The sequence below is a fragment of the Scyliorhinus torazame genome, chromosome 7 (assembly GCF_047496885.1).
Source record: "Scyliorhinus torazame isolate Kashiwa2021f chromosome 7, sScyTor2.1, whole genome shotgun sequence".
NCBI lineage: Eukaryota > Metazoa > Chordata > Chondrichthyes > Carcharhiniformes > Scyliorhinidae > Scyliorhinus > Scyliorhinus torazame.
Genome location: NC_092713.1, coordinates 255,153,365 through 255,224,534, shown reverse-complemented (window position 1 = coordinate 255,224,534; position 71,170 = coordinate 255,153,365). Strand labels below are relative to the sequence as shown.

General features: G+C 49.8%; 2 protein-coding genes and 2 non-coding genes across 4 annotated transcripts in view; 2 read left to right on the top strand and 2 right to left on the bottom strand.

Moving 5' to 3' along the window:
• rack1 (receptor for activated C kinase 1) overlaps nt 1-13,807 on the top strand; it is a 16,603-nt gene extending 2,796 nt beyond the window's left edge. The window contains exons 4-8 of the mRNA XM_072512296.1: nt 2,647-2,742; nt 11,509-11,619; nt 11,942-12,082; nt 12,956-13,066; nt 13,661-13,807. Of these exons, the coding sequence (XP_072368397.1) occupies nt 2,647-2,742; nt 11,509-11,619; nt 11,942-12,082; nt 12,956-13,066; nt 13,661-13,726 (525 nt within the window). The 3' untranslated portion in view covers nt 13,727-13,807. The remainder of the gene's footprint in view (nt 1-2,646; nt 2,743-11,508; nt 11,620-11,941; nt 12,083-12,955; nt 13,067-13,660) is intronic.
• A 12,599-nt stretch (nt 13,808-26,406) lies between these two features.
• On the top strand, nt 26,407-42,902 carry nme5 (NME/NM23 family member 5). Its single transcript, XM_072512308.1, has 5 exons — nt 26,407-26,728; nt 27,480-27,685; nt 33,879-33,979; nt 35,642-35,760; nt 37,493-42,902. The coding sequence occupies exons 1-5, from the start codon at nt 26,600-26,602 to the stop codon at nt 37,568-37,570; spliced, it is 633 nt and encodes a 210-aa protein (XP_072368409.1). The 5' UTR covers nt 26,407-26,599; the 3' UTR covers nt 37,571-42,902.
• Nucleotides 42,903-66,288: 23,386 nt separating this feature from the next.
• Nucleotides 66,289-66,361, bottom strand: trnav-cac (transfer RNA valine (anticodon CAC)). Its single transcript has one exon. It is a non-coding gene; the product is annotated as a tRNA-Val (tRNA).
• Nucleotides 66,362-66,709: 348 nt separating this feature from the next.
• trnav-aac (transfer RNA valine (anticodon AAC)) lies at nt 66,710-66,782 on the bottom strand. The gene has a single exon. It is a non-coding gene; the product is annotated as a tRNA-Val (tRNA).
• Nucleotides 66,783-71,170: the final 4,388 nt, after the last annotated feature.

Genomic DNA, 71,170 nt, shown 5'->3' with positions numbered 1-71,170 from the left:
CAATGAAACAAAACTAATATGGCTAGTATGTGGTGGGGAGGTGATTTGGAAGATAACATAACAGCACTGTTGTTGAGCATGACAGAGTAGTTAGTATCTGTTGGGTTGCCTTGTTCATTTAAGACAGCCAAAAGATACAAGACATGACCCTCCAGGGCCTCGTACCATTGGAACTTTATCCCATTAACGAGGCTGTGGTTTTAAGATGACAAAAGAGAACATGAGAAGAACCAGTTCCTGGTTCGGATGTGGTTGATATTTTAAACTACATTTGCATTGGGAACATTATATTAGCACCAGAATGGCTAACAGAAACAGTATTGCGATAAATGTGATATTACCGGCTGTAACTAGTCAAAAGGAGGTGACGGCATAGTGGTATTGTCACTGGACCACTCATCCAGAATCCTGGAAAATGCTCTGAACTGGGTTCAAATCCCACCCTGACAGATGATGAAATTTCTAAAATTAAAACCCCATGATGACCATGAAATCATTCTCGTTTAGTGAACCAAGTGGGTTCTTATCCTTCAGGGAAATAAGCCTGCTGTCCTTGCCTGGTTTGTAACTCCAGATCCACAGTAATGTGGTTGACACTTACTTAGTCTAGTGAGTCACTCAGTAAAAGGATAATTAGGGGTGGGCAATAAATGCTGGCCCAGTCAGTGATGCCCACATCCAATGAAAGTGCCTCGTCCGATTAATGGTTTGGATGAAGGGACAGAGTTTTTTAAACCTTGTTTGCTGATGATGCAAAGATAAGTAGTGAAGACAGCACTACAAAGGGATTGAGTGGAAAATGTGAGGTTTTCTATTTTGTTGGAAAGAATAGGAAAGCAGGAACAAGTAATTAGAAATGCTTTTCTAAAAATTGAGTCTCCAATTATATTTTTTTCCAATTAAGGGGCAATTTAGCAAGGCCAATCTACCTACCCAGCACATCTTTGGGTTGTGAGGGTGAGACCCATGCTGACATGGAATAATGAGGAATGCAAAGGGAATATTTGCCTTTATTGGACGGGGATGGAATATAAAAGTAAGGAAATGTTGCTACAGTTGAAGAGGTTGTTGGTGAGACTGCCTAGAGTTCTGTGTGCAGTTTTGGTCCCCTTAATCGATGAGGGGCATAATTGCATTGGGAAAAGTTCAAGGAAGATTTAATGGAGCCTGAATTTTCAGGATGGCGGGCATTTGTGTTGGCGTCCGGAGATTTGACAGGGAATGCATCTCCTCCGATGCCGACAGGCTCGCTGTCATTTTACACTTAAAATGAACATTGATTGACAGCAGGCGAGACTTTTTTAAATAAATTGAAGTACCCAATTCATTATTTCCAATTAAGGGGCAATTTAGAGTGGCCAATTCACCTACCCTGCATATCACCACAGCAGGCGAGACTTCTGTCCTCACCTGGACAGAAGTCCGGCCTTGGGGAACTCGAGACAATCAGATTGGCTGACGGCTCTCCATCCCATCTACACACAGCAGTGGCAGGACGAGGTACGACAGTGCCATGCCTGAGATGCCAGTACTGGGGTTCCCGAGGAGGATAGGAAATGCCCTTGGGGTTGCCAGTGAGACGGTCTCGCTGTTGGGGGGTCTTCATGGGAGCAGGGCATCCTCCATCTGAAGTGGCCTTCCAATAGATGAGCCCGATCCGGTCTAAGATAGAGGGTGGAAACCTTTTTTCTTTCCCACACACAAAAATAGAAGCTGGGCGGACTCCGTCCAAAGCCCGGTCCACCCCATGAAGTCATGTCTGGGTTAGTGTGGGACTAAGCTATTTGATGCTCCTGCCAGGGAGGGTAGAATTCTGACCCAGGTCGATTCCTGTGTTGGAAAGTTGTCTTGTGAGGAAAAGTTGGGCCTTTAGAAAAATATATGGTGGTCCGATTGAAACAGAGTGGGATTGACAGGATAGTTGCTGAGACAATGTTCCTTCTTGTGGGCAATCTGGAACAAGGGGACACAGATTCGGAATGAGGTGTTGCCCATTTAAGACTGATGAATTTGAGTGTTAATCTTTGCAATTCTGTGCCTTAGAGTGGGGGCTGGGTCTTTGAATGTATTCACAGTGGTAAGCACTGCTTCCTCCACCGCGCCAGAGATGCGGTTCAATTCTGGCTTTGCGTGACACCGTCTCTGTGGAGTTTGCCCATTCTCCCTGTTTCTGTATCCTCCGGGTGCTCCTGTTCCCTTCCACAGTCCAAAGATGAGCAGGTTAGGTGGATTGGCCATGCTAAATTGCCCAATAGTGTCCAATGGATGTGCAGGTTAGTTGGGGTTATGGGGATAGGGTGGGATGCTCTTTCAGAGGGTTGGTGCGCACTCAATGGGCTGAATTGTCACTTTCTGCATTGTAGGGATTCTATGGATTCAAGTCCGAGTTAAATAAATGTTTGATCTCTACAGTCGAGGGTTATGGGGGGCTAACAGAAAGGTAAAGGAGTGGCCATGATCTTGCCAGCCATTTTATTGAATGGCAGAGCAGGCTGAAGGTATTGAATGGTCTGCTCTTAATTTATTGACCGTAATGTCTCGGGGAGGTGGCAGCAATAATTGTGAAAAAGAAGTGAGAAAATGGTGAATCTTAATTGTAACATGCTTTTGTTAATTTTATTCTACTTTTTCCATGTCTTTTCATAGGATGAATGCCACACTGAGTGGGTTTCTTGTGTTCGTTTCTCGCCAAATAGCAGCAATCCCATCATAGTCTCCTGTGGTTGGGACAAACTAGTTAAGGTAAGAGTGGGGCAGATCTAGATTAGAATTCATGGGCGGGCTTGTGGGACTAGAAAATGCAGGCAGCATCTTTCAGCTATTGTCAAAGTGGATTAATGGTTATTATAGGTCTGAACAAAGGGAAATTAAGGAAATTGAATGTCGTGATTTATTGGAGGCCGTAGATTTTCTTCTGTGATCTTCAAGGCTGTTTGATGTATACTTCTACGCTGATGGGGCTTTCTCACTGCATGCCACTCATTTTTGCTAATTATTTCTTAAATACTGCCACAAAATATTTTGTTCCCTGAACACGAAGTAGGTTATTTTACATTTGATTGGCTACTTTGCAGAACATGCTCTTTTTTCTTGTGCCCTTTTAACTTTCGATTTAAAAAAAAAAAAAAAATTAAAATATATATTTTATTAAAGTTTTTTGATCAAAAAGAATTTTCCACTTTTACAACTTTGGAACAAAATGTACATTGACCGTTATTTAAACAATATATTAAACTAACAACAAGTGCAGAAAAAGAACAAGAAAAGAGAAATAATAATACTGAAAAAATAAATATAAACAACTAGGATGGAAAGAAGGGGGAAAAAAGAACCCCCCCCCCCCCCGGGTTGCTGCTGCTGTCTTTCCTGTTTTCCCTTATCGCTCTGCGAGATAGTCAAGGAACAGTTGCCGCCGCCTGGTGAACCCTTGAGCCGAACCTCTTAGTGCATATTTTATTCGCTCCAATTTTATAAATCCTGCCATGTCGTTTATCCAGGCCTCCACGTCCGGGGGTTTGGCTTCTTTCCACATAAGTAGAATCCTTCGCCGGGCTACTAGGGACGCAAAAGTCAAAACATCGGCCTCTCTCGCCTCCTGCACTCCCGGCTCTTCTGCAACCCCAAATATAGCTAACCCCCAGCTCTGTTGGACCCGGACCCCCACCACCTTTGAGATCACTCTTGCCACACCCACCCAGAACCCATGCAATACCGGACATGACCAAAACATGTGAGTGTGGTTCGCCAGGCTTCCCGCTCACCTCCCGCACCTATCCTCCACTCCAAAAAATCTACTCGGCCTTGCTCCCGTCATATGAGCCCTGTGTAGAACCTTGAATTGGATCAGGCTACGCCTGGCACACGAGGACGAGGAATTTACCCTACTTGGGGCATCTGCCCACAGCCCCTCCTCAATCTCTTCCCCCAGCTCCTCCTCCCATTTACCCTTCAGCTCCTCTACCATCGTCTCTCATTTCCCTGTATATATCGGATACTTTACCTTCACCGACCCATGCCCCCGAAATCACTCTGTCCTGGATCCCTTGCGCCGGGAGCTGCGGAAATTCCCTCGCCTGTTGCCTCCCAAATGCCCTCACATGAAAAATCGGAAGGCATTCCCAGGTGGCAACCCGTATTTTTCTACCAATGCTCCCAAACTCGCGAACATCCGTCCAAGAACAAGTCCTTCAACTTCCCAATTCCTGCTCGCTGCCAAGATTGGAATCCCCCATCTATCCTCCCCCGGGACGAACCTGTGATTGTTCCTTATCGGGGACCACACCGAGGCACTCGTCACTCCCCCATGTCGTCTCCACTCCAAATCTTCAAAGTCGCCCCTACTACTGGGTTTGTGGTGTATTTTTTCGGGGGGAACAGTAATGGCGCCGTCGCCTGTGCTTTTAAACTTGTTCCCTTACAGGACGCCATCTCCAGCCTTTTCCACGCCGCCCCTTCTTCTTCCCTCATCCACTTGCATATCATGGACACGTTGGCGGCCCAATAATAGTCACTCAGACTCGGCAGTGCCAATCCCCCTCTGTCCCTACTGCGCTGCAGGAACCCTCTCTTTACCCTCGGGGTCTTTCCAGCCCACACAAAGCTCATAATACTCCTGTCCACTTTCTTGAAAAAGGCCTTTGTAATCAGTATGGGGAGGCACTGAAACCTCGGGAGGACCACCATTTTAACTGCCTGTACTCTGCCCGCCAATGACAGGGGCACCATGTCCCACCTCTTCAAGTCCTCCTTCATCTGCTCTCCCAGTCGCGTCAAGTTAGGTTTATGCAAGGTTTCCCAGTTCCTGGCCACCTGGATCCCTAGGTATCTAAAATCCCTTGCTACTCTCCTCAGCGGCAGATCGTCAATCCCCCTGCCCTGTTCCCCGGGGTGCATCACAAAAAGTTCACTCTTTCCCATCTTCAATTTATATCCCGAGAACTCTCCAAACTCCCTAAGTGTCTGCATTATCTCTGGCATCCCCTCCACTGGGTCCGCCACATATAGCAGCAAATCATCCGCATATAATGTCACCCGATGTTCCTCTCCTCCTCTGAGCACACCCCTCCACTTCTTAGAGCCCCTCAGCGCTATGGCCGATGGCTCGATTGCCAACGCGAACAGTAACGGGGACAAGGGGCACCCCTGTCTTGTGCCCCTATGTAATCGGAAATAGTCGGATCGTTGCCTGTTTGTAATCACGCTTGCCCCCGGGGCCCCCGTACAGGAGCTGAACCCATCTGATGAACCCCTCTCCAAATCCAAATCTCTTCAGTACCTCCCACAGGTAGTCCCACTCCACTCTATCAAATGCCTTCTCTGCATCCATCGCCACCACTATCTCCGCCTCTCCCTCCGGTGGGGGCACCATCATCACCCCCAGCAACCTTCGTATATTGGCATTTAGTTGTCTCCCTTTATCAAACCCTGTCTAGTCGTCATGTACCACCCCTGGGACACAGTCCTCTATCCTTGTCGCCATCACTTTGGCTAGTAACTTGGCATCTACATTTAGGAGGGAGATGGGCCTGTATGACCCGCACTGCAGCGGGTCTTTGTCTCGTTTCAGGATCAACGATATCGTCGCCTCCGACATTGTCGGGGGTAGCGTCCCCCTTTCCTTAGCCTCATTGAAGGTTCTCGTCAGGAGTGGGGCCAGTAGGTCCACATATTTCCTGTAAAATTCCACCGAGAACCCATCTGGTCCCGGGGCCTTTCCTGCCTGCATGTTCCCAATTCCTTTAATCACCTCCTCCACCTCAATCTGCGCTCCCAAACCTGCCACCTCCTGCTCCTCAACCCTCGGGAACTCCAGCTGGTCCAGGAAGTGTATCATTCCCTCTTTCCCCTCCGGGTGTTGGGACTTATACAGCCTCTCATAAAATGACTTAAACACCCCGTTCACCCTCTCTGCTCCATCCTTCCCTCCCCGTCCCTAACTCCTCCAATCTCTCTCGCTGCCCCCCTCTTCCTAAGTTGTTGGGCCAGCAATCGGCTCACCTTTTCCCCATATTCGTATTGTATTCCCTGTGGCTTCCTCCACTGCGTCTCCGCCTTACCCGTGGTCAGGTCAAACTCCGTCTGTGTTCTCCATCTTTCCCTGTATAGCCCTTCATCCGGGGCCTCCGCATATTGAATTGAGGGGGCCACCCTCAGAATCTCCCCAATCAGTCTCTCCCTTTCTTTACCCTCTTGTTTCCCCCTGTGGGCTCTTATGGAAATTAGCTCCCCCCCTAACCACCGCCTTCAGCGCCTCCCATACTACTCCCACCTGGACCGCACCATCATCATTGACCTCTAGGTATCTTTCACTACATCCCCTCACCCTTCCACATACCCCCTCGTCCGCCAACAGTCCCATGTCTAATCTCCAAAGTGGGCGCTGCTCCTTCTCTCCTAGATCCAGATCCACCCAATGTGGGGCGTGATCTGAAACGGCTATAGCCGAATATTCCGTTCCTACCACTTTCGGGATCAGCGCCCTTCCTAGGACAAAAAAGTCTATCCGGGAGTATACTTTATGGACGTGGGAGAAGAAGGAAAACTCTTTACTCCTCGGTCTAGCAAATCTCCAGGGATCTACTCCTCCCATCTGCTCCATAAACCCCTTAAGCACCGTGGCCGCTGCCGGCCTCCTCCCGGTCCTAGATCTGGACCGGTCCAGCACCGTGTTGAAGTCGCCCCCCCCCCCATTACCAAATTTCCCATCTCTCGGTCCAGGATGCGCCCCAACATACGCTTCATAAAACCCGCATCGTCCCAGTTCGGGGCGTATACGTTCACCAGCACCACCGCCTCACCTTGCAATCTGCCACTCACCATCACGTACCTGCCCCCACTGTCCACCACTATGGTCTTAGCCTCAAACGATACCCGTTTCCCCACCAGTATTGCCACCCCTCTATTTTTCGTATCTAAGCCTGAGTGGAATACCTGTCCCACCCATCCTTTCCTCAATCTGGCCTGATCCGCCAATTTCAGGTGCGTCTCCTGAAGCATAACCACATCCGCCTTCAGTCTCTTTAGGTGCGCAAATACTGTTGCCCTCTTAATCTGCCCATTCAGCCCTCTCTCGTTCCACGTGATCAACCGGGTTGGGGGGTCCTTTACCCCCCCATCGCCGACTAGCCATTCCCTTTTTTAAACCAGTTCCTCATCCGGGTCCCACGCACCCGTTTGTCCCCCAGGCGGCGCCCTCCCGTCCCGACCATCCCATCCCGTATCAGCTCCCCCTTACCCTCAGCAGCAGCAACCCAGTTATCCCCCCCCCCCCCCCCCCCCCCCCCGTTAGATTCCCTTCTAGCTTGATTGCTCCCCCCATATTGCTTCCGGGAGTCAGCAAACTCTGGCTGACCTCGGCTTCCCCCGTTTACCCTTGGCCTCACTGCGTGTGAGGCCCCCTTCCTTCCAGCGCCCACTTTTCCCGCCGCAATTTCCATAGCGCGGGAAAAAAACCTGCGCTTCCCTCTCTGCCCTGCCCCTTGTGGCGCAGCTCCCTCTCCCCTTCCCCACCGGCGCCCACATTTCTTCGGGGGGGGGAGAGAAAAAATAAATTCTCCCGGCTTAACATTCTTACAGATAAACCCTCCCCCTCTCCCCCCCCTTTGCATTTCTTTGCCACCACCTCGTTACTTCTTTCCAAGCATCAATTCCTCAAATCTAGTCCAACTTCTCTTCTTGAATAAATGTCCACGCCTCCTCTGCCGTCTCAAAGTAGTGGTGTTTGCCCTGGTGTGTAACCCAGTCTTGCCGGCTGCAGCATTCCAAATTTTACTTTCGTCCTGTGGAGCACCGCCTTGGCCCGATTGAAACTCTCCCTCCTTCTCGCCACTTCCGCACTCCAATCTTGATACACGCGGATCACCGCGTTCTCCCACCTGCTACTCCGTGTCTTCTTAGCCCATCTCAGGACCATCTCCCTGTCCTTGTAGCGGTGGAACCTCACCACTATTGCTCGCGGTATTTCCCCTGCCTTTGGTCTTCTCACGAGGACCTGGTATGCTCCCTCCACTTCCAGGGGGCCCTTTGGGGCCTCAGCTCCCATTAAAGAATGGAGCATCGTACTCACATACGCCCCAACATCAGCTCCCTCTGTCCCTTCGGGAAGACCCAAAATCCTTAGATTCTTCCTCGAGCTATTTTCCAGGGCTTCCAGCCTTTCTATGCACCTCTTATGTAGTGCCTCGTGCGTCTCCGTCTTCACCACCAAGCCCTGTATCTCGTCTTCATTCTCGGCTGCCTTTGCCTTCACTCCACGGAGCTCCATCGCCTGGGTCTTTTGCGTCTCCTTCAATCCCTCAATCGCCAGCAGCATCAGCGCCAGCACCTCCTTCTTGAGCTCCTCCACACATCGTCGGAGGAACTCCTGCTGTTCCGGGCCCCATACCATCTGGGCTCCCTCAGCCGCCATCTTGCTTCTCCCTTCTCTTCTCTGCCGTTGCTCCAGAGGATCCTCTGCAATCTGGCCACTACTATCGCTTCTTTCCATCCACACCCGGGGGGACTCCTTCCTTTGTCGCCTCACACTTGGTTTGGCTGTAAAAAATTTCCGTTGGGGCTCCCGATAAGAGCCCAAAAGTCTGTGGAAATGGGCGGCTTAGCTGGTCATCGCCGCAACCCGTTCCCTTAACTTTCGATTTTTATCACTTCCTATATTTTTTGTTTTTAAACACTGTTTCACTATTTTTATGTATACTCCCTGCCATTTATTTGCAGGAAGTGGATTACTACCTTTCAGTTATGTGGTCGGCATACATTATCTTTATTAAATTTTTACTGCTGACTCCTGTTATATTCAATCCTAAATGGGGGCTTGCCTTAATATCTAACTTGCCATTGTGATGATGGGCTGATACCTAGTCATAGATGTTGACAGCACAGAAAAGACCAATCATGTCTGCGCTGGTCCAAAAAGACCTATTGTAATTCATTTTCCAGCACTTGGCCCACTGCTTTGTACCCCGTGGCATTGCAAGTGCACATGTATATACTTATTAAATGTTATGAGGGCTGCACGGTAGCAGTCGCTTCACAGCGCCAGGATCTCAAGTTTGATTCCCGACTTGGGTCACTGTCTGCGCGTTCTCCCCGTGTCTGCGTGGGTTTCCTCCAGGTGCTCCGATTTCCCCTCTAGTCCCAAAAGACCTGCTGTTGGGTAATTTGGACATTCTAAATTCTCCCTCTGTGTACCCGAAAAGGTGCCGGATTGTGGCGACTAGGGGCTTTTCACAGTAACTTCATTGCAGCGTTAATGGAAGCCTACTTGTGACAATAAAGATTATTATTATTATGAGGGTCTCCCTTCACTACCTTTTCAGAAATGAGTTCCAATCTCCCACCATCCTTTAATGATTCCTGTGCTGTAGGTTGTTTGGTTTTATCCTTTTATCTTTTCTATGACCGTTTAATGAACAAAATATCTGGGTGAATGTTTTTCCCCAAATCCCCTCTGGCCCTTACCTTAAATCTATGCCCCCTGGCCATTGATTCCTCCGCCAAGGGAAGAAATGTCTTCCTATCTACTCAAATGCCCCATATTATTTTTTTTATTCAGGGGCAATTTTGCATGGCCAATCCACCTAGCCTGCACATCTTTAGGTTGTGGGGGTGAGACCCAAGCAGGCATGGGGAGAATGTGTAAATTCCACACGGACAGTGATCTGGGGCCAGGAGGCTTTCTTCACTATTTACCACTCTGCCAATTTTCATATCATACATAGAATATACAGTGCAGAAGGAGGCCATTCGGCTCATTGAGTCTGCACCGACCCACTTACGCCCTCACTTCCACCCTATCCCCGTAAACCAATAACCCCTCCTAACCTTTTTGGACACTTAAGGGCAATTTAGCGTGACCAATCCACCTAAACTAGGGCAGCACAGTTGCTCTCTTTGGTTGGCTCTGAATATGGCAGTCAATATGGTCGCCTTCCTTAATCCTGATTGTTTGCTTTAGAGTCGCCAGGTATCTTTCGATACCGCCACAAGGTTCAAACCCGAATACTGATCAAATGAGTCGGTACACCAGTTAGTTAGTAAAAAATCAATACTATTTATTTATACACACAGTAATATCTACTCATGCATGAAATACTACAGACTAACCTATCACTACTGCTAAAGCCTATAATTAGCTTTGGGCGCCCATTCAGTCAGAGGAATAATGACCGTTGTTCGGATCTGAGGCTGCTGGGGTCGAAGTGGTGAAGGGGAAACAGCTAAGGTCGTCTGTCTGGTAGCGAGCATTGACCTTGGACTTACTTGCTTCTGCTGCAGCTGGTGGACGGGTCTCTCCGCTGTGAGAGCCGAGTCCAAGAGAACGTTTCTCGCTTGGGGCCTTCTTATACCCGAAGGGGCTTTGTGCACTTTTGGGCGGGCCTTGAACTTGGCCCCAATTAATTGGACCGTATCTTGATCACTTGTATTGATCTTGACCAATAAAGGAGTGGGTGCCCTGATGCCTGGGCGTGTCTTCAGTGGCCGTTGGCCTGCTTTGTTTTCTGCTTTCGGTTTGGGGAACTGGCGCCGTGAGGTCTGGGGCCAGATCGATTACTTAAGTATCTTCCTTTGTTCCCGGAGATGGGCCATCCATCTGCTAATGGGCCTACAGTTTCAGTTTTGTCTGGGAGCTACGGCTCCAATATGCAGACAGGCTCTGTGCCTGCTTGCTTTCTTAACATTGTCCATTTTTCCCTGCAATGTTTGCAAATGTCCATTTTGTATTCTGGAAGTGGCCATCCCAGATGGCTACAGCACGGTGGCGCTGTGGTTAGCCCTGCAGTCTTACGGCGCCGAGGTCCTAGGTTCAATCCCGGCTCTGGGTCACTGTCTGTGTGGAGTTTGCACATTTTCCCCGTGTTTGCGTGGGTTTCGCCCCCACAACCCAAAGATGTGCATGGTAGGTGGATTGAACACGGTAAATTGCCCCATAATTGGAAAAATTGAATTGGATACTCTTTTTTTTTTTCTTTTTAAAAAAAAATTTAATCCACCTAAACTGCACGTCTTTGGACTGTGGGAGGAAACCGGAGCACCCAGAGGAAACCCATGCAGACACTGGGAGAACGTGCAGACTCCCACAGACAGTGACCCAGCGGGGAATCGAACCTGGGACCCTGGCGCTGTGAAGCACAGTGCTATCCATTTGTGCTACCCTATCATTTGCAAACTTACTGATCAACCCTCCTACATTTAAGTCTAAATCATTTATATAAACCACAAACAGCAAGGCCCCAACACTGATCCCTGCAGGGCCCACTGAACACAGGCTTCCAGTCAGAAAAGCACCCCTCGACCATCACACTCTGAAAGGTTGACTATCTTTTGTCTTTCCAGGTTTTGAATATTTTCGTTTTTTTTCCCCCCTTTTATCCAGACTGGAATTTGGAGCTTTCTTTTGGATGTGTCTGAATTGAGGTCTCAGTTTATTTTTTAAATCGAGATGCAATAGTCCAAAATATGGAATCTTCAAAGTGTTTATAATGTTTAAATGTGTACTCATCACTATTCCAGGTTTGGAACCTAGCCAACTGCAAACTGAAAACAAATCATATTGGGCACCCTGGCTATCTGAACACGGTTACCGTTTCTCCCGATGGATCCCTTTGTGCTTCTGGAGGCAAGGTAGATCACCGTAGCTTTACATGATTACTATTAACAGTGAAAGTATATGTTTCTCACTGAATGAATGAAATGGCTAACAACGTTTCAGTAAAAAGGCATTATCAATGACTTTTAATTGATCTGTGTATGCACATGAAGTCTGATTTCTGTCACGTGTACAGTTGCCATAATATTTTCAGACTGCTTCTTAGATGGTTTTTGGTTTCAATGGTATTTTAAAACCGAAGCCAGTAAAAGTTCTTGTGTCTAATAGTTTTTCAGGATTTGTTACATTATCTGTCAAACTTTGCCTGATATAAGATGGGTTTTTTCTGTTGTGTAGGATGGTCAAGCCATGTTGTGGGACCTCAATGAAGGCAAACATCTGTACACCTTGGATGGTGGTGACATCATCAATGCCTTGTGCTTTAGCCCCAATAGGTATTGGCTCTGTGCTGCCACTGGTCCAAGCATTAAGATTTGGGTAAGTGCACTTGTGCTTTTGGGTTGAGCTGGGGCTTTCTTCCAAACCTTTGGAAGTTGAAGTACTTTTTATTGCAGCGATTTTATGCTTCACTGATTTTAGAACAAACGCTTGAAATGTAACAATATAGGTGGGGGGGAATTTCAGATGAAAATATTTATTCAAAAAGCCATGTTTTCTCCATGGTCACTGGTTGTCCAGCCAGTGAATCATGAGCTGCATGTTGCTCTAACCTACTTTGCTTTCTGGTTCCTCCTGTTTATTTAAACGGGGCTATAGTTGGTGCTGTTGCCTTATTTTTGGATACAGTCGATTCCTGGTAATTTTTTTTGCAAAGTGCTCTTTGAGATTGGGAGCCAGAAGCAATTCCACTGCTGAGAGTGGCAATGGCTTTTCTTAATTCCTCTTCCATAACCCATTTCTCAAACAAATTTTTGTAGCTGTCCATTGGATACTGTTTCTTTTGCACACCCGAGTAGATTTGAGTGTCTGTATTTATTAAGAATGCTGCTCCTAAATTCAATTTGCATTTTCTTAAAACCACATTATGCTGTTAAATGGAGCATCCAAACAGGCGCATGTTTCCTTGAATGGGTTTGTATTATGGTAATTTTTAGTAACCGGTTTAGCTCAGTTGGTTGGACAGATTGTGATGCAGAGCGAGGCCAACAGCATGTGTTCAATTCGTGTACCGGCTGGGGCTTTTCGTGAAGGTCCTGCCTTCTCAACCTTGCTCCTTGCCTGAGGTATGGTGATCCTCAGGTAAAATCACCACCAGTCAGCTCTCCCTCTCAAAGAGGAAAGCAGCCTATGGTCATCTTGGACTACAGCTTTTACTTGAGTGAATTATTTTTGCATTTGAATTGCTTACAGGACCTGGAAGGGAAAATTATAGTGGATGAACTGCGCCAAGAAGTGATTAGCACCAGCAGTAAAGCGGAACCTCCACAGTGCACATGTCTGGCTTGGTCTGCAGATGGACAGGTATCTTTTTTAATTATAAATTTAGAGTACCCAATTCATTTTTTACAATTAAGGGCCAATTTAGTGTGGTTAATCCACCTAACCTGCACATCTTTGGGTTGTGGGGGTGAAACCCACGCAAACACGGGGAGAATGTGCAAACTCCACACGGACAGAGAGCCAGGATCGAACCTGGGACCTCAGTGCCGTGAGGCAGCAGTGCTAACCACTGTGCCACCATGCTTACGGGTATCTTCAATTGAAATCTTTCTTCAAATATGACCGATATCCCAATGATTATTTTTATTCACAAAAGCACCTGACCCTTGTGGGGGTGATTACATGTCCTGCAAATATGAGGGATAATGGACTGTAATTTTCTATATTGGCAATTGTGAAATGTTATGTGGCTTTTGTATGTTAGTCTTGTGCCTCCAACAGTTATACAGTCTACATATTAATGGTTAATAGCAGTAACAAGTGATTTGGTCGCTGTGGCATATTTTGTCTACCAGTTTGCAAACCTGGAATTTCAGTGGTGGCTGGCTCGAAAGCAATTTGACAGAAACCACCTTATTAGTACAATAAATTATCTATTTTATGTTTGTCCCACAGACATTGTTTGCTGGCTATACTGATAACCTCATCAGAGTGTGGCAGGTCACCATTGGAACAAGATGAAGTGTTCCTTCCAAGAAGATACAGAGAATCTTTACTTGTTCGAGCTGATCTGAAATAAAATATACATGTTTTCAACCTGTATCTGAATCTCAACTTGAATACATAAGTGTTCCCTTCCAGATTTCCTAAGTGAATAACTACTCCAAGCACATTTATCTGCATTTTAATGTGACTTTACCAAGTGAATGTGTACAATAACCATGACTGATCATCGTATTTAATTGTGCATTGGTTTTGCAGATTGCTAAATGCTATTTTCAAGTTTTATTAAAACTAGATTAGGTTCGGGTCACTGTTCTTTCATGTTGCATCATACATTAAAGGCTGTGCAATAGTTTTTTTTAAAACGAGTACCCAACACTTGCAATTCAGTGTTGCCAATTCACCGACCCATCACATCTTTTTTGGGTTGTGGGGGTGAGACCCATGCAGATGGGGAGAATGAGCAAACTCCGTACGGACAGTGACTCGGGGCCAGGGATCAAACCTGTGTCCTCAATGCTGTGAAGCAGCAGTGCCTGCTGCCCTGCACAGTAGTTTTTTGGGCTATGGAGGCTACATTCACAAAATTAATTATTGTTGCTTTTGATTCTTTTGTCGGTTACCTTAAAATCAGTGTGTCCTGGTTCTGTATCCTGCTGTCAACAGGAACAATTTTTTTCCCTATCTGTGGCCCCTTGTGATTTTTGAACACTCAAATCTACTCAAGAATAACCCCAGCTTCTCCAATCTAACCATGTACTTGGAAGTCCCTCATCTGTGGCATATTGCTTGTAAATCTTTTCTGCACCCTCTAATGCATTCACACCCTAATGTGTGGTGACCAGAATTAGAAGCAATACTCCAGTTGCGTTCAATATCTATGAAGGGCTAAATTTGCCATTTTGCAGCTAATCCGGTCCTTAATTGGGCACTTTGCCTTTAACATGTGGCTTAAACAGCATGCATTTCATTACTTTGCCACTTGCGTGTCAATCTTGGGTTTAGCAGATGGTGAGTGTGCAGGAAGAATTAGCAGAATGATGCATTATCTGAAAGTTTGCTGAACAAATGTTGAGATTTTCCACAGCTGATTCTAATATGGGTGAAAGTACTAAAAAAAAAGCACTGTACATAATTAGTTTTGAACTGGTATGTTTAATTTACATCTATATCCTGTAGGTGAAAGAACCAACACTGATCCAACTTCAGCCCATTCTCCTGTTTAACCTATCAAGTCACAATGGGAAATGTATCTCCATTATATTCAAAGTTGATGAATGTTGTCAAGTCTATTTCGCAATTATGAACTTTTATTGTAATGACCCTCATTGCGTGCATATTTTCCGGGAAGAGCAGTAAGTTTGCTTTAGCCCCCACCCCCCCCAACACACTCGTATCTCTTTTTTTTTCTCTCGCTCTTTCCCCCCCCCCCCCCCCCCAAAACCAACCAGTCTACTGATCCCATTGAGTTCAGGGTAATTGGGATAAGTATCAATGTAAATTGTTTTTAAATATCAAATGTACCCAATTAGCTTTTTTATAGATCAGAAAGGATAAACCAAGGAAGGAGTAGGCCAATGGTAATCTGGAGGACATGTGGGGATGGTTCTTAATGAATACATGCCAATTTTCACATAAGTGGGATGGGGACAGTACAGGCATTGGTAGGAGGAATAGAAGAACGATGAAATGAACAAAAAGAATTTGAGCACAATGTAGACTGACGCTTGTACAAAAGGGGCCTCAACTTTGGAGTTGGGGCACCACTGATCTCTGGTTGCAATCAACAGTTTTGCCATTTATGGTATATTTCACCTGTTATACCTACCAAAATGCATTACCTCGCATTTGTCTGGATTAAACCCCATTTGTCACTTCCCTCCCCAAGCCTCCAACCTACCTATATACTCTTGACAGTCCTCAACACTATCTGCCACTCCACCAACCTTGGTGTTATCCGCAAACTTATCAATCAGACCAGCTACATTTTCCTCCAAGTCATTTATGTAGACTACAAACAACGGAGGCCCTAGCACCGATCGCTGTCTTCCATTCAGAAAAACGTCGTCCTACTGCTATCCTTTGCCTTCTGTGACCAAGCCAAACCAGTTCTCCATCTTGCCACCTCACCTCTGATCCTGTGTGACTTAACCTTTTGTACCAATCTGCCATGAGGCACCTTGTCGAAGTCCATGTAGACAACACCCACTGCCCTCCCCTCATCAATCATCTTTGTCACCTTCTCAAAAAACTAGATCAAGTTATTGAGGTACGACCTCCCCAAAACCATGCTGTCTATCGCTAATGAGTCTGTTTCCAAATGGGTATAAATCCTGCCCCTGAGAATTAGAACATAGTGTAGAAGGAGGCCATTTGAACCATCGATTCTGCAGCGACCCACTTAAGCCCTCCTAACCTTTTTGGACACTAAGGGCAATTTAGCATAAGCCAATCCACCTAACCTGCACGTCTTTGGACTGTGGGAGGAAACCGGAGCACGCGGAGGAAACCTGCGCAGACACGGGGAGAACATGCAGACTCCGCACAGACAGTGACCCAGCATAGGGAATCAAACTTGGGACCCTGGTACTGTGAAGCCACAGTGCTAGCTACTGTGCTGCCCTAAATCAATGTCAGGAGTGGTATTCGAACCCACACCTCCAGAGGAGACTGCAAATTCTCTCCAATATTTTACCTACTACTGACATGAAGCTCACTGGCGTATAGTTTCCTGGATAACCCCTGCTACCTTTCTTAAACAGCGGTATCTCATTAGCTATTCTCCAGTCCTCTGGGATCTCACCTGTAGTCAATGAGGATACAAAGATGTCAGTTAAGGCCCCAGCAATTTCCTCCCTTCCCTCAGTACTCTGGGATAAATCCCTTCCGGTCCAGGAGACTTATCTACCTTCATGTCTTTTAAAAGACCCAATACTTCCTCTTTTTCAATGTCGGCATGATCCAGACTGTCCACACACCCAACCCAAGAATCATCTTCCACAAAGTCCTTTGGTGAACATTGATGCAAAGTACTCATTTAGTACCTCACCCATTTCCTCTGGCGCAACACATAGATTCCCCCCGCTGTCCTTGAGTGGTCCAATCCTTTCCCTAGCCACCCTCTGGCTTTTTACACATGAATAAACTGTTGGGATTTGCTTTAAATCCTACTTGCCAAAGACTTTTCATGACCCCCTCCTAATTTCCCACTTAAGTGAAGTATTAAAGGGCTTAACATTTTCAAAAGTGGACAAATCCCCAGGCCTCAATGAAATAACCTGGACTGTTGAGGGAAGCAAGAGATGAATTAGCGGAGGCTCTGACTATCGTTTTCCAATCCACTTTTTCTGCTGGCATGGTGCTGGAGGACTGTAAGACAGTTAACCTTGTGCTATTAATTACAGGCTTGTTATAACCTGCCCCTTTACTACTTGCTGGGGACTAATGGCAATCCCACAATTATTAGTGAGTATGAACTTCCCCAATGAGGAGGGGGGGGGGGGGGGGCAGAGAAATCATTAGCAGCCACCTGCATAAATAGAGCTGGCCAGTGTAGAACCAGCAGAGAGAGAGTGAGCGAGTACTGCTGCTGCTGCTGCTGCTGTTTTATACATATATATAATATACAAATGTAAATAAAGTTATTTCTTTTCGATTCTACAAACTCGTGCTGCATTCTTTGTGGCCCTCACAAAACTGGCGATGAGGGTTAAAGTGGATAGCTGTCTATGCTGCTGAAGCCACCTTCCTGGATTTTTGTTGGATACAGGTTGGAAATATGTTTTCTGTTGCACCATGCCTCTTTATGGAAGTTTGGATGTCTTTGGTGCTGCGCAGGAAAGTTGGAAACAGTACGCACAACGGGTGCGTTACTATTTCCGGGCGAATAACATCACTGAAAACAAGTGCCAGGTGGTCATTTTGCTCACTGCCTGTGGCCCGCATACGTTTGGGGTGATTAGGAGCCTTACATACCCAGCTGCACTGGACACCAAGGCATTTTGTGACCTTGGTGGGGCAACATTTTAACCCAACCATGTCCAGGGTTACCGGTTTAGTACCTCAGGAGAATCCCTTGCTGAATTTCTACGCAGGATTGCGGAGTACTGTGATTATGGTGAGACTTGGTCAGAAATGTTACGTGTCCAATTGGTTTGCAGTATTAACAACGTGGCCACCCAGAGAAAGTTGTTAGCCGAACCTGATGTTTCAACAGGCCATTCTGATAGCATTGTCCCGAGAGAGCGCAGAACGGGGAGTGCAGGAGCTACAGGGAATGGAGGTGCATGCCTTGGTGCGCAACCCCTTCCGTCCAAAAGTGTCTCCCCGTACCTTGGGCTGGGCGGCGACTGAATCGACGCCAGTGGCCACCGGACGTTCCTCCCCGAAGAGGGCCTTCTCCAGAACCGATGGATGTGGAGCCATGTCAGTGCCGGACTTGTGGATGTTGGCCCTGTCGTGGACACCGACCGGTCCTGGGGGCGCCAGAAGCACCGTCGTTTCGACAGAAACTGGGGCCAGCCCAAGGGCCGTACCTTCTATTTGGATGAACCTGCGGTGACTACTTCCGAGGATGTGGAGACAGAGGATGACTGCCTGTAGCTGCATTGTGTGGCAGCTCCCGATTAAGATGACGGTACGGGTCAATGGCCACCCGCTTGAGATGGAGTTGGACACTGATGCAGCGCTCTCCGTAATTGCCCAGAGGACATTCGACCACATCACACACGGTATACAGACCCTTACATTAACCGATACAAGGCCAGGTTGTCCATCTATACGGGGGAACCATTGGACATTGCAGGAACTACGATGAACCCTGTTGTTCATGGATACCAGGAGGGGAATTTCCCACTTATCATGCTGCGCGACTACAGGCCCAGCCTGTTGGGTCGGGACTGGTTGCGCCATTTGCGGCTGCAGAGGCAGCACATTCTTCAACAGGTTCTGGAGGATTGACGGAGGTATTAGGACGTTACCCAGATGTATTCCAGCCTGGTTTGGGGAAGATAAAAGATGCGCGCAATTCAACAGGTCCCTGCCCCGACTGACTCTTTGCATCTTCGTTCTTTTCTCGGCCTCGTAAACTATTACGGGAAGTTCCTCCCCAATCTGGCAACTACACTGGCCTCACTACACCTGCTAAAGAAGAATCACACCTGGGTTTGAGGTCAGCCGCAAGAAACCACTTTCCGGCGGGTGAAACAGCAATTGTCGTCATCTGGGTTATAAACCCACTATGATCCTGGAAAGCCTTTGCTCATCACGTGTGATGCATCCCCCTACGGTATTGGGGCCGTCCTGTCGCACAAGGCGGAGAACGGAGCCAAGCGGCCGATAGCTTTCGCCTCCTGCACATTGACTGCAGCAGAAAAGAAGTACACACAGAACAAGAAGGAGGGCCTGGCGGTGGTCTTTGCGCTAAACGCTTCCACCAGTATGTGTATGGCCGCCACTTCACTATCGTGACTGATCAGAAGCCTCTGCTTGGACTTTTCTGAGAGGATAAGCCAATTCCGCCCATTGCCTCCACACGGATCCAACGCTGGGCTTTGTTGCTCACTGCCTACGAGTATTCTCTGGAGCATAAACCAGGGACACAGATAGCGAATGCTGATGCACTGAGCTGATTGCCTTTGTCGACCGGCCCCATGTCGACCCCCACGACTAGTAAGGTGGTTGCAACCCTAAATTTTATGGACTCCTTGCCTGTCACGGCATCACAGGTCAGTGAGTGGACCCAAATGGATCCAATCCTCAGTTCGGCACATAGTCCTGTATGGTGGGCAGCATAGACAGCTCCCAGGCGAGTTGCGGACATTTTCCTCCAAGCTGTCAGAATTTAGTGTGGAAGATGGTATCCTCTTGTGGGGGACGCGTGTGGTCGTCCTGGAAAAAGGACAGGAGCAGATATTAAAGGACTTGCACAATGGACATCCGGGTGTGACCAAAATGAAAATGTTGGCTGGTGGCCAGGCCTCGAAGCCGACATTGAGAAGGTGGTCCAAAACTGCTCCATTTGCCAGGAGCAGCAGAAGCTTTCGCCAGCCGCGCCCCTACATCACTGGGAATGGCCTTGGGCGCGCTTGCTTGTGGATTTTGCCGGCCCTTTGCAAGGATCCATGTTCCTTTTAATAATCGATGCCCAATCTAAATGGTTAGAGGTGCATAAGATGGTGGGCACAGCGTCCTGCGCAACGATCGAGAAGATGCGTTTGTCTTTCAGTGCGCATGGCCTCCCCGAGGTGCTCATCATTGACAACGGCACTCCTTTCACAAGTGAGGAGTTTGTGAGGTTCATGAAGATGAATGGCATACTCCATATCTGCACTGCTCCATAGCACCCGGCTTCGAATGGGTTGACGGAGCACGCAGTGTAGATGTGCAAACGGGGCCTAACGAAACAGTCTTCCGGGTCTATGGACACTAGACTGGCTGTTTTTTTTTTTTGTTTTCATATAGGACCACTCCACATGCGGTGACTGGGGTAGCTCCCACGGAACTCCTAATGGGCCGGAGACTTCGCATCCGCCTTAGCATGGTTTTCCCGGACATTGGCGCAAAAGTACGCCGCAATCAAGAACGGCAGGGGCATGGCCTTTCTCAGCATCGGCCGGTTCAGTGACCCTGTGTTCGTTCGAAATTTTGCTGGTGGTGCCCAGTGGGTCCCTGGCATCATCTCTTACCAGGAACAAGCCCAGGGTCGACTCCAGCGCAAGCATGCAGACCATGTTTGGTCCAGAAGGCCGCCTCTTCCAAAGATTCCCTGCCCCCGAAGCTCACTTCTACAGCCGCAGAGACCAGACACAGTGGAGGATCACCCTCACGATCTTGCTCTGGCGCTGCACTCAAAGCCTGCGCAGGTCGTTGCAGAACCGTGTGGAGATAGGGACGCCGAGATGGAGACACAGGATGCCTCCGAGTAGGAGTCTTGGGTCCCACGGCCTGTGTATGTACAACCGTTACACCATTCATTGCTGAAGCGCCTTCTCAATACACGCCGCCCGATCTTGTGCAAATAGTGTCCTGCCTGCGGCAAAATGAGTCTGAAGCCCTCCTTCGCCAGGGTCTTCGGTGGATTCCTTGGACTTTGGGGGTGGAGGGATGTTATAACCTGCCCCTTTTATTAATGGCTGGGGACAAATGGCAATCCCACAATAGGGCAGCACGGTAGCATGGTGGTTAGCACAATTGCTTCACAGCTCCAGGGTCCCAGGTTCGATTCCCAGCTTGGGTCACTGTCTGTGTGGAGTCTGCCCATTCTCCCCGTGTGTGCGTGGGTTTCCTCCGGGTGCTCCGGTTTCCTCCCACAGTCCAAAGATGTGCAGGTTAGGTGGATTGGCCATGCTAAATTGTCCTTAGTGTCCAAAATTGCCCTTAGTGTTGGGTGGGGTCACTGGGTAATGGGGATAGGGTAGAGATGTGGGTTTGGGTAGGGTGCTCTTTCCAAGAGCCGGTGCAGACTCAATGGGCTGAATGGCCTCCTTCTGCACTGTAAATTCTATGATTCTATGAATCCTGAGTGAGTATGAGCTTCCCCAATGAGGGGGCAGAGAAATCATTAGCAGCCACCTGCATAAATTGAGCTGGCCAGTCTGGAACCAGCAGAGAGAGAGGAGTGAGCAGTAAGGGATTACTGCTGCTGCTGTTGTATACATGTAAATTGTAAATAAAGTTATTTGTTTTCGATTCTACAAACTCGTGCTGGATTCTTCGTGGCCCTAAATTTCCGTTGCTCTTTGTTCTTTTTGGGCAGTGCCGCTGAGTTTGTCCCTGAGTTTGATTCTGTAAGTTGATTAACACTAAAAGATTGTCAGGAGGCAAAGGGTCATGTTTGATGGATGGTTTTGTGACTTAGGCTGGACACAGCACTATGTCTCTGGTGTTTTGTGATAGTATCAATGATTTGGACTTTAACATAGGAAGTGCAATTAAGAAGTATGCAAATGCTGCTGAAATTGGCAGTGTGGTTGGTTATGAAAATGAAAAATAAATTGCAGGAAATCAGTGGATTAATCAGGTAAGTTTAACAGTAGTAAATGGAGCTCAATCTGGAGAAGTGCTCGGCAATACCTTTTGGAGAAGAGTAACAAGGCAAGGGAATACATAATAAATGGTAAGATACTGAGAAGTGTAGAGGGATATAAGCTCTGAAGATGGCTGGTCAGGTAGAGAAGATGGTCAAGAAGACATATGTAATGCTTATCTTTATTAGCTGGTGCACAGAATATAAGGGCTGGGAAGTAATGCTGGGACTGTATAAAACACTAGTTAAACCACAGCTAGAGTACTGCAGTTGTGGTCACTACACTATAAGAAAGATGTGATTGCACGAGGGAAGGTACAGAAGCGATTTACAAGGATGATGCCGGATTGGAGAATTTTAGTTATCTGTAAAGATTGCATAGGCTAGTGTTTACTTTGGAGGCTGAGGAGGGACCTAATTGAGGTATATAATTGAGAAGTCTAGATAGAGCAGCGGGAAGGCTCTAATCTCCTGGATTGAGAGGTCCACAACCAGATGGCATAGATTTAGCTTGAGAGTAGGAAGTTTCAGAGACGATTTGATGGGACATCTTTTTCACACTGAGGGCGGTAGGCATCTGGAATTCACTGCCTGAATGAATGGTGATGACAGAAACGGGGCAGCACGGTGGTGCAGTGGATAGCACTGCTGCCTCACAGCGTCAAGGTCCCAGGTTCGATCCCGGCTCTGGGTCACTGTCCGTGTGGAGTTTGCACATTCTCCCCGTGTTTGCGTGGGTTTCGCCCCCACAACCCAAAGATGTGCAGGGTAGGTGGATTGGCCACTCTAAATTGTCCCTTAATTGGAAAAAATGAATTGGGTACTCTAAAGTTATTTTTTAAAAAGACAGAAACGGTCATTGCATTTGATAAGTATTTGAGTACACAGCTGAAGTGCTGTAGTTTACGGGGGCTGCACCCTAAAAATCAGGAAGTGGAATTGGGCTGGCTGGCTTCTTATTGGCTAGCACGGGCTGAATGGCCTTCCATGCTATGAATTTGTTAATTGTATTTCCATGTTCCCGTTAATCTGCATGTATCTGATATATATTAGATGTATATGGTTGCAGAATTTTCTGCTCTCTCCGGATTTCAGATTAGGGCGTTTGTTTTCAGGGTGTGGTTGCATTTATTTCCCATCTTGCTGCTCAGATAGTTGGTGATGGGCCTTTTGTAATTGCTGCAGTTCCACACAGTTGCTAGGCAACGAATGGACAGCAATCTTGACACTGATGAAGGAAAAGTGAAAAGTGTTTTAAGGCAGGAGAGTGTGTGATTTGACAGAGGAACTTGTAAGTTATGTTTCCAGGACATCTCTACATCAGTGGAGTAACAATGTTAAAACAGTCCACAGGATGTAAGCTGGGTGAACATGAAGAAAGTTTTCTCTCCACTGGTCCAAGCTTGTTCCTGACTTTGTTTAACGTGGGTACCTTGGGGGCATTGTCATTGTCCACACGGGTTGGTGGTCAGACGTTGGTGATCTGTGGATCCACTCCCTGCTGCAGCCGCTGACACACACAGACTTCCTCCGCCAGTTCAGCTGTTGAGAGCGTTTTGTCTGGCACCTCTCCCGGACTTTGTCACCCTTGGCCGACCTACCAGGAGCAAGGAACTCCTGACGGACTCGTCGGGGGGAGGGAGGGGGTAGTCGGAACGCACACACACCTCTCCAGCAGGTCGAGGTAGCGATCCACACAGGGTTAAGTAATGTAACAGGTCCTGTGCACCAGCAGTTTAACTCGCCACAGTGTAACAGAATAGTTGAGAAATCAGGTCAACCAACTCGGTGTCAAATAACAGCTACTGCAAACAGCTCCGTACACATCAGAGTTAAGAGGCTTAAGAACAGTAAGTTTCTTAAATATTTGGTCAAATAACCATTATTCAAAACCATTGTATAGAGGGAAGTAATTTTTTAAAAATATATATTTTATTTAGATATTTATAATCTTAGGGCAGCACTGCTGCCTCACGGCGCCGAGGTCCCAGGTTCGATCCCGGCTCTGAGTCACTGTCCGTGTGGAGTTTGCACATTCTCCCCATGTTTGCGTGGGTTTCACCCCCAAAACCCAAAAATGTGCAGGGTAGGTGGATTGGTCACGTTAAATTGGCCCTTAATTGGATAAAATGTATTGGGTACTCTAAATTTAAAAAAAGATATTTATAATTTTAACCATCAGGTATCAACAAGAACAAAACAATATAACCAACACACCCCAGCCAGCATGGCTTATGCAAACAGGACCCCCTTCCCACTGGTTTTCCTGACCTTACCTGACTCCCCCCTCCCCCCCCCCAACAATGCCTGCTCCCCCCCCCCCCCCTTGCTGACAGCTTAATTTTTCTTGAAGAAGTCGATGAACGGCCGCCACCTCCGGGCAAACCCCTGCAACGATCCCCTCAAGACTAATTTGATTTTCTCGAGTCTGAGAAAGCCCGCCATGTCGCTAACCCATACCCCCGACTTCGGGGGTTCTGGGTCCCTCCATCCTCATAGGACCCATCTCCGGGCCACCAGGGAGGCAAAGGCCAGGACATTGGCCTCTCTCACCCCCCCTGGGTTCCAGGATCATCCGACACATCAAAAATCGCCACCTCTGGACTCGACACCACCCTCACCTTTAATATTTCTGACATGATGTCAGCAAACCCCTGCCAGAAACCTTTCAGCCTCAGGCATGCCCAAAACATATGGACATGGATCGCAGGCCCCCCTGCACAGCACCCACACCTAGCCTCCACCCTCTCAAAGAACCTGCTCATCCAGGCCATCGTCATGTGCACCCTGTGGACCACCTTAAACTGTATCAGGTTGAGCCTGGCGCACGACGAGGATGCATTGACTTGCCTCAGGGCCTCCCCATTAATCCAACCTCCAGCTCCCCACCCAGCTCTTCCTCCCACTTTCTCTTCACCTCTCCTACCGGGGCTCCCTCCCACTCCATCAGTTCCTTATAGATCTCTGAGATCTTCCCCTCCCCTACTCCTATTCTCAACACCACCTTGTCCTGCAGTACCCGGTGCGGGATGGTCGAAACCTGCCTCCGCACAAAGTCCCTCACTTGCAGATACCAGAACCCATTCCCACCTGGCAACTCAAACTCCTCCTCCAAGCTCTGGGAGCCCTCATTAATAAAGAGATCTCTCGATCTCCGCCCACTGCCACCTTCAGAACCCCCCATCACGCACCCCCCCCCCCCCCCCCCCGGAATGAACTGGTGGTTACCGCATATCGGTGCCCACACTGACGCCCCCACCTGTCCCATGCACGGTAGCACAAGTGGATAGCACTGTGGCTTCACAGCGCCAGGGTCCCAGGTTTGATTCCCCGCTGGGTCGCTATCTGTGTGGAGTCTGCACGTTCTCCCCGTGTCTGCGTGGGTTTCCTCTGGGTGCTCCGGTTTCCTCCCACAGTCCAAAGATGTGCAGGTTAGGTGGACTGGCCATGATAAATTGCCCTTAGAGATGAAAAAGGTTAGGAGGGGTTATTGGGTTACGGGAATAGGGTTGAAGTGAGGGCTTAAGTGGGTCGGTGCAGACTCGATGGGCCGAATGGCCTCCTTCTGCACTCTATGTTCTATGTTCTATGTGCTGCCGCCACTGTCCCCATACCCTCAGGGCTGCCAGTACTACCGGGCTTGTGGATACCTGGCCGGCGAGAACGGCAGAGGTGCCGTTAACAGTGCCCCTAAACTCGTGCCCCTACATGAGGCTGCGTTCACCCGCTCCCTACCCCACTATCCACTTCCTGACCATCGCTATATTCGACGCCCAATAATAATTTATAACATACAATGCAGAAGGAGGCCATTTGGTCCATCAAGTCTGCACCGATCTACTTAAGCCCTCACTTCCACCCTAGCCCCGTAACAATAACCCTCCTAACCTTTTTGGACACTAAGGGCAATTTAGCATGGCCAATCCACCTATTCGGATTTAACATTCGGAAGAGCCAGCCCCCTCCACGCCCCCACTCCAGCACCTTCTTCACCTGTGGGGTTTTACCCGCCCAAACAAATCCCGAGATCACCATATTTACTTTTCAAAAAAATGCCTTGAGGATAAAAATTGGAAGGCTCTGAAAGAGAAACAGAAACCTCAGAAGAAATGTCATTTTCACTGTCTGTACCCACCCCACCAATGACAGCAGGAGCGCACCCCACCTCCGAAAGTCCCCCCCTCATCTGTTCTACCAACCGACCCAAATTGAGTTTATGCAGCTGCTCCCACACCCGCGCCACCTGAATACCCAAATACTGAAAGCTCCCCCCTACCAACTTGAATGGCATCTCCCCCAATCTCTTCTGCCCCCTTGCCTGAATCGCAAAGACCTCGTCCTTGCCCATATTCAATTTATACCCTGAAAACCGACCAAATTCCTCTAATACGAAGGAAGTATTTTAATTGACATTCAAACCGATCTCAAATAGACCTGAGACCTACCTTCTCCTGCTCAAAAATGTCAAAGTTTGTAGAAATAGATCTTTCAATTTAGCGGAGTGACACCATTCACTTAGAGCAGACACTCGAATGTTTCCCAATGAGTTTCCTTTCGTCATTCAAGCTTTCTTCGTTGCAGATTAGCAAGGCGTTTTGAGCCAGTAGAATACACATTTTCTCAAACAGCCTGCAATAAATGCAAAGTCTCCTGGGAGAGGGACATAAACACCAAGTGTTCCTTAGCAACCAGAGCAGCGCATATAACGCCAGAAGGGAATGGGGAAGATTTGTGCCGTGTTGTAAAAAGCTCTTGTACTCGCAAGTGTCAAAAATCATTTTAGAATAGCGTTTCCAAGTTCTTGCTCCCGCGGTATTGCCCCAATTCCAGCATTTTTAGGAATTGCCCCCAGGGGAGGGTGAGTGATGGAGGAAGCTCAGTCTGCAGCAGATGTGTCTGTGGAGAGGACACTGGCCCTGATCAAACCCGACGCCATTGACAACGCGGACGAAATCGAAGAGACCATTCTCCGATCCGGATTCACCGTTCTTCAAGTAAGCTGTGTGGTTTCTACCGAGTAATGTCTGATATCATTGTCTACAATGCAACTTTTACAGCCCAATACTGTCAATTAGAATTCAATTTTAACGTTTTACAGCATTGCTAGTTTTAGTTGTGGGGTGGTGGATTTATGTGTTTGATCATTTTTTTAAAAAGCTGCGTTCAGTTTACCATTATCAATTTTGTTTCACTGGTTATCGTGTATGTTGTTGAATATCAAAAAATATAGAGGAAAGTAGTGCCATAGGGGTATGGCCCACACGTTCAAACAGTGATGATAAAACAGCATGTTTTTACTTGCCAAAAATTTGTTTTGTTCCAAATCAAATAGAGTTGAGGGAAAAGGGGATAGTTTACACATGTTGCTGTTTTCAAACCCATCACAAATTTAAATTTGCAAGAAGTACATCACTGAGTGGGAGAAAAAACATAAATTTGTTTGCAGATTTAGAATACTCAATTCTTTTTTTCCCAATTAAGGGGCAATTTAGCGTGGCCAATCTACCTACCCTGCACATCTTTGGGTTGTGGGGATGAGACCCATGCAGACGTGGGGATGAGACCCATGCAGACATGGGGAGAACGTGCAAACTCCACACAGACGGTGACCCAGGGCCGGGATTGAACCCTGGTCCCCAGCACCGTGAGGCAACAGTGGGCTGCGCCACCGTGCAGCCCAGGAAAAGCCATATATTAATAAGTATTTAAAAAATGTGAATTAATCTGAACTTTTTCCCATTGCAGAAACGGAAAGTAGTGTTAAGTCCAGAGCTCTGCAGTGATATTTATGCTGCGCATTATGGAAAAATGTTCTTTCCCAGTTTAACAGCATTCATGAGTTCTGGACCAACTATTGCCATGGTTATTGTCAGACATCAAGCAGTAGCTTACTGGAGAGACTTGATTGGACCTGCAAATAGTGTAAATGCAAAAGAAACACATCCAGGCAGGTGAGTGATCTCAGAAATTTGTGTGTGTGGGGCAAATCTATGTCCCATCATGGTGCCAACACCCCATAAGAACACAATTGTGTCTTTCAATAACTATGGTGGAGCTTCTTTGTGGGAGGTGCGGGGTGTAATTTATATCTAACCTATTAGTTCGGTGATGCACGATCAATGAGAGTGGTCCAAGAAATAGCTGATGAAATTCAACGTGGGCAAGGGCGAGGTCTTGCACTTTGGAAAAAAGAATAGAGGCATGGACTATTTTCTAAACGGTGACAAAATTCATAATGCTGAAGTGCAAAGGGACTTGGGAGTCCTAGTCCAGGATTCTCTAAAGGTAAACTTGCAGGTTGAGTCCGTAATTAAGAAAGCAAATGCAATGTTGTCATTTATCTCAAGAGGCTTGGAATATAAAAGCAGGGATGTACTTCTGAAGCTTTATAAAGCATTAGATAGGCCCCATTTAGAATACTGTGAGCAATTTTGGGCCCCACACCTCAGGAAGGACATACTGGCACTGGAGCGGGTCCAGCGGAGATTCACACGGATGATCCCAGGAATGGAAGGCCTAACATACGATGAACGTCTGAGGATCCTGGGATTATTTTCATTGGAGTTTAGGAGGTTGAGGGGAGATCTAATAGAAACTTACAAGATAATGAATGGCTTAGATAGGGTGGACGTAGGGAAGTTGTTTCCTTTAGCAGGGGAGACTAGGACCCGGGGGCACAGCCTTAGAATAAAAGGGAGTCACTTTAGAACAGAGATGAGGAGAAATTTCTTCAGCCAGAGAGTGGTGGGTCTGTGGAATTCATTGCCACAGAGGGCGGTGGAGGCCGGGACGTTGAGTGTCTTTAAGACAGAAGTTGACAAATTCTTGATTTCTCGAGGAATTAAGGGCTAAGAAAGAGAGAGCGGGTAAATGGAGTTGAAATCAGCTATGATTGAATGGTGGAGTGGACTCGATGGGCCGAATGGCCTTACTTCCGCTCCTATGTCTTATGGTCTTAAAGTAAGGTTGTAGTCCAACTGAAGGCTTTAATAAGCTAGATGTTTCCCCCAGCTGCTCAGGTTCAGAATGAAGACTGCTGGGGTGGCACGGGTTCTTATACCCCGCCTAGCAGGGCGGAGCTATCATACATTCTAACCAATAGAAAGCATACAGTTTCCACCAATGGTGCTTTAGCCTATCAGGTACCGTAATACCTATAATACCACATTCACCCCCTGTTAAAAAAGAGTCCAGCGGGAGTGGTGGCCTGAAACTACAAAACATCGCAACGTGGTATAATTAGTTATGGAGGTACCGTAATACCTCCGTACAGTGTTTAGTAACTATTTACAATTCTGATAGCTATGTACATTTGATGGTTTATATTTACAGTTTACAATTAAAATGAAGCAATCAGTTGATCGGGGGCCCTGGTCGTCCTCTGTGATCGTCGGAGCTTCGGCGGTGACTCCGGTGGAGGCTCGGGCGTCTGTGACTCCGGGAGCGTGGCTTTGATCTCCATGGCAGCTTCGGCACCCCTAGACGGCGCTGGTGGGGAAAACGGTTGACCTGGGAAGGGAGCGCCTGCGGAGGGCGTCGATGGGTGGGGGGGGTGGCCTAGACGGGGCCGGCGGAAGGACGATCCTCCTGTAAGGTGCTGCGGTGGAGGGGAGGGTGGGACTGGTAGCTGGGATGTCCCGTAGGGAGACCGTATCGTGTTGGCCGTCGGGATAAATCACGTAGGCGTACTGGGGGTTAGTATGGAGCAGATGGACCCTCTCAACCAACGGGTCCGACTTGTGCGCTCGCACGTGTTTTCGGAGCATGATGTGTGCTGCCAGCCAGGTCGGGAGCGAGGTCCCAGAGGATGACTTCCTAGGGAAGACAAGGATACGTTCGTGAGGTGTCTGATTGGTGGTCGTACAAATCAGTAACCGGATGGAGTGGAGGGCATCCGGTAGGACATCTTGCCAGCGGGAGACTGGGAGGTTCCTGGGCAGTAGGGCCAGTAGGACAGTCTTCCAGACCGTTCCGTTCTCCCTCTCTACCTGTCCGTTACCCTGGGGGTTGCAACTGGTTGTCCTGCTCGAGGCGATGCCCTTGCCGAGCAGGAATTGACGCAGTTCGTCGCTCATAAAGGAGGACCCCCTATCACTGTGTATATAAGCGGGGAACCCGAACAGTGCAAAGATGCTATGGAGGGCCTTGATGACGGTGGTGGCGGTCATGTCGGGGCAGGGGATGGTGAATGGGAACCGGGAGTACTCGTCAATCACGTTCAGGAAGTACGTGTTGCGGTCGGTGGAGGCGAGGGGGCCTTTGAAGTCCATGCTGAGGTGTTCAAAGGGACGGGAAACCTTTATCAGGTGCGCTTTCTCTGGTCGGTAGAAGTGCGGTTTGCACTCCACGCAGATTCGGCAGTCCCTGGTGGCTGTCCTGACCTCCTCGATGGAATAGGGCAGGTTGCGGCTCTTGACAAAATGGAAAAAGCGAGTGACCCCTGGGTGGCAGAGGTCCTCGTGGAGGGCTCGGAGGCGGTCCACTTGTGCGGTGGCACATGTGCCGCGGGACAGGGCATCAGGAGGCTCGTTTAGCTTCCCGGGACGATACAAGATCTCGTAGTTGTAGGTGGAGAGTTCGATCCTCCCCCACAAGATCTTGTCGTTTTTTATCTTGCCCCGCTGTGCATTATCAAACATGAAAGCAACCGATCATTGGTCCGTGAGGAGAGTGAATCTCCTACCGGCCAGGTAATGCCTCCAATGTCGCGCAGAGTCTACTATGGCCTGGGCCTCCTGTTCGACTGAGGAATGGCGGATTTCGGAAGCATGAAGGCTACGAGAGAAGAAGGCCACGAGTCTGCCCGCTTGGTTGAGGGTGGCCGCCAGAGCTACGTCAGACGCATCGCTCTCGACCTGGAAGGGGAGGGACCCGTCGATGGCGTGCATCGTGGCCTTTGCAATGTCTGCTTTGATGTGGCTGAAGGCCTGGCGGGCCTGTATCAACAGGGGAAAAGGTGTGGATTGGATCAGGGGATGGGCCTTGTCTGCGTAGTTGGGGACCACTGGGCGTAGTAGCTAAAAAACCCTAGGCAACGTTTCAGGGCCTTGGGGCAGTGAGGGAGGGGGAACTCCATAAGGGGGCGCATGCGTTCAGGGTCGGGGCCTTTAACTCCATTTCGCACTACATAGCCGAGGATGGCTAGGCGGTCAGTGCTAAACACGCATTTATCCTTGTTGTATGTAAGGTTAAGGATTTTTGCAGTCTGGAGGAATTTTCGGAGGTTGGTGTCGTGGTCCTGATGATCGTGGCCGCAGATGGTGACATTATCGAGATACGGGAATGTTGCCCGTAAACCGTACCGGTCAACCATTCGGTTCATCTCGCGCTGGAAGACCGAGACACCGTTAGTGACACCAAAGGGAACCCTTAAGAAGTGATAGAGCCGCCCGTCTGCCTCGAAGGCAGTGTATTTGCGGTCATTAGTACGGATGGGGAGCTGGTGGTAGGCGGACTTGAGATCCACCGTGGAGAAGACCTTATAATGCGCGATCCTGTTTACCAGGTCGGATATGCGGGGGAGTGGATATGCGTCCAGCTGCGTAAACCTGTTGATGGTCTGACTGTAGTCGATGACCATCCTATGCTTCTCCCCGGTCTTTACCACCACTACTTGAGCTCTCCAGGGGCTGTTACTGGCTTCAATGACCCCTTCCCTCAGTAGCCTTTGGACCTCTGACCTAATAAAGATCCGGTCCTGGGCACTGTAGCGTCTGCTCCTGGTGGCGGCGGGTTTGCAATCCGGGGTGAGGTTCGCAAACAGGGAAGGCGGGTCGACCTTAAGGGTCGCAGGGCGCAGACAGTAAGGGGGGTATAGGGCCGCCGAATTTGAAGGTCAGACTTTGAAGGTTACACAGGAAGTCTAAACCCAGGAGTGTAGCCGCGCAGAGGCGGGGAAGGACGTAGAGACGGAAATTTTTGAACTACTTCCCTGGACTCTGAGGTTTGCTACACAAAACCCCTTTATCTCCACTGAGTATGAACCAGAAGCCAGGGAGATTTTTTGATTAATGGGGTGGATGAGGAGAGAACAGCGCCTTACCGTGTCATGGTGCATGAAGCTCTCCGTGCTCCCAGAGTCAATTAGGCAGGGCGTCTAGTGCCCGTTGATGAATACGGTCGTCGTAGCAGTTGAGAGTGTGAGAGTGTTCGAGGCCGAGACTGACCCAGAGTCACCGAGGCTAATCGCAGCAGTTGAGAGTTCTCTTCGGGCAGTGCGTGGTCAGCCGAGCGGTCCTGGGGGTTCATCCAAGATGGCGGCTCCCATTGGTCGCACATGTCTGGGGGTGCACAAAATGGCGGCACCCATCCCTCCAATGTGGCGTCCGTGGAACAAAGTGGTGGCGCCCAGGGTCTGCACGTGGCCCTGGAATATGAAGATGACGGTGACCGCTGGCCGCAAGCGGCCCGTGGCGAAGTTTATGGTTGCGGTCCGCATTCGCCGCCGGAGACCGCGACAACCGCACGGGCCTGGCATCCCCCACGAAATGGCCCTTTTTGCCGATTCCCTTGCAGGTGGATGCGCGGGCCGGGCAGCGCTGGCGGGGGTGCTTGGCCTGCCCGCAAAAGTAGCAGCGGGGCCCCTCGGGGTTGCCAGGCCGCCTTGCAGCGCAGGCCTGTGGGGGAATGGGGGAAGTCTCGGGGTCGGCCGCGAAGGGGTTACACGCTGCCCAGGGGGCTGCCGCGCGGTTGGGAACATAAGAGCGGGCGTTCCTGGAGGCCACGTCCAGGGGGCCTGCAAGGGCCCGTGCCTCCCTGAGACCCAGAGTGTCCTTTTCTACCAGACGCTGGCGGATTTGTGAAGATAGCATACCTGCCACGAAAGCGTCCTGGACTAAGAGTTCCGTGTGTTTGCTCACCGAAACTTTAGGCAGCTGCAGCTTCTGCCCAACACCAGGAGTGCACGGTAGAATTCCTCCAGCGATTCCCCAGGGGTTTGTCGCCTTGCTGCAAGCAGGTGCCGGGCATAGACCTGGTTTACCGGGCGAATATAGTGTCCTTTTAGCAGCTCTATTGCTGCATCGAAGTCTTCCGCTTCCTCGATGAAGGTGTAAATCTCCGGGTTCACCCTTGAGTGCAGGACGTGCAGTTTCTGCTCTCCCGTGGGTGCGTTTTCGGCCGTCCCGAGATACCCTTTAAAGCACGCGAGCCAGTGCTTGAAGATTACCGCTGAGTTCGCCGCGTGGGGGCTAAGTTGCAGACACTCAGGCTTGATTCGGAGCTCCATCCTTTCTTCTTAAAAAATTAGCTTATTAAATCGATGCACGATCAATGACCACTAAAGTGAGGTTGTAGTCCAACTGAAGGCTTTAAATAGCTAGATGTTTCCCCCAGTAGCTCAGGTACAGAATGAAGGCTGCTGGGGTGGCATGGGTTCTTATACCCCGCCTAGCAGGGCGGAGCTATCATACATTCTAACCAATAGAAAGCACACAGTTTCCACCAATGGTGCTTTAGCCTATCAGGTACCGTGATACCTATAATACCATATTTGGGAAGTAAAATGGGTGGCTGATCTGATCTTGTCAATTTCCCACTGAGTAAAGCATAGGTTGTTAAGATTTCTTCTCTGCCCATCTGTTTCTGAAATCAGCAACGAGTGGGCAAAAGGCAAACATCATATTAGCACTATTGCTTCACAACGCCAGGGTCCCAGGTTCAATTCCCGCTTGGGTCACTGTCTGCGGAGTCTGCACATTCTCCCTGTGTCTGCGTGGGATTCCTCTGGGTGCTCCGATTTCCTCCCACAAAGTCCCAAAAGACGTGCTTGTTAAATTGGACGTTCTGAATTCTCCCTCTGTGTACTCAATTAGGCTTCCCGATAGTGCCGGTGGTGACTAGGGGATTTTCGCAGTAACTTCATTGCAATGTTAATGTAAGCCTACTTGTAGCAATAATAAATATTATTATTATATTCTCAATTGATGCAGACTAGGTTTGATGACCCTAATGGCTAATTCTGTGAATTTTAAATCACAGCTTTTGACATTAGGAGGTGGAAGCTTTATTATAACAATTGAGCAGTTTCCATTAATACACTTAATACATTTTATTTTTAAAATTGGTGTTAAGACTGCTGCAGTTTTACATATAAAAATGCCAGTGAATTGTATATTTCCTTTGACCTGCTTCTGCCTGTTACAGTTTAAGAGCTCTATATGGGACGGATGAGCTGAGGAATGCTGTACATGGTAGTGAGACCACTTCTGCTGCAGAGAGGGAAATTCGGTTAATTTTTCCTGATGGTAAGTCTTTAATCTAAAGGCTATGATTGTTTCCAATTTCTAATCTCCATTTTCTTTACTGCAAGTAATGGCAGGTGTGGACCTATTTTATCTCTCCCCTTGTCTCCTGCTGCCAGAACAACAAGCAAAATTACCCAAATGATTTCATATCAGTAAGCTATGAAAACAAATTCTGTTTAAAATTATTCAAAAATCTTGGTCCTTGCTAACCACTGCACCACTGTGCTGCCCATACATCCATTCTTCTGTTTATTGATCCAGGTCTTTAATTATAGATTGTAAATAGCAGAGACTATAGAATTGATCCATGCGGCACTCCACTGGTAACAGACTACCAACTTAAAAATGCCCCATTTACGCCCACTCTCTGCTTCCTGCCCATTAACCAATCCTCTTTCCATGTTTCCCATGAGTCCTCGGGTGAATTTTACAGAGTGGGTGGATGGTTATTGGTCGCTCCTCCCCACCTCTGGTAGAAAAGTCAGCCAGCAACTTGCCAACTTATGTTAAAGAATGCTTCCTTTAAGTTGTGGGCGGGGTCAAGAGAGATGGCGATTAGGGGGAACCATAGGTTTGAGCCAGGGAAGTGGGATGGGAGATTTCGGAGATGGGAGTTAGGGTATTTGTTTCTGGGGGGCCGTTTTGAGAGGCTGGAGGAGTTGGGGGAGAAATATGGACTGGGGCAGGGGGAAATATTTAGATATCTGCAGATCTGGGATTTTGTCAGGCTTCCCGATAGTGCTGGCTTCCCCATCCCCCATTGTTGAAGGAGGTATTGATGATAGGTGGTGTCGCCGATTTATGGGAAGATTCTGGTGGCGGGGACAAGGTATCATTGGAGGGTATTAAAGCTAAGTGGGAGGAAGAGTTGGGGGAGGGTATAGAGGACGGGCTGTGGTGTGAGCTGGTCCTGAGGGTAAACGCCACAAACTCATGCGCGAGGTTGGGGCTGATACAGTTGAAGGTGGTATCTAGGGCGCACCGCACGAGGGCAAGGATGAGCTGTCTTTTTGAGGGGGTGGAGGAAGTGTGTGGGTGCTGTGGGAGGGGCCCCACAAACCATGTTGATATGATTTGGTCCTGCCCAAAACTGAGGGGTATTAGAGGGAGGTCATTAAGATCATCTTGGGGGTGGTGCTTTTGAGGTTTGAACCAAGGCCCCAAGAAGCAATTTTTGGGGTGTCGGACCAGCCTTGGTTGCAGACTGGTGTGGGGGCAGATGTCTTAACCTTCGCCTCGCTGATTGCCTGTTGGGGCGGAGGTCAGCTTCTCCGCTCTGTGCCTCTCGGCTTGGCAGAGGGACCTGCTGGAATGTTTGACGCTCGAGAAGGTAAAGTTTGAGTTGAGGGGGAGGATGGAAGGGTTCTACAAATGATGGACATTGTTTATCCTGCACTTTCAAGAATTGGATGCCATCGAACATTAGGGTGGTGTGGTGGGGGGCAGAGTTGAGTGTATTGTTTACTATGTAGGGGATGACCCTGGACTCTATTTTTTTGTATTTGGGAGGTTGGGGTGATGTTTGGGTGTGTTTGTTGAAGGGGATGCTGGTTGGGGGGTTGCTATTTTATTTGTTCTTGTCTTTCATTAGGTGTACATTTGATGAAAAAGTGGAAAATGAGGATAATAAAAATATTTTAAAATATATATATATATTGACAGGTCCTGTTTCCCCAATTCCAACTGCACAGGATGCAATAACATACCTGAGCAAATTTGTAAATCCTACATTGTTGTCTGGACTGACTGAACTCTGCAAACAGAAACCCACAGACCCTATTGTAAGTACTTTTCAGTTAGTAAATCTTATATATTTTATGTATTCATTAAATGCTTACTAAGTCATTCTTGCTTACATTAAATATGTTTTTCTTTACTATTGTTGAAGTGGACAGAGAGAATAATTTTCAATTTGTGTCCTGTTGAAATGGAAGTTCTAATGCTGGATTTTTTCACAGCTGGAGGGTTTGCATTACTTTGATCTGAGTGGCTTTGTAATATATGAATTTTCAGAATGGTGCTTCCATCTGGTACGTGATGGAGAAGCAATAACTCCACACTGTCTATTCCTGTTGTCAGCCATGCAAATTTAGTGTGCAGGAAAGGGAGGGAACATTTGTAGAGTATCACATTGCCAGCATCTCACATGCAGTTCCTCATGACATTGCAAATGTATTGAAAGCTGCTTGTTAGTCCTCAATGTGAGAGAATTGTGCACAGTGGAAGGAGAAAACGTATGTTGTGACTGGCTTCAATCAATTAATCGGAAACATTTTGTTAATTCTGCTTGCTATCCAGGGGCCCAGTTGGAAAGTGATTATGTTGGCCTCATTATAGTTTTGTACAGTTGCAATGTGCAACTCTTAGTGTAATCTGGACATATTTTTATTGAAGCAAGCCATGCAAGTTATTTTGTATGCGAGACATTCAAGTACTCAATTAAAAAATTGAATAAGCTTTAAATTGGAACTGCTGGCTCACGGTGGTTGGCACTGCTGCCTCACGGTGCAGAGGACCCAGGTTCGACCCCAGCCCCAGGCCACTGTCTGTGTGGAGTTTGCACATTCTCCCATGTCTGCGTGGGTCTCACCCCCCAACCCAAAGATGTGCAGGGTAGGTGGATTGGCCACGCTAAATTGCCCCTTAATTTAAAAAGAAGCTTTATGTTGGAACTGATATTTCTCTCTTTGGTTGTTTATCTTTCACAGTCACTATTGCATCTTGCTTGCCAGTTGCCCTCTGCTGCTGTGAATATTCTTACAATCACTACTGCATTGTCATAAATTTTGTGCAGTTCAGTATCAATTTATGAAGTAACCCCAACATTTTAAGGATTTATTCCCAGCCTTTGTGGTGCATATCCTGTAATGTACAGTTGGGAACATTTACATTAAAGTACTGTTCATCATTGAAGTGAATTAATTCTTAATTGTGCACTGTGTGTCTTTTCCCTGATGGAATTAATGACATCTCTCTAAACTGACTCACTACAAAGGTTTAAGCGAAAGCTGCTTTTGGCACTTTCATCTAGTTAATGGTTACATGGGCCTAAATCACCAAATTGACCATATTTACTAATAGACAATCTAATGCTGGGAGGCGGGAGGGCTGGCATGGTGGCGCAGTGGTTAGCACTGCTGCCTCACGGCGCCGAGGACCCGGGTTCGATCCCAGCCCCGGGTCACTGTCCGTGTGGAGTTTGCAACGTGTCTGCGTGGCTCTCATCCCCACAACCCAAAGATGTGCAAGGTAGGCGGATTGGCCATGCTAAATTGTCCCTTAATTTGGAAAAAAAAGAATTGGGTACTCTAAATTTTTTTTTAAAAATCATGTAGAGGGAGATAGAGTCTGATCTAACCCCAAATGGGAAAGTCCCTGCTAAAACATAGCGGAAATTGCACCACTTACCACTGAAATGGTATATTAATGTCCATGTATAGTAACTATGATTTAAAAAGATTGAAGTTCATTTAATCTTTTAGATGTCATTTTATATATTATGCTCTTTTACAGACCTGGCTCGCAGATTGGCTAATTGCAAACAATCCCAACAAACCAAACATTCATGAAGATCTGATAAAAGAGCCATAAATATGGCAACGCTGACAGAGAAGGACTCACATTTGTTGAAAAAGTGAAATCCAGCTACAACTTTCAGAAAATTTGCACTGTCACTTAACCAATGCAAACAATTGGCTTTGAGTTTTAATACTTTCAAAATATCTGAGGTGGTTGTTATTTTGATATGAAATTGGAAATAAGGTTATGGATTTTTTTTGTTGTCAAAGGATACAACCACCAAGCATCTGCTTGCTGATCAAAAAAGATGAGACATTAATTTTTGTGTTAAATGTTGTTGCTCCCATGTCCTTTTTTTCTTGGAAAGTTCAATGGTTGGAAAGCTGAGAACAATTAGGATGTTATGTGCTGGTATACTTTACAAGCATCAATAGCTCTTGAAGGAGATTGTTGCATTACCTCCACTTTCTACTTGATGACATAGAATCATAGAAACTTACAGCACAGAAGGTGGCCATTCAGCCCATTAAGCGTGTGCTTTCTCTTTGAAAAATCAGTCATGTTTATTTGCACGTGCCTGTTTTTTGTCTGTAACACTAAGTTCTTTTTCCCCCAAGTACATGCCCAATTTCCTTTAAAACTTTATGAATTCAGTTCCACATTCATAGAATCTTAGATTCCCTACAGTGCAGAAGGAGGCCATTCTGCTCATCGAGTCTGCAGCGACCCTCTGAAAGAGCACCCTATTCCCGCAACCCCATCCAATCTGCAGATCCCTGGACACTGGGGGCAATTGATCATGGCCTGTCCATCTAAACTGCACATATTTGGACTGTGAGAGGAAACTGGAGCACCCAAAGGAAACCCGCACAGACATCGTGAGAACGTGCAGACTCTACACAGTCACCAAGGCTGGAATCGAACCCGGCCCCCTGGTGTTCCTTGTGTTCCAGATTCAGAAAACTAAGCCAAGACATTTTCCTCCTTGTTCCTCGAGATCTAATTTCCAATACATTTGTTCCAGAAAGAACAGCCCCAACGTTTCCAACCTGTCTTCATAACTGAAGGTCCTCTACTAAATTTCTATGCCATTACGTCTTTCCTGAAATGTGGTGCTCAGAATTGTCCAGTAATTTAGAAAAGGTTGAAGATGATCCCTTTGCTTTTATATTCCAGAAACGCATACGGTTGAATCATTCTTCCCCTGGCACCTTTTAAGGATGTATGTATAAAAGGTCCCTCTGCTCATCTACACTTTTCAAACTGATGTCATAGGATATGGTTTTTTCGAGTGCTAATTTAATTGTTTGAGTGTGATGAACACCGTTTGTATATCAACTTCTTATAATTTGTTCTGTATTATGATCCCATTCTTAGGATCTCCCTTCATAATTTTATTACTGACGCAAACGTAATGTGTGCTTGTTGCTAATTCATCAACCAGTGGAAGGAATTTTTTTCATTATTTGAATACTTTCTGTTGGATTTCCCTCTTAATCATATTTTATTTTTGTTATAATTTATACATTATATTTTTTTCCAATTATGCAGCAATTTAGCGTGGCCAATCCACTTACCCTGCACATCTTTGGGTTGTGGAGGTGAGACCCATGCAGACATGGGGAGAATGTGCAATCTCACCAGATCATTGTCCTTGTGGCCGGGATTGAACCTGGGTCCTTAGTGCCATGATACAGCAATGCCCTTTTAATCATCTTTGCTCCAACTAAACAGCAATAAAGTTTTTCTTCAGAACTATGTCCTCACAAATCTGGTATAATCCGACTGAGCATCCTTCTCAACTCCCCGATATCATTTCTTTTAAAAACAATAAATTTAGTGGACCCAATTAATTTTTTCCAATTAAAGGGCAATTTAGCATGATCATTCCACCTACCCTGCACATCTTTGGATTGTGGGGGCGAAACCCACGCAAACACGGGGAGAATGTGCAAACTCCACACTGACAGTGACCCAGAGCCGGGATCGAACCTGGGCCCTCGGCGCCGTGAGGCTGCAGGCCACTGTGCTGCCCCCGATATCATTTCTATTATGGAGTACCCAAACTCTGTGCGGTATCCTATCTGTGGATGATAGATGCGAGACTGGGCTTCTCCACCATTGAGGATTGGGATAGCTGTGAGACTAGGACTGTGGCAGGTAGTGAGGAAACCAACAGGAGGAAGAAACATACTTGACCTCATCCTCACAAACCTACCTGCTGCAGATGCATCTGTCGATAGTGACCACCACACAATCCTTGTGGAGACAAAGTCCCGTCTTCACATTCAGGATACCGTCCATCGTGTTGTATGGCACTACCACCATACTGAATAGGATAGACTTCGAACGGATCTAGCAACTCATGAGGCACTGTCGGACATCAGCAGCAGCAGAATTGTACTCAACCACGATTTGTAACATGGCCTGGCAAGTCTCCCACTCTGCCATTACCACCAACTCAGTGGATCAACCCTGGTTCAATGAAAAGTGCAGGATTGCGTGCCAGAAGCAGCATTAGGCATACCTAAAAACGAGATGTCAATCTGGTGAAGCTACAACACATGTCAAACAGCATAAGCAGCAAGTAATACCGCGGGCAGCCCGGTAGCATTGTGGATGGCACAATTGCTTCACAGCTCTAGGGTCCCAGGTTTGATTGCGGTTTGGGTCACCGTCTGCGGAGTCTGCACATCCTCCCCATGTGTGCGTGGGTATCCTCCGGGTGCTCCGGTTTCCTCCCACAGTCCAAAGTTGTGCAGGTTAGGTGGATTTCCAAGAGCCGGTGCAGACTCGATTGGCCGAATGGCCTCCTCCTGCACTGTAAATTTTATAATAATCTATTCTATGATAAACAGAGCTAAGCAATTCCACAATCAACGGGTCCAATCTAAGCTCTGCATTCCTGCCACATCCGTCTGTGAATGGTGGTGGACATTTAAACGACTCACTGGAGGAGGAGGCTCAACAAATATCCCCATCCTCAGTGATGGAGAAGCCCAGCAAATCAGTGCAAAAGATAATACTGAAGCATTTGCAACACTCTTCAGCCAGAAGTATTGAATGGATGATCCATCTTGACCTCCTGCAGAGGTCCCCAGCATCTCATATGCCCATCTCCAACATATACAATTCACTCATGTATCCAGAAAGGCAGAAGGCACTGGACAATTACTAGTAAAGTGATGGAAGGGGTCGTCAACACCGTTATCAAGCGGCACTTCCTCAGCAATAACCTGCTCACAGACTCGCCGATTGGTTTCTGTCAGGGTCACTCAGCTCCTGACCTCATTATAGCCTTGATTCAAATTTGGACAAAAGAGCTGAATGCCAGAGGTGAGGATAAAGGGTCATTCCCTTAACAAGGCAGCATTTGACTGAGTTTGGCATCAAGGAGCCCTAGCTAAACTGGGGTCAATGGGAATTGGACGGGGGGCAAAACTCTCCGCTGGTTGAAGTTGTACCTTGCACAGAGAAAGGTGGTTGGAGGTCAATCATCTCAGCTCCAGGACATCACTTCAGGAGTTCCTGAGGTACTGTTCTAGGCCAAACCATCTTCAACTGTTTTGTCGATGACCTTCCTTCCATTATAAGGTCAGTAATGGGGATGTTCGCTGATGACTACACTGCACAATGTTCAACACCATTCGCGACTCCTCAGAAACTGACAGTCCATGTTCAAATGCAGCAAGACTTGGACAATATTCAGGCTTGGGCTGACAAGTGGCAAGTTACATTTGCACCACACAAGTGCCAGGCAATGACTATCTCCAACAAGAGAGTATCTAACCATCAACCTTGACATCAATGGGGATTATCATCACTGAATCCCCCACAATCAACATTCTGGACGTTACAATGTATTATCTACAAGATGCACAGCATTTTTCCAAACCCATGACCAGTGCCATCCGGAAGGACAAGAGCGGCAGATACCTGGGAACATCACCACCTGTACGTTCCCCTGCAAGCCACTCAACATCCTGATATGGAAATTGCCATTCCTTCACTGTCGCTGGGTCAAAATTCTGGAATTCCCTCCCTAACTGCGAGAGTACCTACACTTCAGGGACTGCAGCAGTTCTAAGAAGGCAGCTCACTATCACCTGAAGGGTATCTAGGAATGAGTAATAAATGCTGGCCTAGCCAGAAACATCCACATCCGTGAATGAATTTTGAGAAATGTTCCATCTCAATCTCCTGAGGTCTGCACCATTACAATATCCAGTATTCAGCCAATTCAATTACTTCCAGGTGATGTCAAGAACAGCTGAAGACACAGATATGACAAACGTTACGGACCTTGGCAATATTCTAGCTGTGGTGCTGAAAGTTTGCCCTCCAGAACTAGGCGACCCATTAACCTGGATAGTCCACTCGGCAACAACAGTGGTATCTACCTGACAAAGTGAAAAATGTGTTTGTCCTGTCCAGGACAATATGGCCAGTTAGCATACCATCCGTCTATAGTCTACTCTGATGGTAAGTGTTTTCAACGGTGCTATCAAGTGGCACTTACCCAGCAACAACCTTCCCACCAATGCTCCGTTTTGAACCAAACATGAACAAAAATGCTGAATTCCTGGGATGAGGCAAGATTGACTGCCCTTCATTTAATAGAGTGTGGTCTCAAGGAGCCCCATTAAAATTGAAGTCAATGTGAATTGGGGAAAACTCCATTGGCTGGCGGTATATGTAGCACAAATCTGGAATCATATGGTTAGAGGTCAATCATTTTAACCTCAGAACATTGTTCAAGGAGTTCCTTAGTCCAGTCCAGTGTCCTCAGCCCAACCACCTTTAGTTGCTTCATCAATGACCTTCCATCATAGGACCAGAAGTGGGAGGTTCTGCTGATGATTGCAGTGTTGGGCTCCATTTGTTAAGGGAAATTTACATTAGAGGTTATTCATTAAGAATCTCTCTTTTATTATGTTTAATTATTAGCTTATGCCTGCAATAGTGTGGACTGCTGAGTCATTCTATACTAGCTTACTCACCACGGCAATCTAATTCTGCAATGATCTGATAAGTACGGTTACTGGCGAGTCATTCTCTAACTGACCTACTGACATCTGCAATGTCCTGATTAATTGCTGAGTCATTCTGTTTCTGACAAACTGACCGTTAACTATTGAGACACCTGTTATCCTTGTAATTGTGGACAAGGAGTTGTGGATCTTAGATAACGAATGGTTTCAGAGGAATGTGATTGGAAGCTAATTGTTGCTAGGGGGGCCTAATTGGTCGTGGATGTAACCCCCCAAGCTAATGAGGAACTAGCCAAGTGTGTACATGTATAAAGAGGCTAACTGCCGTTGTACAATTGAGAAGGTGACCACGAGCACTGCGGAGTGCCGGGCTTTCTCCCAAAAGCTTTTGCCAATAAATTGACTTGACTCAACTCTTTGGTGTGAATAAGTTATTTACCACTTCAATTGGCGACGAGGATGGGATGCTGTCTCCGGACTAAATCGGCTGGCCACCCCTTCGAGAGAGCCGGGACAGAATAACCGAACATTGGTAAAGACTTGAGTCAATTCATGAAAGGTTCAGTGACTGAGAGAATGGTAACTGCCTGAGTTAACCTAAGGACAAGGAAGTGCTAGTCCCTAACACACAGTGTTAGACCAGTTGTTAAGGGAGGAAATACTCCCACGCGAAGGTCAGGACCCTGAAGTGGGTGTCGGGACTGGAGAAAGAGCACTTGTGAGGGAGACTCAGGCAGCTGTGAGAAAGTATGTGTGAGCGGTCAAAGGTCGGCACAAGATACGGATTGTAAGTGTACTTTCATCTCAATGTGAGTATACGGCAAGAGAGAACTGATCATTCCAAAGTTTGTCGGACTCGGGTGATGCTGACCCCCGAGAGAAAGACGTGGCTGGGGGGGGTGAAAGGTGCTCTAACTACCGGTGGTTGAAGAGCGCTCCCTGGTGGATAAACACGATCTGGAGTCTCGGGGATAATCGTGAGTATAAAAATTGTTACCGAAATGGCAGGAGAGGAAGTGAAACGGGGACCGACGGGGTCACTGATAAATAAGTATCTGACCGACAGAGACTCACTAATTAAGAAGATGCAGAAAGATGGTTGGGATGTCTCTCAGACATTGGAACAACAAGGAAATGGATAGATGGGGAAAAGGAAGATAAAACAAAGAAAGCAGAAGTATTGTTAGTACACCAATTAGAATCTAGCCTTGAACAGGTAACAGCCTCTACCAAAAAATGGTCGGAGGACAAAGATAAGATAAAGAAATTAGAATCTAGGGTAAGGGAATTAGAAAAAAGGAATCAAGTGTTAGAGGAGAATCATTGGGGTCTCCTTCCATCTTATGAGACAACACATGAGGTAACAGCCCCTTCCCTACCTCAGGGCGATATGGAAGAATGTAATATGGCCCTGGTAACCGGGACAGGAACTTCCGCACAACCGAGGCCAACTTATAAACCCTTCACCCCCAGGGAAAGACAGCAAATATTGGACTCCTTGGAAAAATTACAACCACGAAGTGCAAATGCCAACTTTTGGGCGGAATTAGGCACCGTATGGGTAGGACACCAATTACATTTGCGGGACATTCACCAATTAGAGCCGCATGCCCTCAGGATAAATGGAGACTGGTTAGCGGTCCAGGCAACATAAATTACTTCCAAACTGGAGTCTGGGCGCAGGCATTACCCCTCCTTACCGAAGTGGACGCCTAACAGGTGAACTTCGCCCCATTTAAAACAGCAGTACAAACCGATATAACCGGGGTAGAAGGAAGTAAAACACCCGCCTATTTAAGCAAAACTACGCTGGTGGAAATAAATAACTAGTATATACCAATGCGATTTTATGTATGTAAAAATAATGAGGGAACAAAAATAATGAGGGAACAATAATGGGGAATGACTTAATGAAAGAATATGTACAATATTACAGTATGTAGATGATATACCGATAGCCTCGGAATCCAAGTCCGGACACCAGGCGGTAGTGGGTCCCAAAGAGGCGCAAAATTGGAAAAGAACGAGTGCTATATTTAGGACATCTAATCTCACCAGGACTCAAAGAAATGCCGGAAGACCGGAAGAAAGCGGTACAACAGATGCCACGCCCGGCAACTGTAAGAGGAGTTAGAAAGCTTTATCCCCGAATTTGCAAAACTAAAGTGGGTAAATGTGTGTGTGTTCAATAAGGATTTGTGAATTTCCTTTGGTGTTTGTAGTTTTTAAAATGTTGTATTTTACAAAACCGAGTTTCACATCAATTATAAGTTAACTGGGCAACAGTCAGAACTGCTTGCAGGAAGTTACTTTGAAACTAATGTGTTGAAATTGACACGACATAGCTCCACCAGGGTCCTAGTGCCCAATGATCACACGCAATCCAGAAGCTAAAAAAAAAATGATGTTTGGAATGTTAAATACATGGTAGAAGGAGCTTTAGGGAATAAAGATAGTGGACCAGAAATTAGATTAGGAGAATTACTTGCAGAATCATGAAATGAGAATCTGCTGGCAGGAAAGATTTAATGAAAATATATGCAGGAAAAATTAAGATATTAAAACCAATCGATAATACAGAGGAAGTTTGGGTGAAGCTACCAACTAAAACTACAGGCAAAGTAATCAGTGATGCTGTAAAAGGTAAAGACACAATTGTTCAGAATTTGGGTAAACATACAGTTGACTTAGTGAAACATGGTGTCTGGAGCAAAAGAAATTGTATCACAATTAAAGCACATGACCCAATTGGTGGGAAGACAATGAATTAAAACCCGTTAGCAGCATTGATAGGACAGATGATAAAGTTAAAATGTCATGTTCGGAACTTACCTTCATAACGATCCGGTCATCATCAAAAATAAAGAAATTGAAGTAAAAGCAGTAGCAATACCTGAAATGTATCAGGGTAAGTTTTCGACCAGATTGGATCACTGAGCAAGCAAAAGAGGAGGAATTTGAGATTCTTCGAATCTCACTCAGGGGTGCAATGACAGAAGGAGGAGGCTTAACAGGCCTCAATTGTATGATGTACATAAATGATAAGGACAACAAACCATTCAAAAGAAAAAGGAAAGAAATGATGGCAAAGGAAATCCAGAAGTCCTGGAGAGGGCATTTCTGGAGTATCCAAACACAAATAGAACGTACACCTGTTCATTGGATTCGGATTCAGGAGAACCACATAACTGGAGACATAGATACAGACACAGAGGAAGGACACATAAAGGATGTACCGCTGGCAGCAGCTGGGGAAACCCTTTTCGTTGACGGGTCACGCAAATACGTGGAGGGGTTACCCCGGACAGGCTGGGCAGTGGTCAATGACAGGTCAAGACGATAAAGTCAGGAAGGATCGATGGAGGATTGTCAGCACAGGTAGCAGAGCTAGTGGCACTCACACAAGCCCTAAAATTATCTGAAGGAAAGGCTGTGAATATTTACACAGACAGCCGGTATGCATTCGGGGTAGTACATGACTATATGACAGCATGGGGACGACGAGGATTCATAACTACAGACGGAACCCCAATCAAACACAGACAGAGGATAGAAGCCCTTTTATGGCTAGTGAGCTCCCTAGAGAAGTTGCAGTAATCAAGATCAAGGCCCACCAATGGGAACCAGGAAAAGAGGACCCTGAGAAGACAAAGTTTAAAGGCAATCAAGCCGCAGATAGAGCAGCACAATTCGCATTAGAACAAGAGGTAGTTGATGAACTCCCAGTAGCTGCAGCAGACCCGATAGAAAACAAAATAGATATCCAAAAGCTGCACGCGGACATCTCGGGGGGAGAGAGAGAGAGAGAGATGGACAGTATACGGAGTCCATAGAGGGAATGATGGTGTGTGGAGATATAATAAAGTGGTAGCGCCAGAATGTATACAAAATACCCTCCTGAAATTACATCATGGACTCTCGCATGTAGGAAGGGAAGCCATGTCAGCTAGTATGGGAAAGGAATGGTGGTGGAAAGGAATGGGGAGAGACATAGCCCGGTATTGCCAACGATGTGTGACCTGTGCACAATATAATCCCGGTCGACCCATAAAAATAAAAATGGGACACCAGCCCCGGCCCTAAGGACCATGGGAACATCTGCAGATAGACTTCACAGGACCCCTACCACCATCCCATGGGAAGACGTACTGTTTGGTGATTATTGATCAATTTACCCGGTGGGTGGAAGCGTTCCCTACTTGGAATCGCACTGCCACCACGGTGGTCAGAATATTGGCAGAAGAGGTCATCCCGAGATGGGGAGTACCGCTACAAATTGATTCCGACCAGGGAACGCACTTTACTGGGAAAGTAATAAAAACAGTGTGCCAACTCATGGGTATAAAACAAAAATTCCACATCCCCTATCATCCATAAAGCTCTGGAATGGTAGAACGAATGAACCGAACCCTTAAAAATGCTTTGGCAAAAGCTATTCAGGTGTCGGGACTAACATGGACTGAGGTGTTACCCGTAATCCTGATGAAATTAAGGGCTACAACAAACTGTACAACTGGTTTGACCCTGTATGAATTAAAGACATTAGGGAGGGTGATGCAACTACCAGAGAACATTATCACTGGTGGGGCCGATGTAGGTCTGCTGAAAGATAGAATCAGATGTTATGTACTGGAGCTAAGTGCCCAACTTAAAGAGATGCATAAATCAGTAAAGGACAGTCAGGAACAACGAGACACACAGAGAGAACTTGAGACACTTCCTGACGTCCCTGTTGCAGGGAGTCGAGTAATGGTGAAAATGTTACCTGCAAAACCCGGTTTCGCTCCTAAATGGAAAGGGCCATACCAAGTTATAATTAGTGGCAATGCTTGTGCATGTATAGACATTAGAAGGAAACATTGGACTCAACTCAAGACGCACCCAGGCGACAATTGAAATCAATATTTGAATATATGTGATTTGCTTGACTTACAGACCCTCTCCTCTCTGATGGCGCAGTGGTTAGCACTGTAGACTCTGGAATGGGTGGAGAAGAGCCGGGAGGTGTAGGGGGGGTGACGATCCAAGAGGTGGAGAAGGTGGTGTCCGACCAGGGTGACCGGATTGTGTGGCTGGAAGCAGAGACGGCGATCCTGGGGGACATGTGAAAGATGCTGCATGCAAAGGTGGAGGACCAGGAAAACAAGACCAGGTGACAAAATCTTCGGATTGTGAGCCTACCAAAAGAGAGGGAATAAGTGCAACGGGCTACTTCGTGAGGATGCTAGCCAAGTTGGTGGAAAAGAAGGTGTTGGACAAAGTCCCAGAGGTGGATGAGAAGGTGCTGGACAAAGCCCTGGATGTGGATCGGGCCCATAGGACCCCGTGCAGAAGCCAATAGCAGGGGAGCTGCTTCGTGGCTGATTTTTTAAGCCTATCGCGATGGAGTTGGCCCCCCACCACCTTTTTGGCATGCTTAATGAGGCAGTGGAGAAGGGGGAGCTGCCGGCAGTGCTGGCGCAGGCGTCAATTTCATTGATCCCAAAAAAGGAGAAGAATCCTCTGGAGTATGGGGCCTATAGGCCCATCTCGCTGCTGAACATGGATGTGAAAGTCCTGGCAAAGGTATTAGCGAGAATGTTGGAGATGTGTGTGTGCCGGAGGTGATCTCGGAGGAGCGAACGGGATTTGTGAAGGGGAGGCAGCTTTCTAGTAACATTAGGAGCTTGCTAAATGTAATTATGACTCCGTCATGGGGGGCGAGTGCCAGGGGTGATTGTGTCAATGGATGCAGAGAAGGCCTTTGACTGGGTAGACTGGAGGTATTTGCTCGAAATCCTGAAGAGGTTTGGGTGTGGGCTTTTCCTGGAGGTAATGGATGGGTGCGAGAGGTGAAGGAGGGGGCCGGCGAACCATGCCCATATGTTTTTGAGAACTTTTGGGAGACGGTGTTCAGGAACCTATCGAAGATTGTAAAGTTTGAGATGAAGGGCAGCACGGTGGCGCAGTGGGTTAGCCCTGCTGTCTCATGGCGCCGAGGTCTCAGGTTCGATCCCGGCTCTGGGTCACTGTCTGTGTGGAGTTTGCACATTCTCCCCGTGTTTGCGTGGGTTTCGCCCCCACAACCCAAAAATGTGTTGGCTAGGTGGATTGGCCACGCTAAATTGCCCCTTAATTGGAAAAAATGAACTGGGTACTCTAAAAATTTTTTTTAAAGGTTTGAGATGAAGCCAGACCCTATGGTGGTGATCTTTGGGTTGTTGCAGGTGCTGGAGCTGCTGGAAAGGAAGGAGGCCGATACCGTGGCCTTCGCCTCTCTGATTAACCAGCGACGGATACTTTTGAATTGGAGGTCATCGACACCACCGGGGTTGTGGCATGGTTGGGAGACTTGTCCAAGTTTCTCAGGTTGGAGAAACTCAAATTTGCTCGAAGCAAATTTGACATGGAGGTGGGCTTCAAGGTACGGTGGAGGCCGTTCGTTAATTTTTTTGAGGAGCTGTTGTGGGGTGGGGGTGGGGGGAGGATATGGGGGGGAACTCTCCAAACTGTATAATGTGTTGTATGTGAAGGTTGTATTATTATGTTGAATATGTTTGGAATAAAATACCTTTTTTTAAAAAGTTATTGATGCACTATTAATTACCACAAAGACAAGAATAGTGGAATAATCAAGGCTTTATTGAGCAAGATGTGGTGCCTCCTGTAGCTGGAACCAGAATGGCTGCAGCACCGCGGGCACACACATTTATACGCTGCCTACTGGGCGGAGCCAGCAGGCAGGGATTTACCCATGTACCTCTACCAAACGGGCAGTACCGTAATACATGTAATATACGACTAGTGGTGACTACCACATTCACCCCCTGTTAAAAAAGAGTCCGGTGGGGGTGGTGGAAAACATTACAAGTTAAGTCTGTTGGGGGCCTTGACCCTCCACTGCGATCGCCTCAGTCCTGGTGGTGATGTGGGCGGCGACTTAGTCACCTGCGACTCCGGGAGCGTGTTGTCCCCGCCTTCGTCACCCCTGAGTGGAATCAGTGGGAGGACGGATCCTACTGGGGCGGGGGCTGCAGTGAGGTTCGCTGGAGGGTGGGTGAGTGGTGCAGGGGTGAATGAGGCAAGTGGGTGGGGGGGGGTCAGGTCGAGGGGCGTGGGTGGGGATACAGTGGGTGTCAGGTCCCGGAGGGAGGCTGTGTCCTGGCGCCCGTCGGGGTGTGCCACGTAGGCGTACTGCGGGTTCGCCTGTAGGAGGTGGACTTTTTCGACCAAGGAGTCCGACTTATGGGACCGCACATGCTTCCGAAGGAGGACGGATCCAGGAACTGTCAGCCATGTTGGGAGCGAGACCCCGGAGGTGGACTTCCTGGGGAAGGCAAACACACATTCGTGAGGGGTCTCATTAGTCACGGTGCAGAGGAGCGATTGGATGGAGTGGAGCGCGTCGGGGAGGACCTCCTGCCAGCGGGAGACTGGGAGATGTTTAGACGGCAGGGCCAGCAGGACGACCTTTCAGACCGTCCTGTTCTCCCTCTCCACCTGCCCGTTTCCCGGGGGTTGTAGCTGGTCGTCCTGCTCGAGGCAATGCCCTTGCTGAGCAGGAACTGACGCTGCTCATCACTCATGAAAGAGGATCCCCGATCACTGTGGATATTGTTGGGGAAACCGAACAGAGTGAAGATGCTGTGCAGGGCTTTGATGACTGTGGCAGAAGTCATATCGGGGCATGGGATGGCGAAAGGGAACCGGGAGTATTCATCAATCACGTTCAGAAAGTACGTGTTGCGGTCGGTGGAAGGGAGGTGCCATTTGAAGTCCACGCTGAGGCGTTGAAAGGGACGGGAGGCCTTCAGCAGGTGCGCTCGATCTGGCCGGTAGAAGTGCGGTTTACACTCCGCGCAGACCTGGCAGTCTCTGGTGACGGTCCTGACCTCCTCAATGGAATAGGGCAGGTTGCAGGCCTTGATGAAATGGAAGAACCGGGTGACCCCCGGGTGACAGAGGTCATAGTAGAGAGCCCGGAGTCGGGCTACTTGTGCGCTGGCACATGTACCGCGGGATAGGGCATCAGAGGGCTCGTTGAGCTTCCCCGGGCAATACAAAATCTCGTAATTATAGGTGGAGAGCTCGATCCTCCACCTCAAGATCTTGTCGTTTTTGATCTTGTCCCGCTGTGTATTATTAACCATGAAGGCAACCGACCGTTGGTCAGTGATGAGAGTGAATCTCCTGCCGGCCAGGTAATGCCTCCAATGTCGCACAGCTTCCACAATGGCTTGGGCCTCCTTTTCGACAGAGGAGTGCTGAATTTCGGAGACATGGAGGCTGCGGGAAAAGAAGGCCATGGGCCTGCCCGCCTGGTTGAGGGTGGTGGCCAGAGCTACGTCCGATGCATCGCTCTCCACCTGGAAGGGGAGGGGCTCGTTGACTGCATGCATCGTGGCCTTGGCGATGTCTGCCTTGATACGGTTGAAGGCCTGGTGGGCCTCAGCTGTCAGGGGAAAAACTATGGACTAAATGAGTGGGCGGGCCTTGTCTGCATAATTAGGGACCCACTGGGCATAGTAGGAGAAAAACCCCAGGCACCGTTTCAGGGCCTTGGGGCAGTGAAGGAGTGGGAGTTCCATGAGGGGGCGCATGCGGTCGGGGTCGGGCCCTAGAACTCCATTTTCCATGACATAGCCAAGGATGGCTAAGCGGTTGGTGCAGAACACGCATTTCTCCCTTTTGTATGTGAGGTTAAGGATTTGGCGGTCTGGAGGAATTTTTGGGTTGCGTCGTGGTCCTGCTGATCGTGGCCACAGATGGTGACGTTATCTAGGTACGGGAAGGTGGCCCGCAGTCCGTACCGGTCAACCATTCGGTCCATCTCTCGCTGGAAGACCGAGACCACATTTGTGACGCCGAAGGGAACTCTAAGCAAGTGATAGAAGCGGCCATCTGCTTCGAACGCAGTGTATTGGCGGTCCTCCGGGCGGATGGAGAGGTGGTGGTAGGCGGACCTCAGGTCCACTGTGGAAAAGACCCGATACTGCACAATCTGATTGACCATGTCAGATATAGGTGAGAGGGGGTACTTGCCGAGCTGCGTGTACCGATTGATGGTCTGACTGTAGTCAATGACAATCCTGTGCTTCTCCCCAGTCTTTACTACTACCACTTGAGCTCTCTAGGGGCTGTTGCTGGCCTCAATGACCCCTTCCCGCAGAAGCCGTTGGACCTCCGACCTGATGAAGGTCCTGTCCTGGGCACTGTACCGTCTGCTCCTAGTGGCGATGGGTTTGCAATCCGGGATGAGGTTCGCAAACAGGGAAGGTGGATCAACTCGTGAGGCCGCAGGCGGTGAGGGGAAGTAGGGGTCCGCCGAATTTTAAGGTTAGGCTTTGGAGATGGCACTGAAAGTCCAGTCCGAGTAACAGGGCAGCGCAGAGGTGGGGAGGACGTAGAGCCGGAAGTTGCTGAACTCTATGCCTTGAACGGTGAGGGTCGTGATGCAGTACCCCCGGATTTCCACAGAATGGGATCCGGAGGGCAGGGAGATTTTCTGGGTGACGGGGTGTACTAAGCGGGAGCAGCGCCTTACCGTAGTGGGGTGGATGAAGCTCTCTGTGCTCCCGGAGTCAAAAAGGCAGGTCGTCTCGTGCCCATCGATCTTCACCGTCGTTGTTGCGGTCGCGAGGTTGCGGGACCGGGACAGGTCCAGGGTGATCCAGGCGAGCTGCGGCAGATGCTGGGAGGTCCCGAGCTGGTCAGTGGTGGTGGAGGTAGTGGCAGGCAATGAACGGCCAGACGAACAGGGGAACCTGCGGCGCAGTCCAAAATGGCGCCGAAGATGGCGGCGCCCATGGGGCGCACATGGCGGGCGGCATCAAAGGTGGCAGCGCCCACGGGCCGCACGTGGCTTGCGGTGAAGAAGATGGCAGCACCCATGGGCCGCACGTGGCTTGCGAAGGGGAAAATGGTGGCGCCACTGGGTCGCAGGTGGGGGGTGCAGGAACGCCGGGCCTGGAAACAGTGGCGACCGACCAGGCCTGGCAAACAGAAACAAAGTGTCCCTTCTTCCCACATTCGTTGCAGGTCGCACTCCGCACCGGGCAGCGCTGCCTGGGGTGTTTGTTTTGCCCGCAAAAATAGCACTTGGGCCCCCCAGAGTTGGCTGGCTGCCACGCGGCGCAGGCTTGCGATGAGCTGGAGTCGGCAGCTGGTGGGGCCCATGATGCCCACGAGGGAGCCGCGCGGTCGGGGGCGTAGGACTGGACATTACGGGAGGCCACTTCTAACGAGTTAGCGAGCTGCCTAGTTCCCTCAAGATCAAGCCTACCCCCTTCCAGTAGCCACTGGCAGACGTACGCAGACTTCATGCCCTTAACGTAAGCGCCTCAAATTAAAAGTTTGGTGTGCTGGACTGCCGAAACTGCCTGGCAGTCCAGCACACAGGCACGTCAGAAATCGTCCAGAGACTCCCCGGGGAGTTGCTGTCTCGTGGCCAGGATGTGCCTGGCGTATACTTGATTGACTGGTCGAATGTAATGTCCTTTCAGGAGCTCCATCGCTTCGGAGTAGGTGGGCGCATCCCAGTCGAGAGGAAAAATGTCAGGGCTCACCCGTGAATAGAGGACTTGAAACTTCTGTGAGTCCGAGGTTTCCTCAGCGGATGTTCGGAGGTAGCTTTCGAAGCAGGCTAGCCAGTGGTCAAAGGCGGACGTAGCGTTGGCTGCTTGAGGGCTCAGCTGCAGGCGGTCAGGCTTGATGTGGGATCCATCGTTTTAAAACTCTTGCTCAATAAATTGATGCACCATCAATTACCACAAAGACAAGAGTAGTGGAATAATCGAGGCTTTATTGAGCAAAGATGTGGTGCCTCCTGTAGCTGGAACCAGAATGGCTGCAGCACCGGCGAGCACACACATTTATACACCGCCTACTGGGCGGAGCCAGCAGGCAGAGATTTACCCATGTACCTCTACTATGCGGGCAGTGCCGTAATACATGTAATATACTACTAGTGGTGACTACCACAGTTATGCAGAACAAAAGGAAGAGTGGATCGGTAGGTGATTTGTTCCCTGCAAAGTTGCCTTTCGTATATATTCTGGGGTAGAAGCTTTTCCTGAATTCATATCACTCGGCATTTCAATTCAAGCGGAATGCATTCTTTGTGGTATCCATGTTCACAATGCCATGATGGTGTTGAGGTCAAGTGCTGCCGATAGCCACTTTTCAGTAAAAGCTTGAGTGCCAATGAAATGTAATTCTCTGATCAAGATCACATTGTTCTGTGACACTGCAAAGTGGGGTGGTATTGTACTTAGTGACATGCACTATTTTTGTAATAAATTCACATTTGTAAATTGTCATAAAGATTAGAGGCTGAGGTGTATTGTGCTGCGCCACCTATCGTTCTATGAAAACCCTAAAAGATACCATAATTCTTTGTTACCATATTTGGGGGCATTTGTTCTAATGCTAGAAAATATGGTATACTAAACAGTTGCTATTCATCTAATGTAGACTTGATACATCATTATTAAAGATATTTTGGGTGGAATTCGGAGGGTGGTGCCATAATATCAATCATTCAGCTAACAGCCACCGAATATTTAAAAATCACTTTCAGATTTGCTATTTTGCTCTTTATTTTTAAAACTTAATAAATACTTGGGAATGCTGAGGAGTTGCATGGATTAGATTCATACCTTTTGTTTCATAGAATTTACAGTGCAGAAGCAGGACATTCGGCCCATTGAGTCTGCACCAGCCCTTGAAAAGAGCATCCCACCCAAGCACACACCTCCACCCTATCCCCGTAACCCAGTAACCCCACCTAACCTTTTTGGACACTAAGGGCAATTTAGCAGAGTCAATCCACCTAACCTGCACATCTTTGGTGCTGATAGCTCAGTCCTTTGGGGAAATGGTGATGTTATTGTGGTAAAAGCAAATTACTGCAGATGCTGGAATCTGAAACAAAAACAGAAAATACTGGACAATTTCAGCTGGTCTGACAGCATCTGTGGAGGGAGAAGGGAGCTGACGTTTCAAGCCTGGATGACTCTTTGTCAAAGCTATTGTGGAGCTGGGGTTGAAATTGGAGTTTGCCATCCGAGAGATTATTGTGTAGGGTGAGGTTGAAGTGGAGGTTTAAACAAGGGCAGAATGCAAGGTAGGAAAAAGACTATAGCTTGGAAGAAACAAATTGTAACAGGGAACCATCCTCCAGCTTCTCCAAACAGGCTCAGTGTAGAACTGATGTACCATCAATTACCATGAGACGAGAATGGTGAAACAATCGAGGCTTTATTGCACAAGATGTTGTGCCTCCTGCAGCTAGAACCAGAAGGGGAGCAGCGTAGGAGAGCAAACACTTTCATACGCCGCCTGCTGTGAGGAGCCAGCAGGGTGGGATTACTGTGGTACCTGTAATACATGGGCAGTACCGTAATACATGGTGTTTACCGCATTCACCCCCTGTTTAAAAAAAGAGTCCGGCACGGGTGAAGAAAAACATTACAGATTGAGTCTGTCGGGGGCTCTGACCCGCCACTGCGATCGCCTCAGTCCTGGTGGTGATGTGGCGCCGCGTGGACACCTGAGACTTCGGGAGTGTGTTGCCCTCGTATTCTTCACCCAGTAGTGGATCCAGTGAGGGGACGGATCCTGCTGGGGTGGAGGCTGCGGTGAGATTCGCTGGTGGGAGGGTGTGTGGCGCAGGGGTGAATGAGGCAACCGGGGGGGGAAGGAGCGGTGTCAGGTCGGGGGTTGTGGGTGGGGAGTCAGCGGGTGCCAGGTCCCGGAGGGAGACTGTGTCCTGTCACCTGTCAGGGTGTGCCACGTAGGCGTACTGCGGATTTGCATGATGGAGGTGGACTTTCTCAACCATGGGGTCCGATTTATGGCTCCGCACATGCTTCTGGAGGAGGACGGGTCCAGAAGACCCCGGAGGTAGACTTCCTGGGGAAGGCAAACACACGTTCGTGAGGGGTCTCATTAGTGGGTGTGCACAGGAGCGACCGAATGGAGTGGAGCGCGTCGGAGAGGACCTCCTGCCAGCGGGAGACTGGGAGATTCCTGGACCGAAGGGCCAGCAGGACAGCTTCCAGACCGTCCTGTTCTCCCTCTCCACCTGTCCGTTGCCCTGGGGGTTGTAGCTGGTCATCCTGCTCAAGGCGATGCCCTTGCTGAGCAGGAACTGACGCAGCTCATCACTCATGAAGGAGGATCCCGGATCGCTGTGGATGTAGGTGGGGAAACCGAACAGAGTGAAGATGCTGTGCAGGGATTTGATTACTGTGGCAGAAGTCATGTTGGGGCATGGGATGGCGAAAGGGAACCGGGAGTACTCATCAATTACGTTGAAGAAGTACACGTTGCAGTCGGTGGAGGGGAGGGGCCCTTTGAAGTCCATGCTGAGGCGCTCAAAGAGGCGGGAGGCCTTCACCAGGTGCGCTCTATCTGGCGATAGAAGTGCAGCTTGCACTCTGCTCAGACTTGGCAGTCTCTGGTTACTGTCCTGATCTCTCATTGGAGTAGGGCAGGTTGCGGGCCTTGACAAAATGAAAGAACCAGATGACCTCGGGTGGCAGAGGTCATTGTGGAGAGCCCGGAGTCGGTCCACTTGTGCGCTGGCACATGTACCGCGGGATAGGGCTTCAGGAGGCTCATTCAGCTTCCCCGGGCGATACAAGATCTCATAGTTATACGTGGAGAGCTCGATCCTCCACCTCAAGATCTTGTCATTTTTGATCTTGCCCCGCTGCGTATTGTTTTTTTTTTTTTTTTTTTTTTTTTTTTTTTTTTTTTTTTTTTTTTTATAAATGTTTTATTGAAAATTTTTTCCCAAACAACAATTTTTCCCCTCTTACAAAGCAAACGCAACAATAACAATACAGAAATTTTAAACAATACACAAGTAACAAAACCCCTTTATCTTTGACCTAAACTAAACCCCCCCTCCCCCCCCCCCTCCCCCTGGGTTGCTGCTGCTGGTCATCTGTCTTCCCTCTAACGTTCCCCTAGGTAGTCGAGAAATGGCTGCCACCGCCTGGTGAACCCTTGAGCCGATCCTCTCAGGGCAAACTTTATCTGCTCCAGTTTAATGAACCCCGCCATATCATTTACCCAGGCCTCCAGTCCGGGGGGTTTCGCCTCCTTCCACATGAGTAGGATCCTGCGCCGGGCTACTAGGGACGCAAAGGCCACAACGTCGGCCTCTTTCGCCTCCTGCACTCCCGACTCTTCCGCAACTCCAAATAGAGCTAACCCCCAGCCTGGTTTGACCCGGGCCCTCACCACCCGCGAAATCACTCCCGTCACTCCCTTCCAATACCCTTCCAGTGCCGGGCATGCCCAAAACATATGTGCGTGGTTTGCCGGGCTCCCGCCACACCTCCCACATTTGTCCTCCACTCCAAAGAACCTGCTCAATCTTGCTCCCGTTATGTGTGCTCTATGTAGCACCTTAAATTGAATCAGGCTAAGCCTGGCGCATGAGGAAGAGGAATTTACCCTGCTTAGGGCATCAGCCCACATACCCTCCTCTATCTCCTCCCCTAGTTCTTCTTCCCACTTTCCTTTTAGTTCGCCCACCGACTCCTCCCCCTCTTCCCTCATCTCTCGGTAAATCTCTGACACCTTGCCCTCTCCGACCCACACCCCTGAAAGCACCCTGTCCTGTATCTCCCGCTGCGTATTGTTAAACATGAAGGCAACCGACCGTTGATCAGTGAGGAGAGTGAATCTCCTGCCGGCCAGGTAATGCTGCCAATGTCGCATAGCTTCCACAATGGCCTGGGCCTCCTTTTCGACAGAGCAGTGCCGAATTTCCGAGGCATGGGGGAGGGTGGGAAAAGAAAGCCACGGGTCTGCCCGCCTGGTTGAGGGTGGCAGCCAGAGCTACGTCTGATGCATCGTTCTCCACCTGAAAGGGAGGGTCTCGTCGACTTTGTGCATTGTGGCCTTTGCGATGTCGGGCCTTGATGTGGTTGAAGGCCTGGCGGCCCTCAGCCGTCAGGGGAAAAACAGTGAACTTGATGAGTGGGCGGGCCTTGTCCGCATAATTAGGGACCCACTGGGCGTAATACGGGAAAAACCCCAGGCCTCGTTTCAGGGCCTTGGGGCAGTGGGGGAGAGGGATTTCCAGGAGCGGGCGCAGGCGATTGGGGTCGGGCCCTAGGACTCCATTTTCCACTACGTAGCCAAGGATGGCTAAGCGGTTGGTGCGGAACACACATTTCGCCTTATTGTAGGTGAGGTTAAGGGGTTTGGCGGTATGGAGGAAGTTTTGGAGGTTTGCGTCGTGGTCCCGCTGATCGTGGCCGCAGATGGTGACATTATCTAGGTACGGGAAGGTGGCCCGCAGCCCGTACTGGTCAACCATTTGGTCCATCTCTCGCTGGAAGACCGAGACCCCATTGGTGACGCCGAAGGGAACTCTAAGGAAATGATAGAGGCGGCCATCTGCTTCGAATGCAGTGTATTGGCGGTCCTCCGGGCGGATGGGGAGCTGGTGGTAGGCGGACTTCAAGTTTACTGTGGAGAAGACTCTATACTGCGCAATCTGATTTACCATGTCAGATATGCGGGGGAGTGGGTACGCGTCGAGCTGCGTATACCGGTTGATGGTCTGACTGTAGTCAATGACCATCCTGTGCTTCTCCCCAGTCTTCACTACCAGCACTTGAGCTCTCCAGGGGCTGTTGCTGGCCTCAATGATCCCCTCCCGCAGAAGCCGTTGGACCTCTGACTTGATAAAGGTCCTGTCCTGCGCACTGTACCGTCTGCTCTTAGTGGCGACGGGTTTGCAAACAGTGAAGGTGGATCGACCTTAAGGGTCGTGAGGCCGCAGACGGTGAGGGGGGCAGGGGTCTGCTGAATTTCAAAGTAAGGTTTTGGAGATGGCACTGAAAATCCAGGCCTAGTAACAGGGCAGCGCAGAGGTGGGGGAGGACGTAGAGCCTGAAGTTGCTGAACTCTACGCCCTGAACGGTGAGGGTCGCGACACAGTACCCCCGGATTTCCACGGAATGGGATCCGGAGGCCAGGGAGATTTTCTGGGTGATGGGGAGTACCGGGAGGGATCAGCGCCTTACCGTAGCAGGGTGCATGAAACTCTCTGTGGTCCCGGAGTCAAAGAGGCAGGTCGTCTCGCGCCCGTTGATCTTCACCGTCGTCGTAGCGGTCACGTGGTTGCGGGGCCAAGGCTGATCCAAGGTGATGGAGGCGAGCTGCAGCAGATGTTGGGAGTGAGGCACGATCAATTGGACAAAGACGAGAGTTGAATACAACTGAGGCTTTACTGCTCTAAGATGTGTGGCCTCCCACAGCAGCTGGCGAAATGCCTCTGCACGGAGGACACACATGTTTATACTCCGCCTACTGGGCGGAGCCAGCAGGCAGGGACTACTGCCGTACCTGTAGTACAGGTCCTACCGTACATCACCTGATATAGGTGCAACAGTTGTTTACCACAGGGAGGTCCCGGGCTGATCAGCGGTGGCGGAGGTATCAGTGGGCAGCGAATGGCCAGACTAGCAGGGACCTGAGGCGTGGTGCAACATGGCGCTGAAGATGGCGGCGCCCACGGGGCGCACATGGTGGGCGGCATCAAAGATGCCGGTGTCCACGGGCTGCATGTGGCTTGTGGTGGAGAAGATGGTGGCGCCTCTGGATCACACGTGGGGGGTGTAGCAATGCCGGGCCTAGAAACAGTGGTGACCGACCGGGCCTGGCAAACGGAAACAATGTGGCCCTTCTTCCTGCACCCGTTGCAGGTCGTGCTCTGCGCCGGGCAGCGCTGCCTGGGATGGTTGCTCTGGCCACAAAAATAACACTTGGGGCCCCCCGGAGTTAGCTGGCTGCCGCGCGGCGCAAGCTTGCGGTGAGCTCGAGTCGGCAGCTGGTGGGGCCCACGATGCCCACGAGGGTGCCGCGCGGTCGGATGTGTAGGCCTCCAGAATACGGGAGGCCACTTCTAATGATTGAGCAAGCTGCCTAGTCTCTGCAAGATCGAGCGTACCTCCTTCCAATAGTCGCTGGCGAACGTACGTACTCTTCATGCCCGTGACATAAGCATCTCTGATTAATAGTTCGGTGTTTTGGACTGCCGAAACTGCCTGGCAGTCACAGTTCCTACCGAGAATCTGGAGAGCCCGCAAGAAATCGTTCAGAGTCTCCCCCGGGAGTTGCCGTCTCGTGGCCAGGAGGTGCCTGGCGTACACTTGATTCACTGACTTTTTAAAAAATATATATTATGAAAGTTTTTTAACAACACAATTTTTCTCCCTTACAAACAATAACCCCGCCCCCCCCCCCCCCCCCCCCCCCCAACAAAGTAACAAGAAGTCGCGCTGAGCAAGATATATACATGGCAAAATGATATATTTACATAGCTTTATACACTGGCTCTCTCCCGCACGTGCCAGTTTCCCCCGCCCTTCATGTTATCTCTTGCTCATCCCTCCCCCCCCAAGCCATCCCCCATTCCCACCCCCCTCCCAAGACGTCCCCCCCCCGGGTTGCTGCTGCTGCTGACCGACCTTCCTCTAACGCTCCGCGAGATAGTCTAGGAACGGTTGCCACCGCCTGTAGAACCCCTGCGCAGACCCTCTCAAGGCAAACTTAATCCTCTCCAACTTTATGAAACCAGCCATGTCGTTTATCCAGGCCTCCACGCTGGGGGGCTTTGCCTCCTTCCACATTAGCAAGATCCTTCGCCGGGCTACTAGGGACGCAAAGGCCAGAATGCCGGCCGCTTTCGCCTCCTGCACTCCCGGCTCGTCCACTACTCCAAATATTACTAGCCCCCAGCATGGCTTAACCCGGACTTTCACCACCTGAGATATTGCTCCCGCCACTCCTCTCCAGAACCCCTCCAGTGCCGGGCATGACCAAAACATATGGACATGGTTCGCCGGGCTCCCTGAGCACCTTCCACATCTGTCCTCTACCCCAAAGAACCTACTCAACCTCGCCCCTGTCAAGTGAGCTCTGTGAACCACCTTAAATTGTATCAGGCCGAGCCTGGCACACAAGGAGGAGGAATTAACCCTACCTAGGGCGTCGGCCCACAGACCTTCCTCGATCTCTTCCCCCAGCTCCTCCTCCCATTTACCCTTCAATTCTTCTACCAGAGCTTCCCCCTCTTCTTTCATCTCCTGGTGTATTGCCGACGCCTTGCCCTCCCCGACCCATACACCCGAGATCACCCTGTCTTGAATTTCCTGTGCCGGGAGCAACGGGAATTCCCCGACCTGTCGCCTCACAAAAGCCCTCACCTACATATATCAAAAGGCATTTCCCGGGGGTAACTCAAACTTCTCTTCCAGTGCCCCTGGGCTCGCAAATGTCCCGTCAATGAACAGGTCCCCCATTCTTCTAATCCCCGCCCGATGCCAGCTCTGGAACCCCATGTCCATCTTCCCCGGTACAAACCGGTGGTTGCCCCTGATCGGGGACCACACCGAGGCTCCCACTGCACCCCTATGCCGTCTCCACTGGCCCCAGATCCTTAACGTTGCCGCCACCACCGGGCTCGTGGTATACTTTGACGGTGAGAACGGCAGCGGTGCCGTCACCAACGCCCCCAGGCTCGTTCCTTTACATGACGCCATCTCCATCCTCTTCCATGCCGCCCCCTCTCCCTCCATAACCCACTTGCGGATCATCGCCACATTTGCTGCCCAGTAGTAGCCCCCTAGGTTTGGCAGCGCCAACCCTCCTCGATCCCTACTGCGTTCCAGGAACCCTCTCCTTACCCTCGGGGTCTTATTCGCCCACACAAACCCCATAATACTCCTACCTACTCTCTTAAAAAAGCCCTTGGTGATCACAATGGGAAGGCACTGAAACACAAACAGAAACCTCGGAAGGACCACCATTTTGACCGACTGCACTCTACCCGCCAGCGAGAGCGGTAACATGTCCCATCTTTTGAAGTCCTCCTCCATTTGATCCACCAACCTCATCAGGTTCAGTTTATATAGGGCCCCCCAACTCCTGGCTATCTGGATCCCCAGATACCAAAAACTCCCCTCCGCCCTCCTCAGCGGTAGGTCCCCTATCCCTCTTTCTTGGTCCCCTGCCTGTAATACAAAGAGTTCACTCTTCCCTACATTGAGCTTATAGCCCGAGAACTCCCCAAACTCCCTCAGAGTCTGCATGACCTCCACCATTCCCTCCATTGGATCCGCCACGTACAGCAGCAGGTCATCCGCATATAGCGACACCCGATGCTCTTCTCCCCCTTGGACCACCCCCCTCCATTTATTAGACTCCCTCAATGACATGGCCAAGGGTTTGATCGCCAATGCAAACAACAGGGGGGACAGAGGGCACCCCTGCCTCGTTCCTCGGTACAGCCAAAAGTACTCCGACCTCCGCCGGTTCGTCACTACACTCACCACCGGGGCTCTGTAAAGGAGCTTAACCCAATTGAGAAACCCTACCCCGAACCCAAACCTACACAGCACCTCCCAGAGGTACTCCCACTCTACTCTGTCAAAGGCCTTCTCCGCGTCCATAGCTGCCACTATCTCCGCCTCTCCCTCCTCCGATGGCATCATTATCACGTTTAAGAGCCGCCGCACATTCGTGTTTAATTGCCTGCCCTTTACGAATCCCGTCTCGTCCTCATGGATCACCCCCGGGCCACAGTCCTCAATCCTCGTGGCCAGCACTTTTGCCAACAACTTAGTGTCCACATTGAGGAGCGAGATCGGCCTGTACGATCCACATTGCAGTGGGTCCTTGTCCCGCTTTAGGATCAAAGAAATTGTCGCTTCCGACATTGTCGGGGGCAGGATTCCCTCCTCTCTTGCCTCGTTAAAGGTCCTCACTAGTAGCGGGGCCAACAGGTCCGCATACTTTCTATAGAACTCCACCGGGAACCCGTCCGGCCCCGGGGCCTTCCCCGCCTGCATACTCCCCAAACCCTCGCTCAGCTCCTCCAACCCAATTGGTGCCCCCAAGCCAGCCACCTCTTGCTCCTCCACCCTCGGGAATCTCAGTTGGTCTAGGAATTGTCTCATCCCCTCTTCCCCCGCTGGGGGCTGGGACCTATACAGCTCTTCATAGAAGGCCTTGAATACCTCGTTTATTTTTGTCGCACTCCAAACCATGGCTCCCCTTCCATCTTTGATTTCCCCTATTTCCCTCGCTGCCATCCTCTTACGGAGCTGGTGTGCCAGCATCCGACTAGCCTTTTCCCCATACTCGTAGGTCGCCCCCTGCGCCTTCCTCCACTGTGCCTCCGCCTTCCCTGTGGTCAACAGGTCAAACTCCATCTGGAGACGTCGTCTTTCCCCAAGTAAACTTTCCTCCGGGGCCTCTGCGTATCTCCTGTCCACTCTCACAATCTCCCCCACTAACCTCTCCCTTTCCATGCCCTCTGTCTTCTCCCTATGAGCCCTGATGGAGATTAGCTCCCCCCTGATCACCACCTTCAACGCCTCCCATACCACCCCCACTCGCACCTCCCCATTGTCGTTGGTCTCCAAGTACCTTTCGATACACGCCCTCACCTTCCCACACACCACCTCATCTGCCAGCAGTCCCACATCCAGCCGCCACAGCGGGCGTTGGTCCCTCTCCTCTCCCAGCCCCATTTCCACCCAGTGCGGGGCGTGGTCCGAAATGGCGAGGCCGAATACTCCGTCCCCTCCACCCTCGGGGTGAGCGCCCTGCCCAGAACAAAAAAATCTATCCGGGAGTAGGCTTTGTGCACGTGGGAGAAGAAAGAAAATTCCCTGGCCTATGGTCTTGCAAACCTCCATGGATCCACTCCCCCCATCTGATCCATAAACCCCTAAAGCACCTTGGCCGCCGCCGGCCTCTTTCCAGTCCTTGATCTGCAACAGTCCAGTGCTGGGTCCAGCACTGTATTGAAGTCCCCTCCCATTATCAGGCCTCCTACCTCCAGGTCCGGAATGCGCCCCAACATGCGCTTCATGAATCCCGCATCATCCCAGTTCGGGGCGTATACATTTACCAACACCACCCATGTCCCTTGCAACCTACCACTCACCATCACGTATCTCCCTCCGTTGTCCACTAAGATAGTCTTGGCCTCAAATTACACATGTTTTCCCACCAATATTGCCACCCCTCTATTCTTCGCGTCCAGTCCCGAGTGAAATACCTGTCCTACCCATCCCCTTCTTAACCTGACCTGGTCCACCACCTTCAGGTGTGTCTCTTGGAGCATAGCCACGTCTGCCTTCAGTCCCTTCAAGTGCGCGAACACTCGAGCCCTCTTCACCGGCCCATTCAGGCCCCTCACGTTCCACGTTATCAGCTGGATTGGAGGGGCTCTCACCCCCCCGCCCCCTGCCGACTAGCCATCTCCTTTTCTGGGCCAGTCCCGTGTCCGCGTCTCCCTCACCCTCCAGTCCCCCAGCCGGGGGACCTCCGTCCCGACCACCTCTTCTATGTCCCATTCCCTTTCGGCCAGTGCAGCAGCAACCCTTTCCCCCCCCCCCCCCCCCCGCTAGACCCCTGTCTAGCTTTTTTGCTCCCCCATATCACTCCCGTAAGTCAGCTGACACCTGCTGACCCCGGCTTCCCCCGCCGTCCCTTTGACCCCCCTGTGTGGGTGTCTCCCAATCAATATGCATTCCTTCGTTCCCCTTCCCGCCTTTCTTCCCGCGCGCAGGAAAAACCCCGCGCTTTCCAAAGCCTGCCCCACCGCCTCTGGCGCAGCTCCTGTCGCGGCCTTGTCTCTCTCCCCCAGCCCATGTAACATTTCCTGCGCGTGATTGACCCCCTGTATACAACAACCATCACACATCAACCCTCAAACATCCCCCCCACCCTCACAAACCCTCAGTTAGAGTCCAACTTTTCAGTTTGTATGAAAGTCCACGCCTCTTCAGGTGTTTCAAAGTAATAGTGTTGGCCCTTGTATGTAACCCACAGTCGCGCTGGCTTCAGCATTCCAAATTTCACTCCTTTCCGGTGCAGCACCGCTTTGGCCCGGTTGAAACCCGCTCTCCGCTTTGCAACCTCCATGCTCCAGTCTGGGTATATTCGGATCTCTGCATTGTCCCACTTACTGCTCCGTTCCTTCTTGGCCCATTTCAGGACCCTCTCTCTGTCCGTGAACCGGTGAAATCTCACCACCATCACCCTTGGCGGCTCATTTGCCTTGGGCTTCCTCGCCAGCACCCGGTGTGCCCCGTCCAGCTCCAGCGACCTCGAAGGGGCCTCCGCGCCCATCATCGCCCCGATCATCGTGCCCGCGTATGCCCCGGCATCGGCCCCCTCCACTCCTTCTGGGAGAGCCAGGATCCGCAGATTCTTTCTCCTCGACCTGTTCTCCAGGTCTTCGAGTCTTCCCGCCCACCTCTTGTGTAGCGCCTCGTGCCGCTCCACTCTCACCGCCAGGCCCAAGAGCTCGTCCTCATTCTCACTAACTCTTTTCTGTACCTCCTGGATCTTCACCTCGTGAGCCTTCTGGGTTATCCCTAGTCTTCAATTACCGCCAGCATAGGCGCCAGCATCTCCTTGCGCAGCTCCTCGAAGCAGCGCTTGACGAACTCCTGCAGCTCCGGCCCGCACTCCGCTTTGTCCCCGGCCGCCGCCATTTTGATTTTTCCCCGTTTTTTTGGCCGTTGCACTTCTGGTCCGGTCCATAAAAGTTGGAGGGGGACCTCTCTCTTCACTTCCCCACGGGGTGTCGTCAAAAAGAATTTCCATTGGGGCTCCTCCAGTGAGCCCGAAAGTCCGTAGTAGCGGGAGCTGCCGAATCGTGCGGCTTAGCTCCGCATAGCCGCAACCGGAAGTCCTTGATTCACTGACTTAATGTAATGTCCCTTTAGTAGCGTCATTGCTTCTGAGTAGGTGGGCGCATCCCGGATGAGGGGAAAAATTTCAGGGCTCACCCGTGAGTAGAGGACTTGGAGCTTCTGTGGGTCCGAGAGGTCTTCAGTGGCTGCTCTGAGGTAGCCTTCGAAGCAGGCTAGCCAGTGGTCGAAGGTGGACGTGGCGTTTGCTGCGTGAGGGCTCAGCTGCAGGCAATCAGGCTTGGTTAAAATGTTCATCTTTTAAAATCTTGTGCAATAAATTGGTGTCCACCAATTACCACAAGACAAGAATGGTGAAACAATTGAGGCTTTATTACACAAGATGTTGTGCCTCCTGCAGCTGGAACCAGAATGGGAGCAGCGCAGGAGAGCATACACTTTTATACATCGCCTGCTGGGAGGAGCCAGCAGGCTGGGATTTACTATGGTACCTGTAATACATGGGCAGTACCGTAATACATGCAATGTGTTACTAGTGGTGTTTACCACAAGAACCCTGCAACCCAACCCTGTAAAATTCTGCTGTGTCACATGATGCAGCCAAATGGGATTGACAGAGCGGACTCACAGGCAGCAATGGCGAACAGCAACCTGACTCAGCCGCCTGTCAGGAACTCTTGTTTCTCTCTCCACAGATGCTGGCCAGACCTGCTGAGTTTTTAACCTCCCGGCCCCTGGCCCCGCATGCATTTACTGTTTCTATTTCAGATTTCCAGCATCCGCAGAATCTGCTTTGATGCCTGATTTCTGATTTTAAAAACAGGCGAAAGGGTTATGGGGAACAGGCAGGGATGTGAGAGCAGGAAGAGATCAGCCACGATCTGATTGAATGGTGGGGCAAGGAGCCAGCTGGAAGGGCTGAATTGCCCACTTCTGCTCCTGATTCTTGTGTTCCTGTGTGATAAAGTGACTAACCCTTTTCCTCTGGGCTTCAGAAAGGTGTGCACCACCTTAAGTACCTTCATATCGTTGTTCATTGTTTCTTTTTTGGGTGGGGGGGGGGGGGGTGGAAAATGTAAGCGGCCTTAACTGTAAAACAACACATTTGTACTGAACAATAAAATGTTTCCGCCCGGTTTCGAACCGGGGACCTTTCGCGTGTGAGGCGAACGTGATAACCACTACACTACGGAAACTGTGACGGCCAAGTCTGCGCTGACAGCTCCTTTGTTAAGTACCTCAGTCACATTCACGTCGCGCTCTTGCTTCAGTTTCTTTTCTTGCTTCAGCTCATTGACGATTTCAATCGCGGGTTGTCGGTGTCGGTTGTTCGTCAGAATTCAATCCAAAATATTGAAGGGGGTTCAGGACTGAAAGGACTTTTCCGTGAATATTGAGATTTTTATTCATGTGCTCACACAGCCTCCCCCCCCCCCCAAAAAAAAACCCTCATTAAACATATTTTGTTTATGCGAATTTATGAATTTATGCGAAAAGGTAAAAGTAATAAAATTAAAATTGTTCTCCCCGCAAGAAAACAAAACTGTTTCCGCCCGGTTTCGAACCGGGGACCTTTCGCGTGTTAGGCGAACGTGATAACCACTACACTACGGAAACCTGGCTGCCAACAGCCCTCCGGCACCCTCACTTCAAGTGAGTGCACATCCGGGAAGCCTCTGAGCGTTCGTTTTGCATCTGTGGCCCGGATGCACGACTGGCGCGAACTGCGTCTCATGCCAACGGCCGCCGGCGATGGCGCTCAAGGGCTGGGCGTTCGGATCGATGCTCTCGCCACCGCTTCTGTTTTTAAGCAGCGTCATGATTTCACCCACGTTGTGTAATTTCACTCCCCAATTCCTATTCTCAAGAAACGTTTCCACTGCCTGTCGTTTTAAACTGTGAGGTTTCGCGTAGTAATATTTCTCAGCTGGGGAGGGGAGAATTGATATTTTATGATGTTTTTGCAATTGATGTTTCCGAAACGACATCTTTTAGTTGTTATCCGTGAGAGGGACCCAAGGCCTCCCTCCAGCCTTCGCACCGGCGGTGGTTTCCCTAAGCCGAGGCTGTGCGACTTTACACCGCCAGGCAGGAGGCTGCTCCAGCAATCCCGGGCAAGCGGGAGTCTGCGGTTCACATGACAGCACCTGGATAATGTTCATTGCATCACATCAGTTGAATCAGGGGTGTCAGCAAGGCGAGGCCCAGATGTAATTTTGAACAAGGATTAAAGTTAACAGACGAGATTTTTTTTAAATTGGAAAACCCTGATTTTTTTCGTCGTTTCCCCCCCCCCCCCACTCCCCAGGGTGACGAATATTCGCTAACCAGTTAAAAACATATCTATCAATATCCTACTGATATTCTATATGGTGACTTCCCATTATTTAAATTGTTGTAACACAATAAAATCACTGAATTTTACAGCACAGAGTGCACTTTCTCGTCCATTGCGCCGGCATTGGCTCGGTGAAGGAGCTCTCTCCGCACTTTGACCCAATGTCCTTCACTTTCTCATAACCACAAAATGGTGGTCAGTCTAATTTCAGGGTGTCGAGTGATTTGGAATTTGGTTTCATGTCATTCTCAGGATCTAACATCACACTGGAATTTATCAGGTTACGCTTCTGTGAAGTGCATTTATTATGAAACGGTGCCATATAAAAATACAACTTGCTGTTGTTCCATTGGCAGTGTCTGGTGGCATTTCTGTTAACCCTGCCCCTGTTTTTTCAGGCATACGAGTCATTCAGCTCAAACAACTCAAAAATATCGTGCGATGTTGTGGCCTTTTTTTAACTGATGATCTATGGCTTATTCATTTTGAACATGTTCATGTTTGTAACAATACATTGTTCACACGATGTAGGAAAAATTGAAAACTATAACACAAATATTAATTGGATATTTTGATTTATTCAAATCTTGTCAAGAATATTGTATGACAATATTACTCAGTTGAGAACACAATTCTTCAGGTAATATTATTAGCAATTGCTTCTGATCCAGTGTAAACAGGAAACTTTATAATTATTTACTATGTGTACTGTGGGATTTTATATTGATTGTTCATGTATGTCCGCATTCAAAATTTCGAATGGATTAATCAATTTTTAGGCAAAGTGAACCCATTTCAGTGTAAACCATTTCTCAACATACAAATGGATTAGGCTTATACAAGACTAGAGCTATAAAAACGTCTTCCTTCACTGAGGAGAAAGAGCCTAGAGGTCTTCCTGTGAGGTGCTCAAGAAAATGCTTATTTTGAGGGCAGGTGGGTACCCTCCTAACAGAGTTACTGAGCAGCCGGTTGGCTAATTGTATGACTGTTATCTCCTCTGTATCACTCATGGAAGCAAATGAGAAACAGTTCTCCAGACTGAGGAAGAGTGCCTATGTAGGGCAAGCTAGTGTCAAGTCAAATTTAGGCTGTACCATGCATACATCAAGCACACAGGCAGAATCTACTGTCACAACTATAATGAGCAGTAGGCAATGTCCTGACCCTCAACTCTCACTTTCCAAATATCCTAAAGATATGGGGGCGTCATTCTCCGACCCCCCGCCGGGTCGGAGAATGGCCGTTGGCCGCCGTGAATCCCGCCCCCGCCCCCGCCGAAGTCTCCGAAGGGAGAAAAGTCGGCGGGGCGTTAATGGCGCCGCTGCCGCGGAGAATGTCACGGGTCTGCGCAAGGCAGCCGATTTTCGGCCTGCCGATATTCTCCCTTCCGGATGGGCCGAAGTCCCGTCGACGTGATGACCGTTCACGTCGACGTGAATCAAACCTCCTTTTCATCGGCGTGACCCGGTGCTCCAGGCTCACGCCGACCAGCGAGGAGGTGAGTGACGGCCTGGGGGGTTGGCTCTGGGCAGGAAATGGCGTGGCCGCAGACTGATTGCCTGAGGAGAGGTGTGTCTCGGCTTGTGTGTGTGTGCGGCGGGGGCGGGGGGGGGGGGGGGGGGGGGGTGGTTAGAGTAGGCTGGGCTCCGGGGGAGTGCCGGGAGGGGGTCCGTGCCGGGGTGGAGGTTGGGGGTTGTGGAGGGGGTCCGTGCCGGGGTGGAGGTTGGGGGGGGGTCCGTGCCGGTGTGGAGGTTGGGGAGGGGGTCCGTGCCGGGGTGGAGGTTGGGGGGGGGGTCCGTGCTGGGGTGGAGGTTGGGGAGGGGCTCCGTGCCGGGGTGGAGGTTGGGGGGGTTCCGTGCTGGGGTGGAGGTTGGGTGTTGGGGAGGGGGTCCGTGCCGGGGTGGAGGTTGGGGGGGGGTCCGTGCCGGGGTGGAGGTTGGGGGGGGTCCGTGCTGGGGTGGAGGTTGGGTGTTGGGGAGGGGGTCCGTGCCGGGGTGGAGGTTGGGGGGGGGTCCGTGCCGGGGTGGAGGTTGGGGGGGGGTCCGTGCTGGGGTGGAGGTTGGGGGGGTCCGTGCTGGGGTGGAGGTTGGGGGTTGTGGAGGGGGTCCGTGCCGGGGTGGAGGTTGGGGGGGGTCCGTGCTGGGGTGGAGGTTGGGGGTTGTGGAGGGGGGTCCGTGCCGGGGTGGAGGTTGGGGGGGGTCCGTGCTGGGGTGGAGGTTGGGGAGGGGGCCGTGCCGGGGTGGAGGTTGGGGGGGGTCCGTGCTAGGTTGGGGGTTGGGGAGGGGGTCCGTGCCGGGGTGGAGGTTGGGGGGGGTCCGTGCTGGGGTGGAGGTTGGGGGTTGGGGAGGGGGCCGTGCCGGGGTGGAGGTTGGGGGGGTCCGTGCTGGGGTGGAGGGTGGGGGTTGGGGAGGGGTCCGGGGTGGAGGTTGGGGGGGTCCGTGCTGGGTTGGGGAGGGGGTCCGTGCCGGGGTGGAGGTTGGGGAGGGGGTCCGTGCCGGGGTGGAGGTTGGGGAGGGGGTCCGTGTCGGGGTGGAGGTTAGGGGGGGGGTCCGTGCTGGGGTGGAGGTTGGGGAGGGGGCCGTGCCGGGGTGGGTGATGGGAGGGCAAATGAGTTGGTCCACCTGGCCAGGTGCCAGCCTCCAACAGTTGGACCCATGCGGTCCATGCCACCTGGCTGGGGGGAGGAGGGGATATGGGCAATGATGACATGTCGTCGTTCCCCCTCCCCCCCACCAGGCCGTCATGTTTTCAGACCATCCAGCGATGTTGGCCGCCGTGGTGGCAGCCGCTCATGTCTCTGTTGCCCTGGATGAGGAGGAGGAGGAGGAGGAGCGTGCCAGAGAGGCGGCGCAGGCTGCCGCAGAGGGGCAGGCGGCAGCCGCCCAGGCTGGAGGGACACCTGACCGACAGGACGAGGAGGGGGAGGAGGACGTCGCGGCCCCACGGCAACGGAGGCACCCGAGGGCGCCCCGTGTGTACCGGCCCCGGCAGTCATACCAGGACCTCACGGACCGGGAATGCAGGAGGAGACTCCGGATGAGCCGGGAAACCGTGGCACACATCTGCCACCTGCTGGCACACCTGTCACCGCGTGGCACTGGCGGGGGACACCCTCTCCCCGTGTCCGTCAAGGTTACGGTGGCCCTGAACTTTTATGCAACGGGGTCATTCCAGGCACCGAGTGGGGACCTGTCCGGCATATCGCAGACATCGGTGCATCGGTGCATCCGGGCAGTGACAGGTGCCCTTTATGCCATGGCGCACCGCTACATCCGCTTCCCCGTGGACCGGGCCAGCCAAGATGCCCGGGCCGTGGGCTTCTCTGCCATTGCCGGGTTCCCCATGGTCCAGGGCGCGATCGATGGGATGCACGTCGCCGTGCGGCCACCTGCAGATAACAGGGCCGTGTTCACTAATAGGAAGGGGACCTATTCGATGAACGTACAGGTGGTCTGCGACCACCGCATGATGATCCTGCACGTCTGCGCCCGTCACCCAGGCAGTGTACACGACTCATTCGTGTTGTCGCGGTCATCCATCCCCGGCATGTACGAGGGACGCCATCCCCGGCTGAGGGGCTGGTTGCTGGGCGACAGGGGCTACCCATTGCGATCGTGGCTGATGACGCCTATACGGAGGCCACGCAATGAGGCGGAGAACCGCT

Excerpts from the sequence above, each read along its gene's own strand:
- nme5 (XM_072512308.1), top strand. The coding sequence starts at position 26,600 with ATGGAGGAAGCTCAGTCTGCAGCAGATGTGTCTGTGGAGAGGACACTG. Across the intron at positions 27,686-33,878 it reads AAAGAAACACATCCAGGCAG|TTTAAGAGCTCTATATGGGA; the intron begins GTGAGTGATCTC and ends TGCCTGTTACAG. Across the intron at positions 35,761-37,492 it reads AGAAACCCACAGACCCTATT|ACCTGGCTCGCAGATTGGCT; the intron begins GTAAGTACTTTT and ends GCTCTTTTACAG.